Raw genomic sequence first — 63,624 nt, forward strand, 5'->3', positions numbered from 1 at the left:
ATCTTTAATTTAGGCCTTTCAACTGTATAACAAAATACAAGGAATTTGCTGTGAAATAAAATATTGGTAATTAATTATTAATGTTTCTTTTTTGTCACTTTATTGAAATATTTAAAGAAAGATTATGTTTGCCAAACAATCTACCTGTGTATATGTTTATAAAATGTTTATAAAATGCTGTGTATATGTTTATAAAAGCACACACGAAGATGTGAAAAATAAAAAATAAAGCTAACTCGAAAATAAATAAATATGTAAACTGTCAGAAATATTGAAAAAACATTCTCGCTTTAGGTACATTCGATTCCAGAGAAATGTTTTGAAAATACTTCTAAATAAAATACTGACATTCAAAACAAGTACTGTTTCTGATTTTAGTATAACAATCACATATTATGCAACTGAAAATATTCTGCTTGTTTTTGCGTTTATTATGGGCCGGTATGTCAGTTGCTCTGGCTAGCTAAGATTCATATTGCCCGTCGAGGTGCTCTCCCGTAGAAGTCATTAGCCTAGTTATACTATTACCAAGTAAGTATAGTAAATAATATAGAGGCAAAAAAATAGTGCTCGTAGATTACATTCCTGAAAAACACAACAAAAATTAATCCAACAACCCTCCCACGTGAATGCTACAAGGAAGTTGAGTGAAAAATATTTTGACTTATAAAAAATATGTTCATGTAGATCAAAAAATATCGATTCTAAATACATAAATATATTTCTATATTATTATTCTTAGAATTAGTTAAACGTTCTTGAAAAAGCATTGAATAGCAATAAACTATATACGCTCCACGATTGGTCGAAAGAATTCTTACGTCACATGTGTCGTGACTTGTAGGTACAGTGCTTGTACGTACAACGGATCACCTATGGTGCATCTCTTTCTATTACATGAGAGATGGTCGGTTTAGATGAGAGAGGTATATGCCAAACGTCTATTTGGGTCAAACCAAACCACAGCCTTATGCCACAGTCGGTCTTCAGTACAAACGGTCTTGCTTCCTATCTCGTAAAATACTTTTTAAGTTTAGTAGTGGATGGTTTGGTGTTCATGTAATACAAAATCTGTTAAAAAAAATAAATAGTTACGTAATACACACTTTTCAATACTATAATATAAGGTAATAGTATAACACAGTATTCGGAAATAAATGAAAAAGTACTTACAAAAAATTATTAATTTAATTATCGAACGGAAATAATGATTCACTTTAGTACCCCTGCACAAGTTGGTCACGAGACGAAGCTACACAATGCGGCCGTAGGTATCGATGGTCTAAATAGAAAAATAGAACTGGGGACAAGTGGATTTCTCATGTGCACGCATAGCGAAGTAAAGCGGGACATCAATAGCGTGTCATTTCCTCGCGCACTCTTCGCGTAGCAATGGCACACGGTTGAATGTATTGGTATATTTGCTCCCGATTTCTTACAAAAAACTCTGATTTTTAATTGAATTTGAAAACTATGTTAAATATTATTTTTTAATTCAGTGCATAAATGTATAACGGAGGAATACCTAAAATCTGAACCCAGAATTTATTATATTTATAGAGTTATTAAAGATATTAGAAGCAATGTGTAGTAAATACACACCACAGATGAGGAAAGGTTAACCACATGTAAATCATATATCTCATCGTAAAACAAAATGAGATAGCATGAATTTTATAGAAATATCTCTCAAAAAGACTAAAAAGAGAAAAACTTCCGAAAATTATTAATTAATTATGTAGGTATTCCATATTAATCTCAAGGAATGATCAAATACCACCAGAATGTTGGTGGTATCTGTATTGGCTCCATGGAGGAGCCTTGTCCACCGTGGAATTTGAAGTGTTCGCAATCCTCGGCAATGAAGAAAGAAGAATTGGTCTCAAGCGTCACCTTGTTCCTCCCTGTGCCCCCGTTGTTACTGACGGGCAGCGTCAGGAAGCAGTCGGGCATGGGTTGGGGCGGCGGCTCCCCCTGCCCCTTGACCCGCTGCTCCTGCATCTCCTGGGACAGGTCCATCAGCGTGCGGGCCAGGGCCGGCTCCCGATTGTGCTGCTTGCTGCTGCCGGGCTTGATGTGCTTCATGCTCTGGGAAGTGAAGGATCCGTCCAATGACTGTGTGGAATCGCCGAAATAGCTGGTGTCCTGGATATAAGAAAAAATTTATATCAACTTTTCAAATGTGTAGGTTTAAACCATTATTATATGTCTTTATGTGGGATCCTAATCAGTGGCGGCTGGTCGCATAGTGCGTTCGTGTGCAGCACTATCTAAATTGTAATGGCTAAAATTAATTTATAATATCTTACTGAAGACTATAAAATCTATAAAAATCATTTAAAAATATTACTTACCAATACAATGCAATGAATATTATCAAGGAGAGCGATTTTAATCTCTCCAAGTATAAAGTATGGCCGCTGCGCGGCGCCAATCCGCCGCGCCGTGTACACAGATTTGCAAACGGATGAAAATACGTTTTTGTATGTATTTTTTAAAACACTGCGAGCGCCTCAATCTACCCATTTGTACCAGGAGTTAGCTAATTCCCGTGTGTCACTCGGCGCCGAGATAACCCGATCATTTCCGAAGATTACCGATTTATGAGCCTTGACCCGAGGTTACACGGAGACATCCGAAGTTCGTCGAACTTCGAACTCGATATTGGACAATAGATCACAGATGACACATGTCACATGTCACAGATCATAATTTACCGTCGTTATCGCGAGCCGTGACGTAATTATTGTCATTGTTTTGGTATTGATTTATCGAGTAATTTGATCAAGCTAAATACAGAACTTAATCCTTTTAATTTGTAACTTTATAAGAAATAAAAATGAGTGTAATCAGTGTCGAATATATAAGAAATAATAACAGTTTGTTTGAAAATAAATTATTAATTAAAAATTCTGGTCCACCTCGTCCAGTGCTCGTGATTAAGCAAGATTGTAAATCCAAATCAAGAGCTTTTACTCGAGTGTTTGACAAAAAACTTTATGATAAAGCTTTTTGGTTGTGTGGTTGTGACAAAGTTAATCGCTTTTTTTGTTTTCCGTGTCTTGTGTTTGGTGGAGATTCAACTTGGACGTTGAGTGGGATTAATGATTTAACGCATCTATCAGAGAAGTTGAAAAAGCACAATTCATCTACTTTACATTTACAAAATGTTATGAGTTTAGCCGTTTTAGGTACAGTTGACATTCGTCAACAGTTGGATTCTGGATACCGTGAGCAAACTTAACAACATAATGCAATGGTTGACAAAAATAGATATATATTGTCTAAATTAATAGATTGTGTCATATTTTGTGGAGCATTCGAATTGGCATTGCGTGGTCACGACGAAACCCTTGATTCGATAAATCCTGGTGTATTTCGCGGCTTAATAGATTTCGTAGCAGAATTAGATGCAGTATTAAAACAACATTTAGATAGTGCCACTGTTTTTAAAGGGACATCAAAGACTATTTCAAAATGACATATTGGATTCTATAATGGAAGTATACAGCACAGAAGTGAAACGACAAATTACGGAATGTGAATTTATTGCGATTCAAGCAGATGAAACTACAGATGTCTCTACGACGACGCAAATGGTTTTGATCATCGGATATGAATGGAAGGGCCATATTTATGAACGCTTTTGGAAATATTTAATTCCAACCTCGCACTGCGCTGACGGTTTGTATAAAGCCATCTCTGAAGAACTTCAAGGTTTGAACATCAGTTCAAATAAATTGATAGCTCAATGCTTTGATGGAGCCTCAGTTATGAGTGGAAGGGTTGGAGGGGTTCAAGCAAAAATTAAGGCTGATTTTCCATTTGCTAATTATGTTCATTGCTATGCTCATCAGCTGAATTTGATAGTCGAAAAAAGTGTTTCACAAAGCAATGTAATAAAAACGTTTTTCGCACATCTTCACGCATTTCCAATTTTTTTCGAGGTCTCCTAAACGAATGAACGTGTTAAACGATGTAATGAAAAAGAAAATCCCTTCTGCCCCACCAACAAGATGGAATTTCAACATAAAAACTGTGAGAACTGTTTCGGCGTACTCAGAATTGTTGATACAATGTATGGAAACTATTTTAGACCAAAATAATAATGATTCGAATACTATAAACCAGGCCAGTATGTTATTGCATTATCTTAAGGATGAACAGTTTATATATTGGTTAGGTTTCTTCAACAAGATTTTACCCCATTGTGACATTTTGTTTCAACAATTACAATCACGCTCTTTGGATACCATCATGATTAAGAAATATATATATATCAATTTGAAAAATGCATTCAGACAGTTCGTGATTCCATAGACCAAACAGGTGAGCCCAAAGCAAAAAGAAATAAAACGGTGAACTATGCAACTTGCATCGAAGTATGTGATATTCTCTTACAACAGATCAAAGACAGATTCGAGTTTACTAACCATTTATTAGCATCAAAATTATTTGATTGTGAACGCTTTACTCAATATAAAGAAAACTTTCCTCAAAGTGATTTCAATGAAACAGTGAACACGTACCTACATCTTTTTAGATAAATTTAAATTGAAAAATGAACTATGTGCTATATACGGGAGAGATGATTTCTCTAACGCCGATGGTGCAGTGGCAATCTTGCAACTTTTTTATAAAAATAATTTAGTCGAGTCGTTTTCGGAGTGTGTGAAGCTTTTAAAAATAATATGTACAATACCTATGACATCTGTGGAAAGCGAAAGGTGTTTTTCTACCCTAAAACGAATTAAATCATTCTTGCGAAACACGATGAGTCAAGACCGTTTGAATGCTTTATCTGTACTTAGTATTGAAAAAAAAAATTTGCAAACAATCCCAAATTTCACTTCGAAAGTGATAGAAGTTTTTGCTCTTCACAAACAACGTAGAATAGACCTTATCTACAAATAAGGTAGGTGGAATAATTATTTTTACCCATAATCTTTTTGTCATATTGTTTTTATTTTGGATTGTCAGTGAACCACCACCCTTTTAGGGCAGCGGCCGCCACTGATCCTAATGATAGTTTTTTGACGGAACCGTGATTGGTAAATCGATATTGTCCGCTTATAAGTGAAGAGGTAAACCAATTAGAAAAGAAAGTAAGCTCAATTTTATCTTACTTTATGTTAAATTGTCCATACATTTTTATAGTGGACGGGTGCACCACCCAAGTACAGCAAGTACACAAACAAGCCATACACTATAATATATTACAATTCTAATATCGTTTTATAATATTCTTACAGCAGCCCTCTTATAACATTTGACCGATTCCAAACTGGTTACTTTAACCGATTTGACTTAAATTAAGTAATAAAAATTATTACGACTGGGTGTTTTAATCAATATGATAATTTCAATCAAGTATAAAAGGCAATATCTGTACCTTGAAGTTGTCAATAGATGAACCTCTGGATGGCAGCTTGTGAGAAGGTTCTCCGCTGAGCTGGTTGATGTTCAGCTGGTTCCGGGATGAAGACAAGTAGGCTTCATCGTCATCTTGGTCACTGCAAATGACGAACTTTTCAACAAACTAAATTTTTTAAACTTAATTTACTAGTTTATTTTATAAATTAAATCCAAAATTTACTCTGAAATGGGGTAAGATTTGTAAGTAGATACTTAAATACCTACCTACTTAATTGCAAACCATGGATATTTTATATATTTTTTAAATTTCAAATAAGGAATTATACAATTTTTCCAAAGAAATGTCACCAATTCTTTTTAGCAACTTTCTTCAGGCAGGTAAGTAGGTACCATAATCATAGAATGAACCACGATCATGCAGTATCCAGAAGGGTATAACTCCGATAGAAAATTTGAATCGAAGAAAAGATACAGTAATCTCCATGGCTTGTGACATCACATAATTTAACCACATCCACCAATGAACAACTCTGAAAATCTATGGAAAAACTGTTGGAGGCTGAGTGGTTTGATACAATTTGATTGATTGTCCTAAGTAAATGAGGTATAAAAAAAAGATAATTTAAAGCTCTTTTTCGCAGGACAGTACTTTGTCAGATAGAGTCTGGTTGTCGTGAGGGAACATTCTGAAATTCAAATATTTTTATTTTTAAAATAATATGTAAGGCTATTTATTGAATAGGATAGGCTTGGAATGAGAATTTTATTGTCTATGGCCGCACCTTTTTTTTCGAGTTTCCTCTATCCTCGCCGATGGTGTATGATATAGAACAGTTGCACGCATAAAGTGTGTCTAAATATTGGAATATCTATGGTTAAATAGAGGGCCAATTTGTTTCATGCATAAAGCATGGAGTTATCAATCTAATGGGTGGTTTTTTTATGGTAGTACTAGCATGGCAACCATCTTGAACCGGAATGTAACAAACAAATTTACAATTTTTTAAATGCCAAATGGTCGAGTTAAAAAAGGACTTCACTGCGCTCAGTCAATTAAACAACACATTTTTTTTTTGTAAGTCAGGAGAGAGTGAACTTTTCAACATTGGAACTGATGTGTTGAGGAAATCAACAAATTAAAAAAAAGAATCTTTTCAAAACCAGACAAGCAATTGTAAACCCAAAAATATAACATATTATAAGCAGACAATATCGTTTTTTTTCTACATTTGAAATGTGCATACATTATAATGACTTACTTTTACAGGGCATTTTTAAAAGTGGAACTTACAACTTGCAAATACTTGGTACATCACGTGAATTAAAAATATAAACTGAATAACCAATAAATACTAAAAATTTGAACTTTATAAGTTTTTAACTAAAGAAACCAGATTTAATAGATTAAAGTTCAGAAGGAGAAAGAACTTAAGATTTTAGTTAGTAAAAACACATTTCAAATAGAAGATGATTAAGACGGACAAGATGTACATTTATTCCACTAAACTGCACTTGCACATCTCATGATGGTGCATATTAATTATAATTAAAATATATCATACCAATGCTAAAGGATGACTAACAGATGACATAATATGTATTAATACCTCAACCTTCTTATATGTCATATTCTTCAGTGAAAAGGCACTTAACTCAACATTCCTATAATTATTATTGTTTAAGATTTCTTAAAATCACTCAATAATGCGATTTATATACTAATGGCCTGCAAACATAAGTAGCGTAAGAATATATTAATTTATGTAGTTTAAATGACAATACAATTAACCCCCCAGGCCTCTGGTATATTTTGGCAGAAGGTCAGAGTATTATCGCTTTGCTATAAAATCCAATTAAATGGAATATTTCTGAAACTAAATATTGTTTTTGAAAGGTGATTAAATACACTTACAAATGTTGTTATTAGAAACAAACATAATTTTTGAAATATTAAAATTTATAACGCAAAAGTAAAAAAGTTTTAAAAATGGCTCACCTTACGTTTTTTATAACTAAAATTACTGTTAACGATTAAAAATAAAAACACACATGAAAATGGTTCCATGATATTTCATCAAAATGACAATTAAACACACCTTTAAAAATTGATAAAACAAAAAGTAGGTTAAATATAGGGTTTTCCAATAAGAGGTGTTATTTTGAATAGCACGCTATTTCGGTAGATGTTACTTTTAAGCTGTTATTTTTTGACATTTGACAAGTAGAAATTACGCCATTAATAAAAATGGAACGATACACGCTTCAACAACGCATTGAAATTATTAAAATTCACTATTATTAATTATTAGATTTCCATCGAAAAATCATCTTGAGTGATGAGGCCCATTTCCACCTCGGTGGCTTCGTCAACAAGCAAAATTGTCGCATCTGGGGCTCGGAAAACCCAAGAGTTATTGTTGAAAAGCCTCTCTATCCTCAATGTGTGACTGTTTGGTGCGGTTTATGGTCCGGCGGAGTCATTGGATCTTACTTTTTCGAAAATGAGGCTGGAGCAACAGTTACGGTGAATGGATTGCGCTATCGAGAGATGATTAATGATTTTTTATGACCGGAATTGGATGGTATTGATCTGGACAACGTTTAATTTCAACAAGACGGCGCTACGTGCCACACAAGCAACGAAACCATTGATCTTTTACGGGAAAAGTTTCTTTGAATATCAAAATAACACATCTTATTGTAGTTACCTATCCTATGTAACCTAGTTTTTGTTTCATCACTTTTCATGACTTTATATCACTTTTTGTAGGTATGTTGACCTGTCATTTTGATGAGATACCCGGTCACCTAGGAAAATGTATTATATATGTTACAGTCACCTCACTTTTTTTTTCGTTCATATAAAAATAATGAATGAAAAATTCACAAAGTTTCATACATTTTTTCGAATTGCGATCGGAAACTTTGGTTCCATTGAGGTCCACATTTTAAGTTTTCTATGGTTAACTTCTAGATTTAAAAATAAAGCAAGGTGTTTTCTCTTTCTAACACTGTTTAGATCATATTTCTCACCATGACAGTAAGGGAGACAAAACGATTTATATGAGCTGTTTCCAAAAGCAAACAAATTAGCCTGAGGAGTTAATTTCTAAAATTTAAAAATTTACTGAGTTCCATAAAGCATGGTTCTCAACCGCTGATGAATATTAGTTGAAAGACACAACAAACAAAAGTTTAATGCTAAATTTGAAGTGATTTTAGACAATTATAGAAATGTGAGATACTAAACTTATGAAAGAACTTTTATCAATCCCAGGAAATTATTCAACAATTTTTCAAAACCTAAAAATTCTTATTTCTCCCCTATTCTGTTATGATGGGCAACTAGTGTTGTTGTATTTTGGATGAATGCATACATACTTACCAGATACTAGTTGAATGGTAGTCTTACATGCCCCATAAGAAATTCTGCAGAGATCATAAATTGCTAAAATTGCCGGTATTTAAACGCCACATACCTCGAGTACCTATTATCAATGTCGGTTCGCATGGTCAGCGCAGAGCAGGCGCAGTCATCCTCAGCAGCGGGGGGCCCCGGGAGCCCCGCCCCCCCAGGGAGCCCCATGGACGCTGCCTCCTCAGCCCCAGAAGGGGTCGGCTTGGACACAGCGGATTGATCCAAGGCGAGGGACTGCTGGTTGGTCCTGTGGTCCACCTGCCAATCAAATTAATATATATTAGTTTGGGATTAAAAATACCATCAACTCAATGCAAATCGGGCAATATTTTTAGCCACTGGAGTGTTTTTGGCCATATTTTGTCCAATTCGCAACACACGCGAGCGCACGCTAGCCTAAGGCCAATTTAAAGAGATATATTAAAACATTTATAGGAATTATTTAAAAAGTTCCCACGTGTTTGCAACTTGGATATTCACAAAGCTAACAGTATTACACAGCTAGTAGTTTCACAGATTATCAATAGATGTCTCGTTTCTCTAGTAAATACGGTTCCATGGATAACTCATCAAAATGACAATTCAACACACCGATAAAAAGTGTTATAAAGTTATGAAAAGTGATGAAACAAAAACTAGGTTAAATAGTTTACATATGTGTAACTATTTAACCTAGTTTTTGTTTCATCACTAATGACTTTAAAACACTTTTTATAGGTGTGTTGAATTGTCATTTTGATGAGTTATCTGGTCACCAGTAAATACATAAAGCTAAACAAATTATCTCAGTGAAGAGTTTTTTTTTTTGACGGTATGTTGTCGCGTTAAAAATTCCTGTGAATGTTTATTTTACACAAATTTTGTTATGTATCATGTATCAATGTATTTGTTATTAAATTCTCTGCTTATTTAAAGTTATTTAAAATTTTAAAAAATGTGAAAGCGAGTTTTAATTTGCACAAAAAATTTACTTTTTCGGTGCAGTATGTGCATTGTCCTTAAATAAAAGGTGTAATATTGTAAATTATATGATTATTAATCCAATTTAAAATTATAGAAATAGATAATAGAGAATTTTTATTATTCTAGGATAAACTTTGGTCTGATAAATTATGTTTGAAAAATAATATGTCAAGTGAAAAACAAATAATTTTTGAAGTTTTCGTAAGTACATTCTACATTTTATTTAAATAAAAATAATACTAAAAAAAAACTGTTAAAATATATATTTTTTTATTTAATAATAAAAAGGGAAACACTTTGTTTACAGTCACTTTATTGAAATTTTTAACGTCTACCGGTTTCGGTACCTCCGTACCATCATCAGGACAGTTATAAAAATACTAACAAATACAGAATAATACACATATATATAAACAAATAGTTGAGAGAGAAAGAGATAAAAAACAGAGAGAGACAGTATCAGTTGTGGGCGGGAAGTGGGGGAGGGGAGTTAGGGATAACAGGAAACATATTTATTATAGGGCTGAACGTTAAATTTAGTTGATTATTGATAATTTCAGCCTTTGAATTGACTGATTTTTTTATTTCCAACGCTTCCAAGTTGTTAAGTCGTAAACCTATCTCATTTTTGTGAAGGACTTTAATACCCGTGTCACGGTTGAAAGTATGATCTTTATTAATTAGATGTTCTGCAAATTCTGAAAATCCCGAACTGGTTAGACATCTTAGGTGTTCTTTTATTCTAGTTTCTATATTGCGTGATGTTTGCCCTATGTAGAATGCTGGGCAATCATTACAACTAATTTTATATACGCCTGAGTGGCTAAGAACATCTTCTTTATCTTTGGCATTAATTAAAAATTTTCCTAGATTATTATTAGTATAATACGCTGGTTTAATTTCTGGGGGGAATTTAACTGTACATGTAGAGGAAAGGTTATTAATATACAAAATTCTTCTCCACTGCTGGTTGGAGTTATTATTGTTGAGAGTTGGTGGACTACTGTAGACGTATTTATTTATGGCAATACATCTTAATTTTTTTGTAAGGATTCTATCAATAAGGCCTATTTCATATCCATTATTAAGTGCTATTAGTTTAATTGTACTTAACTCATTAGCGTAATTAACATTTGATAAAGGAGTAGTGACTAAACGGTGGATCATAGAGTGGAATGCCGAATGTTTGTGGGAAATAGGGTGGTTAGACGTATTATGGATTGTAGTGTCTGTGAAGGTAGGTTTTCTAAAAATATTAAACTGAATTTTATTATCAATAATCGATAATGTGAGATCTAAAAAGTTGAGTGTCGAATTTATACCTACTTCTAGTGTGAATTGGATCTGTTTATGTAAGGAGTTGAGGAGTAATAGGAAGGAATTAACTTAAAACTAAACGAAAACTAACTTACAACTTAAAACTAACTTACAACTTAAAACTAACCTACAACGAAATAACTTAAAACTAAATATTAAAATATTGCATACCGAATTAGTCCATGAACTCCACCCAGTAGAATGGGATCTTTTTGATGACAAAATTAGAAGTTTTGCGTCAGTGAAAGCTTATAAAAAGAGGATAACCCTGGAAAATAAACTCAAAAAATTGTGCCAATCAAATACCCACATCAATAACCCGGAGACATCATCATCTCAAAAATTCTACGAACGTGTACAGAATCTCTCCTCGGCACAGTTTACCCAACAAGAAATGGAATTACTCTCCAAAGGTTTAAAATATAACCTAAAATATACTAATAAAAATTACAATAGTGCTGTGGAAAACGTTGCAGTAGACATGGAAACAGCGTTATATAAATCTCCGAAACCTTACCTCTACAAAAGTGCCGAGGTCTTACAAAACCTTATCCCAAGATTCCAGCCGAAGCAGAATCAAGAAAACTTACACGCCAAAAATATCCGTGAAAAACTGAAGAAAGAAGATTTAATATTAACCAGAGCTGATAAAGGCAATACAGTTGTAATTATGAACAAGATAGAATATAATCATAAAATTAATGACTTCCTAGAATCTGATAACTTTGAAATTTTAAAAGTAGATCCGACTAATAAATACCAGAGAACCCTTAAAAGTACATTCAACGAGTGTAAAACCCCAATATTCAAAGATGATACTTATCACCAGGTTAAATTCTTAACTAAAAACCCGAAAATCCCCAGGTTATATGGGTTTGTCAAAATACATAAAGCTAATAGGCCAATTAGGCCGGTTGTGACTTGTTGTAATGCACCTAATTATAAAATTGCTTCTTTTCTTACTAAGGTAATTAAAGATTCCAATATATTTCAACCAAAATATACAATTAAAAATTCCCATGAATTAATCAACCACTTGAAAGATTTAACCCTCCCTAGCAACTGTAAACTCATTTCTTTTGATGTAGTGAATTTGTTTCCCAGTATTCCGGTAGTAGAATGTAAAAATATTATAAGCAATTTAGTCAATAGTTCTAACTTACATAAGGATTTTACAAAAGATATTAACCAACTTATCGATGTTTGCTTGAACCAAAACAGTTTTAAATATAATAATATAATGTACCGTCAACGAGATGGATTACCGATGGGGTCTCCCACAAGTCCACTTATTGCCGATATTTTTATGAATAATTTTGAAAACAATATTTTTGAACTTAAAACACCTTTGTTAAAAAATATTTTACTATGGAGACGCTATGTAGACGATATCATATGTATTTGGGCGGGTACAGAGCGTCAGCTAAATTCCTAGTTTTAAGTTGTAAGTTAGTTTTAAGTTGTAAGTTAGTTTTCGTTTAGTTTTAAGTTAATTCCTTCCTATTACTCCTCAACTCCTTACATAAACAGATCCAATTCACACTAGAAGTAGGCATAAATTCGACACTCAACTTTTTAGATCTCACATTATCGATTATTGATAATAAAATTCAGTTTAATATTTTTAGAAAACCTACCTTCACAGACACTACAATCCATAATACGTCTAACCACCCTATTTCCCACAAACATTCGGCATTCCACTCTATGATCCACCGTTTAGTCACTACTCCTTTATCAAATGTTAATTACGCTAATGAGTTAAGTACAATTAAACTAATAGCACTTAATAATGGATATGAAATAGGCCTTATTGATAGAATCCTTACAAAAAAATTAAGATGTATTGCCATAAATAAATACGTCTACAGTAGTCCACCAACTCTCAACAATAATAACTCCAACCAGCAGTGGAGAAGAATTTTGTATATTAATAACCTTTCCTCTACATGTACAGTTAAATTCCCCCCAGAAATTAAACCAGCGTATTATACTAATAATAATCTAGGAAAATTTTTAATTAATGCCAAAGATAAAGAAGATGTTCTTAGCCACTCAGGCGTATATAAAATTAGTTGTAATGATTGCCCAGCATTCTACATAGGGCAAACATCACGCAATATAGAAACTAGAATAAAAGAACACCTAAGATGTCTAACCAGTTCGGGATTTTCAGAATTTGCAGAACATCTAATTAATAAAGATCATACTTTCAACCGTGACACGGGTATTAAAGTCCTTCACAAAAATGAGATAGGTTTACGACTTAACAACTTGGAAGCGTTGGAAATAAAAAAATCAGTCAATTCAAAGGCTGAAATTATCAATAATCAACTAAATTTAACGTTCAGCCCTATAATAAATATGTTTCCTGTTATCCCTAACTCCCCTCCCCCACTTCCCGCCCACAACTGATACTGTCTCTCTCTGTTTTTTATCTCTTTCTCTCTCAACTATTTGTTTATATATATGTGTATTATTCTGTATTTGTTAGTATTTTTATAACTGTCCTGATGATGGTACGGAGGTACCGAAACCGGTAGACGTTAAAAATTTCAATAAAGTGACTGTAAACAAAGTGTTTCCCTTTTTATTATTTAAAATGTCAAGTCACAATGTGTTTGCTTCTTTTGAAAAATTATTTTTTTATTATTAAACTGTAAACATACATTTACAAACATGCTGTAAGAAGTACAGTTTTGAACCATTTTTGTTAACAATCAGACGAAATTCACGCGTTTATGAACTTGATGATTTTTTTTTAATGAAACCTACAAACTTAAGATAAATATAGAAATATAGGTAAATTCATTGGCTTTAAACGACAGTTAACAGATCAGTATTTGGAGATATGATTTTTTTGATGAACACAGGTAAATTCAAATCCACACATATGAAAATCTCCAGCGCTCAATGCATTTTATCGTAAACATCTTGGCGCTCCAGTTGCTAATAAAAACCCCTATGGGAGGAGGTGGATTGTTGTTGTATGGGGTCATTGCCCCAAGTAACATACATTGATAAAAGTGTTGACATTTGCCAAATGAGAATGGGTTGTTTTTATGAATCCTTATCAATAGCAAAGTTCCACAATAACCAGTTAGCTTTTGTTTTTATTTTATTTGAAACATCTTTTGGCACTCCTAGGGGAGGTAAAACTGACTATTGCGTAGCACAGTACGTTAAGACAGGACAACGCACTAGCATGGACCGACGCTTCATTCGGCTAGCCTCATGACTCGTCGGCTCTTTCCGCCCGACGGCCAAAACTCTGTGCGGTATATTTGCTTCTATTCTTACTAAAATTGGCAATGGATCTAAATCAATCTATCTAAATGAAGAAGTTGTAATATATATTCACCGGCCTCAAAACGCTGAGCAACCGGGTAGCGACATAGTTCCCCTGCCTTTACACTGTACAGAACAGACAGGGCCGCTCTTGTGAGGCGACATAATAAATTCCTTTGTGTATGTTTTAATAATAATTGTTAATAACTTGTGTCTCCTCAATACCCACAACCCATTCCTGAACAGAGTTAACTTTTCAAAATTATTACATATTTAAGAACCCTTGACATGAATTTCATGATGAAATTGTTACCACACAGATCATTTGAAACTAAAAAAGAATGAGTGATGTATGCTGGTCAATTAACATAAGGCAACAATTAATTTAATTATTTAACATTCAGTATAAAGTGTTCTCAACACTGTGACAGTCAACACTGTAGATAAAAACCAAATCTGTTGTTTTATAATCTGTGCGGGTGACTTACATCCTTGCTCATGAGGCGCTCCAGCTGTTTCTTTTTGGCCTCCAGCTCAGCCTTAAGCGCCAGCTGGCGACGCTCCACCGGGCCCCCATAGGGCGGGTAGCCCACCACCGTGTTGGAGGAGGTGTTGCCCCCGCTCAGACTATTGGTGCGCTTCTTGTCCTCCGACTTGATGGAGGAGCCACTGGACATACATGTGTCTGGAAATTATTTTTCATTCATTTAAAATACATTCGGTACATACTTAAAGAAATATCTCCATTCTGTCTTGAAAATGTTTTTTAACCCTTTGTACTACTAATATTTTTTATATGGTATACCAGCTACTCCATAGAGTGTAATGTAAAAATATGAGTAAAAATTACAATATCTTTAAAAAATTAGAAAGAAATGTTTTTTGGTAAGGCAGCAAATAAAATGATATAGTTATGTTAAGAAATATATATTTATTATCATATAAGATTGTTAATAAAAGAAAAATTTTCATATTCTAATCTTTATAATTTTTCAACATGTGGTATTTTAGAAATCAGTAGCCCAAATGCATACGTGGCTTGTTAGGACACGTGTCACAGTACTCACTGGTTTCCCGTCTGCCGCCTTTTACTTCCCTTTTCGAGCAGACCACACAGTCCCGCTTGGAACCTTTTCTTAAAATATGGAGGTTCCCATTGGCCTGGTCTCTGATGGAGTGAGAATATTTATTGCCCAGTAAAAATATTCAAATAAAATGAATGTGTTATGTTAAATTGTTATGTATGAAAAACAGAGCAAAAAGCACAACCAATCGTAAATGGGTAATGTATACAGCTGAATAGAATCATGTGTATACCTGTAAAAAGACCCTTTTATTTTTTGACAAGACATTAACTCTACCTATGTTTGTTGTTAGTTTAAGACGATTAGAAGAGTTTTTAATATGTTTTGTATAACAAGTCTGCAGTCTTGGCAAACCCTTCCCCTCATACTACTTCCCACTCCCATTTTATGACAAGACATTAACTCTACCTATATTTGTTGTTAGTTTAAGACGATTAGAAAAGTTTTTAATATGTTTTGTATAAACAAGTCTGCTGTCTTGACAAACTCTTCCCCTTGGTATATAAGTCTTATCTATGGTATTTAAGTCTCCTTCTCTATGGTATTTAAGTTAGAAGATCATTGATAAAAATAAATTAAAAGAGTGCAGTTCCCCATTACTGCACATGAAAAGTTTTAGCCCATCGTCCCACGAGTCAGTAAGCAATCAACATAAACCGAATGCTGCGAACCCTGCGCAGGATCGGATACAAATAATTTGTAAAATTTTGAGAACTGGTAATTGTTAATCTGAAAACAATACTTTCTGTGAGTGGGATTTTGAGCTGGAGCACGGCATATCAAAGGTTAATCCATTTTGTCCGAACCGCCACAATTAAGTTTTTAGATTTTCACGGCCAAAAGCATTTTTGTTGTTTGTTTTTGGGGTGTTATGCCGTGTTGCGCTAACTCCTTCTTTAGCCGACGTTTCGGACAGCGTTGCAGTGTCCATCATCAGGGCAGATCCGGTAGATCCGAAGATGATGATGGACACTGCAACGCTGTCCGAAACGTCGGCTAAAGAAGGAGTTAGCGCAACACGGCATAACACCCCAAAAACAAACAACAAAAATCTTAAGCATTTATTTTTATATTATAAAAATTTATAAAAAAAATTAATTTATATTAAATAAATACAAAAACAAAGAGTTATGTTATTTTTACTACATCAATAAATTCAGTAAAAGTTCTTACAACAATTAATTCAGTTGCTGTGGTCAGTTTCAGTGTAAATAATTTCAGATGGGATGGTTTAAAAGCAATGCAGGTTTCTGTGCTGATAGTAATGATTAGTACCTCTGTTGGTGGCGTGTTTCAGGCGCCTTCTCTCTTCGCTCAGTCCCTGGGCTGCCTGCTTCAGCTCGTGGGTCAACTGCTGGATGACTGCCAGACCAGAACCAACACTGTCACCAGTGCCTGTAGTTTGGTTTTGCTCACTGACATTGGTGCACTTATTGGATCCTGACGATATGCAATTCTGAAGTCTGGACAATCCCAGAGGAGTGTTCTGACTCTTGGAGTTGGCGCCACTGTTCTGGGCCCCCGACTGGCCGTCTTTCATTATTTTAGAAGATGAAGATGAGTCTGTTCTGCAGAGAGGAGCATTGTTCACGGATGATTCAGAAACTCTGGAAAAAAAAAACTCTTTTTAGATGCAGAAGCTGTGCGAGGAGAGACTGGGCCAGTGATGGACTGAGGCCGCCAAAGTAGAGCAAGATAGGGACACCTGAGGTTGTCTTGTCAAAACAATGGTTGCCTGTCTCCACTAGGAAATGTGTGTTTAAATTGTATTTTTATGAAAGAGGTAAACAAAATCTCGGCAGTCACGAGTAATGGATAAATATGTACCTATTTTGATTTCTATTATGGTTTTCTTGAGGAATATGAGGAGTATTGTGAAACACATGTTCTTCATCAAAAGTTGAATTGATTCCGAAATTGTTTTGGATAGAATCCACAGTCCTTAGCATATCTGAAAAAGAATTAAAATTAATTAACCATTAAAAATATAATTCTGTTTTTGAAGTGGAGCATTTAATAGTGAAGCTACGGGATTTTGCCATGTACACATAAAATAAATAAACCATTAATAATACAATTCTGTTTTTGAAGTGGAGCATATAGTAGTGAAGCTACGGCATTTTGCCATGTACACATAAAATTTTAAGAAAACACTTTTTTTTAATTACTTAAGGCTACCACAGATTAACCATAATCTCTATGGACTTCATGCCTTGAACAAGCATTTTTAAACACTAATAGGAATGATTCTACGTCGTGAATTACTTTAATTTACTCACTTTTCAGTCTTTCCAGTTCCACTTTCATCACATTGACGGCGGCCACCTTGTGTCTGATGATGTTCTCAATTGTGCCCCCCTCCTCCTCGCTGGCTTCGGAGCCCCCCCACCCTCCGCGGCCACCCTCCTGGCTACCCCCCTCCCCACGTCCCCCCTGTCCACCCAGGGCCCCAACGTTGTCTATGGTCTGGGGCATAGAGACGGCGTCAGCCAGTGAAGAAGTCGCCGCGTGAAGATTCTGGATTTTTGCCACCTGCGAACTCTGAAACTAGTTAGAATCGTGTCAGGATAAGAATACAAAATATATCATTACATTTTCTAACAAAAAAGACAAAGATTCCCGAGTAACGAATAACTTGAAAATATTTAGAAAAACTCCTACTACCATCACTATAAGCGGATAATGTTGCTAATGTACTGATGGGGGTATAAACCAAATACAAATAAATATCAGTTATTTTCCAAAATTTAAAATATTGAATTACCAACGAAAGATATTAATTTATTTATAATGAGTCGTGATAACAATGGTCCTGCCGTTAAAAGGTTTGTAACCTTACTTTCCGATACATGCTTTTATTAGAAAAATGGAGGCGTTTCAACGGAAATATCAGCAGTATATGACTTAAATCATTAGTACTCATATGTGAAGAGTATTCTCAAGTGTGCATACCTGGCTCTCCAGATGCTGTCGCCTCATCTGCAGGTCCCGCAGCATGTCAATCTCCGCCTGGTCCGAGGACACCACCGCCACAGCCACCCCGCCTTTACTGCTGCGACCCTCCGAGGGTTCGCGCACAGTGGAGAGAGTTCGCTCATTCAGCTCACGCTCTCGAGAACTCGATGCTCGTTTGCGGGCTCCCTGGTTGTTCCAATTATACTGGGGAAATATATTATAGAATTATAGGGTACTTGTTATATGGACACATCATTCAAATTTAAATAAAAACCTATTTTCTTAACCTAACCTAACCTAACCTAACCTAACCTAACCCAACCCAACCCAACCCAACCCAACCCAACCCAACCCAACCCAACCCAACCCAACCCAACCCAACCCAACCCAACCCAACCCAACCCAACCCAACCCAACCCAACCCAACCCAACCCAACCCAATCTAACCTAACTGATCTAACTATCTGATTAATTCTTCAGTTTGAATTGAACACAATAATATGGTTCACTGAGCATTCATAAAGTGGTAACGTAGTAACTAATAATAATTTTTGTTAATTTATTTTTGTCCGTCATTCGAAAAAATTCGATTTTTGCGAAAATAAATCATAAAATTTCGTAAGTCTGAATTTGAAAGACAGCCGTGGCGGTAAAATGCCGAAAAATTTATTTTTAATCATCATCCTAATTAGTATTGTTATTTTGTAGATCTGAATCAATTTACACTGGAATGTCATATTTTTAGAAATTATTTAGATTATCTGAGTTTGAAGGGCCGAGAAAATTCGTTTTACGCGGAAAAATTTCGTATTTTTTACAATTTTACACCAAATATCAGAATTTAAAGGGTTTGGTTGCGAAATCTCTATTTACACGGAAATAGAGATTTCGCGATACATACTATAGTATTTTTATGAATTTAAAGGGTGTGAAAATTTGATTTATCAAAAATGTGTGGTATTTTTACGAATTTGCTTTAAATAACTGAGCCGCTGCTGTTTTCGGCTGCGAAAATTCGATTTACACGGAAATAATTCATATTAATACGAATTTACTCGAAAGATACTACCCGAATTTGAAGGGGAGGCTGAGGAAATCGATTTTTGGCGTCTTTTTTAATATGTTTTATAAAATTTCGAATTACATGGGAATTTGTTATTTCGAAATTTGATTTTCTTGTCCCGTGGATTTCGAATTAACGAGGTTCTACTGTAATAGAGAAGATCATTTCGTCTGTCTTTTTGCTGAGCGAAGACCTCAAATCACCCTTGTATTAAAATCAGGAATTTTTTAATAAGCTCCTTCCCACCAAAAGATCAAATTTGATCGTTTAAAAAAATTAATGTCATAATTAATGTAATGGTTCCCTGAATCCCATAACCGTATACCTGTTGATTCCTTGTTGCTTTTTACACAAGGAACATTACTATCCTGTTCAAAACCTTCTTCGGAATACTTTTGGATGTTTTGAATGCTCTTCATTATCATAATTAATGTTATTTTTTTTATATTATAGAAACAAACAGTACATGATTTACAGAGATGAAACAATATACAGGAATAAGATACTTCATGTTGAGTACCTATGATATGTTTCCTTGTAATGTTTGATAAGTGGTATGTTTATTCCTTAATTACCAGCTGACGTGTGTAGTATATAGGAGTGTGTGTAATGTATGTGTGAGTGTTTGTGTGTGTGTGTGTGTGTGTGTGTGTGTGTGTGTGTGTGTGTGTGTGTGTGTGTGTCTGTATGTATGCGCATTGAACAGTTTAAATTATCGACATGATGCCACATTTGAATTTGGGCAGTGAATCCGAAACAATGTCAATGTTAGAGTTTAGACAAATATTATTTAGAGTGTGAAGAGCTCGGTTAATTGGCGAATTAGATGCTGCATTTGTTTTATAATTAAGCGTGTGGAATAGCACTGTATGTCGTGTACGTCTCAAAGGTATGTTGAAGTTAATAAGGGACAGAAGTTCGGTACAGTCGATGTCATTGTTTATAAATCTGTGTATAAATTTTGAGTCGGCTACCACTCGTCTTTGCTGCAAAGTTTCAGATGTACACTCAAAGTTATTGTTGAATTTGTAGGTACATAATATATTTATACGACCTATTAACGATATAGTCAATGTGCTTATTATATATAAGTTTGCTATCAAGGTAAACGCCGAGGTCTTTACATTCCGTTTTAGAGATGACAGGTTCATTGTTGAGTGAATATGAGTACTTAATTACGTGTTTATTTCTGGTGAATGTCATAGTGTGATATTTAGAAACATTGATATCTAGACACTTTGTAACGCTTCGCAGTCCGAAAGAGATCGAATAACTTTGAATATTTTCATGTCATCGGCATATAGTTCAATGTAATTTATATAAATGTTGAACATTAGCGGACCTAGGTAGGACCCTTGGGGGACACCAGATTTTACCTCGATAGATTTTGAGAAGACACCGTTGATTAAGATTACCTGATTACGGTTACTAATGTAAGATTTAATCCATCTAAGCAGGTCACTGTGTATACCAAGTAGGACGAGCTTTTTTAAAAGAATTGAGTGTATTACGCGATCGAAAGCCTCAGAGAAGTCTGTATACATAGTATCAACTTGCTGTTGTTCGAGCGTTGTTTTGAGATGACTGGGACAAGTCAATCAAGACAAAAAAAACTCACTGTCAGAGAGTTTTGGAAAGATTACTTTCACATCGTTACTTGTCTCAAGATGATTGACAAGGCGTGGGAAGGGGTTACCAAGAGGACCCTCACTTCGGCTTGGATGAAACTTTGGCCAGGAGGTGGCAAATTTATTCAATTATAATGCTATGTCACATTTTCACCAAAGTTTGAAGCGTCGGCAAAAACAATGGTAAATTATTTATGTTGAATATTAATACGATTTTTTTAATTGTTTTTGCAAATCGACATTGAATTCCAGGTTGCTCCTTAACAATTTATAAGTATGTAGTTTTATTTGAATAAACATAAAAACAAAGAAAATTGAGTATTTTTTGCCGTGGAATGCATTATCGTATTTTACATAGATTTTTATGGGAAAAATTTCATATTAAATAGTAGGAAATTTGTGATCATCTAGCTTTAAAATGAAATAATGGTTACATTATTGTTGTGCTGATTTCCATCGGTCACGTGAGGCAGCGTGGTTGCCACTCCGATCTGGTTAGAGCCGTAAACCCTGGCAGCCTGACCTTGATGGGCTAGGGGCTGGTGATGGTAGTTGGAAGGTCCCGAGGAGCCCTGGTGCTGTTGATGCTCGTGCAGGTCACCCCCCGAGGACCCCGCGTGATGCTCCTGATGGCCGTTGCGGGAGAGATGCATCTCAGCAAGTTGCTCCTTAGCATCGGCCTGGAAGGATAAATTCATTGTAATTAAACGTAGAATAAAGAAGAACATAATAAATGCTGTGTAATTACAGGGGGGGGGTGGTACATAAAAAACAAAAAAAAATGCTCACAACCTGATTAGCTGTTGGGACAGAGAGCTGGATAAGTTGTAAGTTCAATATTGTTGATTTTTATGAGAAAAAAAAAGTGTTTTATGTATAGTGATATGCAATAAATAAATAAATACAGCGTATGAGCCAATAATTTCAAAATACGTTTTTTTTGGCATTTTTAGTTGAACAGCACAAGCCGCATTGATTGGTGCTTTCAATTTTTTAAATTGACCAATAGGCTGCTTGTACTCTTAAAGTCAAAACACAAATGAACCATCCCCAGTACATAAGCAAGCAAGAGCGCAAATATCCCAAGATAGTATTTTTCCTGCCTGAAAATTTTTTTACAGTATTATACTTACACGAAATATATAAGAACACATACCTGATACTTAAGCAGTCTCTTCTGCTCTTGTAAAGCAGCTGCCAGCCGCAGTTGCGATATCTCCATGTTCGCCTTTAGTTCGTTCTGCCACAGGTCATTGTCGCTGTACGCCGACACGCTGCTCTGAGCGGAGGGGGGGCGAGGGATAGCCTCCTATAAGGCATGCAACGTCAGGGTTACCACAAATATAATTATCACAATAAAGGGGTCAACACTGATTCCAGTTTGATAGGAAGAAAGGATAGGGTTTCACAACATTGAACATGTCCCAACACAAACAAAATACATCAACACCGTCTCTGAATTTCTTGCATCTCTCTGCGAATTATAAATCTGAACTAATTAAAGTACTATATATTTAAAACTGAGACTGTACATTGCATTGTTTGTCGAACATGGCACCAAACTTATATCAAAAATACATTCAATGTTTTATCTTGCGTGTTATTTGAGTATGTTAAAAAGATTTAATCCAATCCAATCATACAATCAGGTCATCACACAATTGGTGACACGAAAACACACATCTTGTGTAAAACCAACATTATTTGTATATACACTTTCAAAAAGAGGCCAAAACGTTAGGTTTGCAAGACATCAAGGTTAAGAAAACAATTATACACAAATATTTTAGAATAAAACAGCTGACAAGAACATCTTTGCTTTGTTGAACATGTCAGCCTGCATTGGTATAGCAATGAAATTATCAAACATTTCAGTAATGCAGAAGTGATATCTATTAAGCGTTGATAATGATAAGAAAATCAAATTACATTTGTTATTTCAAATAATATCAATTTGTTTTTAGTATCTATGACAATAATATAGCACATTATATACCAACTGTAAAAGGGCAGAAGGGAATATGTAACACTTTTTATAAAGAGAATAAGGATTATAATATGTTAATTAATCTGTTAAAATCGAATGGACTCTTAACTTAAGATATTCGGCTTGTTCTCTCTTCATTGCATTATAAATAAGTCATAAACAAATTGGTAGGTGTCCTTGCTCTTTTGTTGTTAAATGCACCTTGAAAATGATTTCTAGCATTTAAATGTCACCCGGCACATCCAGTTACATCTACCTTGATAAGATTTTAAAATTAAGGTGAAATTAAATATTTTTTTAATTTATCACTATCACTTATATAATGCGTATTTCCTTTTGTCAGAATACCAAGAAGGTGATTTACGTGAGGCTACTTTCCTTCTGACTTTTCAGTCAATATTGTTGGTCATTGAAGAACAATTATTTTTTGTGCTAACAACGGTTACGGTTAAAGATCAACATACCTCTAACTTGAATTAGTGAATCTAAAAACACCTACAAATGAAACCTTAACTATCCAAAAGTAATGTTTGCGCATTTATAAGGGTTATTGTATCATTGTATCATGCAAAAACACAGCAACCAAACAGCAAAACAAATCAAACATCGGTAGCGGGAATTGTCCAAGCTTTGAGTACAGCTCCATCAATAATTCACCTGGTCTTTCAAGCTAGATTCACTGGCTTCCGTTACATCGGTGATAGTCACACTATCGTTGGACCTCACAGGAGTCCAATCCTTCAGAATGGACACTTCAGAATCTTGATTTTGAGAAGACTCCGAAGTCTTTGCTGTTTCAGGTTCGTGGCATACAGCCTTAGTCTCCAGGATGCCTTCATCTTCATCGTCTGACCATTTATCACCATATGCTGTTAGTATGTCTTCCAGCTTTTTCTCGCTGTCTTTGAGGTGGCTCAGGGTTGCCATCAGGTCTGCGACGTCGCTGTCGACCTCTTCCCTTTCACCTCTTTCAGGCTCCTGGCAAACACTCCCAACCGTCCCCATTAGCAAATCGTTACAGCGCCTCAACGAGATCAGTCTTGTTCGTAACTGTACAACATCAAATTTATTTCACGACGTACATTATTCAACTGGTTGAAGTAAGGAAGTTGTTTAATTCTATAGATAACATTATAATAACATGATAATATTTCCTATTACAGTAGAACCCCGTTAATTCGAAATCCAGGAGACTTAATGAATTTTCATGTAATTTGAAATTTTAAGAAAACAAAAAAAGTGGCGAAAACCAAGTTTCGCGGCCGTCTCTTTAAATTCGGAATAGGTTCTTTGGTGTAAATTCGTAATAATACGACTTATTCCCGTGTAAATCGAATATTCGCAACTGATTTCCGTCGCGGTCGGCCCTTCAAGTTCAGTTATTCAAAGTAAATTCATACTAAAACGAAATATATCCAGTTTTTCGCAGATTCAAATTTTCAAAGTAAAATCGTAAAAATACAATATATTTGATCATAAATCGAAATTTAAAAAAAAGTCGTACTTCGAATTTAAAAAACATTATGTATTAAAATAATTTTCTGGCGAAAATTTCAATTACGCATTTTTTCGAATCACTGGGGTTCGAATTATCGGGGTTAGGTAGTGATAAGAATACAATAACTTGGGTCAGGTTAGTAATATAATATAATAACAATTTTGGTAGCCATAGCTCTAGTATTTCAGTAGTTGGCTTTTTATGCTTATTTTATATTTATATTGAGAAGTTGTGAATGATGAATACATGGAGCAGGCGAAAGGGTTTGTGTATTTGGAGAGAAGAAGTGGAAAGGCTGATAGTGATAATGAAAGAAGGGTAAGAGTAGGTACATAACTCCATTAATAGAGGACTGAACAACAATGGAGTGTGGGTACCTACCCTGATGTATGGCAGTGAGGCATGGAACTGGCAGAGGTGTATGTGTGGTAAAACCACGTATGATAGTGTGAGAAATGAGTAAGATTAAGAAAGGGACATTCAGATGGTTTGGGCTAGTGATGCAACAGAGCTCTGCTTCCGCTTCTGCAGAAGTTCCGCAAGTTTTTCACTTCCGCTTCCGCTTCCACTAAGATTTACTTTTGACATCTGTTTCCGTTTCTGCTTCCGTTCAGACACTTCCGTTGCATCACTAGTTTGGGCATGTAGAGGGAATAAACGAAGAAAGGAGTGTAAGGAGAATATATGACTCAAATGTGAATGGTAGAAGAAGTCAGGGACGCCCAGATACTTGAGTTGGGCCATGTCAAGAGTCAGAATAATAGAAGAGAAAGAATGTGAATGGGGCAAGGAGTGTGTGCCAAGACCGAGTTGTTTGGCGGTCCTTCCTCTCTGCCTCCCTTGCAGAGAAACAGTGTGATGGTTAGTTAGTTAGATAACCCAATCCGACTCATAACATTCTTGAGAATTCATGGCAAGTTATGGCACTGGCGCATCTCTTCAAAGTAATACTTTAAGTTTGAATAAAGCCCCCCTGCACGCTACTATAAGTTTGTTGGGCAATCTGCACGGATGAGCTTCAGTAAATCTGATGGGGGAATGGCTCACCTCATCCTCCGAGTTCCTCATGCTGTCCACGAGGGTGGAGGTGACACGGATGTACTCTCGGATCTGTCCGAGACGCTGCTCCACACGAGCCGTGTCAGGGCAGGCGGCCACCATGCTGTCTCCGGTGGAACGCGCAGCCTCCGTCCGCGGGAGCTGATCATGGAAAACATCTCGTTGAAAATATCGATTCCATCAAAAAACAGAAAAGTTAGGAGAAGTGAAAAAAAAATACCTAACTAAACTAATTTAACCCCTAACCTATTTTTTTTTTTTTTTTAAAGAAAGACAAACATTCCCGGGTTACGAATAACCCAACAATGTTTGAAAATCTCCTACTACCACCACAGAAAGCCGAAAATGTTGCTTGTGTTGTGATGGAGGACTTAGCCAGCCGAGGAATCGAACACGCGACGCTCGGGTGAGACCCAAGCGCTATGCCCACTCAACCACTGACCGGTCATTTTATCTGTTCTGTTCATATTCTGTTTGTTCTGTTCTATTATTTTATCTGTTCTGTTTTGCCATCGTTCTGTTTTATCCGGTTCCCGAAAATATTGCAGAAAGAACTCATTATCATTGGAATTGTTGACAATTTGATTTTATTAGTTGTGGCAATCCAATTATTTTGGAAATCTGCCGACTTAAATTGGTATCATACAATTTTAATATTAATTCTATGCAAATAACATTAATAAATACACATCGTCACTATGGTTTGACAAGGTTCTAACTGACAATTTGGACCAAAATAACCTTTGAATGGGAAACCGTTTCTTTAGCTCATATCTATGTCCAAAAGTAATTCTGTTGAGTATTAACAAAGTTAGTAATGTGCCAGAGTTCTAATATCAGACTTTTATTTTTAATTTATTTTGACAAAGATCTGTTCTCCAACTTTCTGACATCATCTTTAAGAAATATAACGGGCAATATGTCAGATGCCTGAAGGGTTAATAATAATGAAAATAAAGACACAACAAAACTTTGAAACAAACCATTTTGTTTCTAACTGTGAGTTAGGAACAAAATGTCAGTTGAACAAGGATCAAAAAGGACGTTATAACCTTGTAAAATTATATACGAGGGTGATCTGAAAAGTTTCCGACCTCAACGCAAAGATGGCGGTACTCGTCAATAAAAGTTAGTGAATGTAGTTGTGCATCTTTTGACAGTTACTCACCAAAGTTTCGGCCATTTTGGACGTGCAGTTTTTAGTTTACAGTCGTTTGAGTGAGTCGATGTGTGTGTTTTCGTGAAAATGGAAAAAATTGAGTATAAAGCTGTTATTAAATTTTTGTTTTTGAAGGCAATACGCCTACGCAAATCAAAGATGAGTTGGACTCTGTGTATGGGGACATCATTTACCACAGTGAAATTTTAGTAAGCTGAATTTAAAAGTGGCCGTAAGAGCATGGGAGACGATGAACGTTCAGGACGTCCAAAAACTGCAACTACTAACGATAACATTGCTAAACTTCACCAAATAGTGTTAGACAACCGCCGAATTAAAGTGAGAGAGATAGCAGAGGTTATGAAAATGTCCAAAGAACATGTCTGTCACATATTAAATCAAGATTTAGACATGAGAAAGCTGTACAGAAAGCTGTTGGGTGCCGAGTTTGTTCACGTTAGACCAAAAACGTGTTCGAATGAACATTTCCAACGCTCTGTTGGCGCAGTTTAGGCGCAATAAATCCGAGTTTTGGTGCCGATTAATTACTGTAGATGAAACTTGGATACACCATTATACGCCAGATGAGGAGGCAATCACCTTTGTGAACAATTATTTTGCAGAGAAAAACGCCGACTACTATTTGGACGGGTTAGAGAGATAGGAGAATCGCTGGGAGAAGTGTGTAGAGTTACAAGGAGACCATGTAGAAAAATAAAGAAAAAAATTCTTGTTTCATTGTTAGGTCGGAAACTTTTCAGACCACCCTCGTATTGTGTCCTTGCTGGTCGAACTTGGTTCTAACTTCACAAGTAGGTATGTTCAAGAATAAAAATATACATCCAATTTGTACATTTATTTTCTTTGTTTGTAGTGAAGAACTAAAATACTATTAACACATTAGATCAAACCATAAATTTAGCAATTGTTATGAGAAATTGACATTGTAATGTTTGGAACCCCATAACTCAGAATAAGGTAATGTTCAGTTACAACCTTGTCAAATTAAAGTGATGATATACAGTAGAACCTCTCATAATGAGCTTCATTCGTTCGTTATGTGAAACACTCATTAAACCAAACAATTTTTCCCATATAAATCAACTAGCTGACATGTAGTCGGTGATGCTCGACTTTTCTCTACTTTCAATAAATAAAATATCCTTGTATTATATATATAAACCTTCCGGAAGAAATTCTCTAAAACTCTAAATGATACTAAAAACCCTATCACACTCCGTTGCATAGTTTAGAAGGACTAAGCTCACAAACAGAGAAGCGGATAGTGACTTTGTTTATACTATTTAGAGATGTAAAATACTATAATGCATTCCATGCCAAAAATACCCAATTTTTTTTACATTTATTTAAATAATTACGTTGCAACAGTTTCCCATGCTTTTAGCATTTCTCTTATTGCGCCAGAAAACTGTTGCTCTGCTACTTCCTCCTCCTCCACTAACAAACTCACCTCCATAACTTCTTGGTGTGAAACCAATGCAACTCCATAAGCTCTTCTGTGGTCAGCTCTTGAGTGTGCTCTTCCACAAGCTCATCAATATCATTGTTATCCACCACATTTGACAACGCTCTTTGTCTAAATTTTCACAAAAAGTTAAAATATTATACCATGTTATGTTCCTGTTGATTCTGCACCATATTCTCATTGCCGTGTGTCTGGCCGTTGCCGCCATTCTGGTAGACAGAATCATGGGGATCGTGGGCGGTGTTGGTGGGCTTTGGGCCGCCGCCGGCCGGGTGGGGACACACGGGGGCTGTGTTACTGTAGGAGCCCTCGCGGCTCGACGAGGAGCCCCGCACGTTGTTCCTCGCGCCCGAACCCGAACTATTCTGAATGACGAAATATACAATTTAGACTATAATTAATATAAGATAAAATATTTATTTGTAAATGTCTTGTAATTTAATAATTATCATCCATTTGTTGGCTATTTGATGGCCTCTGTGGTTGAGTGGATACGAAGTAAATTCATTCAAATTAACTTATTTAGGGTTATTTCATAATAATTTATTAATTTAAAAATAATACATAGTATGTTAGCGGCACGTTCCAAGGCGGTAGATACTTTCAGTATCTCCCTGGAATTAAGGTACTTCCCCACCTTCCTCTTCCCATCTCCTTCATCTTCCCACTACCTTCAGCATCACAACATAACTCAATTGGGGATACCATAGTCTCACTGGCTCCAGACGGTTGGGAGGAGTTTATTATTGTGACTTGTGAAAGTTGTTTCAGAGTTCAAAGCCTATATCAAACTGTATCAAAAAGGGCTAAATGTATTTTAGTTTCTTAAATCCTTTAACCCTTGGTGTACGCAAGCTAATTGCGGCGCTGTCTATAGTGCTTCAATAAAATAAGAATTTATGAATATTTATATTACGTACATAAAGAGAAATAGACATGGATAACCTAGTATTATTATACAGAGCTATTGTTTATGAAAGTTGTGTTTATTAAAAAGTACACAATCCAGGATTCAAATTCGAGTCTGCGCACACCAAGGATTAATATTTATTTATTTATTATTCATTGGCGCCCTATCAGGCTTTTACAAAGGAAATTGACAATTTATGTGTGTAAGTGTAACATAATACATGAATAATAGCTAACTATATACATAAGTTACTAACTCAGTCTAGTTTCTGCTGCCGTGCAGCTCGCACGGACAGAAATTTCGATAAACTCAGTAACCACAAACCACAGTGATACCCAGTTTAACATATTGTTGTTGCAAAAATAAAGCAGGCTGGCTGCGTTTAGTCACCAGACAGCCCGCAAAAAAATAACTCATTATGGACCGAAGTGTCCAATCATTAATTGACTCAATTAAAATTGAAATTGGAAAATGCTCATCTGTCAAAGAGGCAAAACAAAGAAGTAACATAGAACAAGATATACACCAGCTAGAGGAAATATGGTGCAAGGAAAAACTTCAACTACAAGAAAAAATAATTGAGCTACAAAATAAACTTATATTAAATGAAGAAAAACATTCAGAAAAAATTGAAAATTATTTAAGGAAAAAAAGGAATCAATTAATACAACGTACAACAAGTCAACCCTCTCAATACCTATACCAGAGGCCAAATACTCATTAATAATTGCAAGTGAAAATACTAATACAACTTCTGATGATATTCGAGACATGATAGTTAAAAAAATTAAAACATCGCATTTGGGGATTGCAGTAAATGGAGTACAAAAAGCATCAAATAAGAAACTAATCATCTCTTGCCCCAAAAATGATCACGCAAAAAAACTAACAGAAGAAATAAATATAGTCTTCAAAAATAATTTGATCGCGAAAGAATTAGAAAAAAAAAATCCTAAACTATTCATCAGAAACCTACCTATCGACCTATCAGAAGAAGAAATAATAGAATCATTAAAAACCCAAAATGATGGAATTAAAATCATCATGGATGAAAATCCGAAAAACTCAGTAAAATTAGTAAAAATGCTTAAACCAAAAGGACAAAACAATCTTACAAACTATATAGTCGAAACAAGTGGAAAACTTAGGAAATATCTCATTTCTAAAGAGAAAATTAATATTGGATACCACAGAGTGCGGGTGGAGGATGCTAATCCAATAATGCAATGCTTCCATTGCCTGAGATTTGGAAATTCAGCTGTCAACTGTTTTAATAAGGACAAGAATGCTTCGTGCCTGCACTGCGCCATGGACCATCCTTGGAAAGACTGTCCCAATAAAAACAAAGAAGAGAAATGCAAAAATTGTGATTTCCAAAACAACACTTTCAAGTCAACAAACGATACAAATCATAAAGCAAATAGCAAAAATTGTATGTATTTAAAAAAAATGATGACTATTGCCCAAGGGCGTATAAATTATGAATAGGTATGTACCTACTTTAACATTCTTAATAACTAACTTTAAAATTCTTAACGAGATTAAAAACTCAATACCAAAATTTATATTTTTGTTTCAAATACGCTTGTTTTCTGACTTTTCACACTTTTCTGACTTTTCGCACAATTTAGCTATTAATACTAAAACTTTAAAACAATTGAGAAACATTTCAATGTTATTAATCTACCATCGAAGAGATAACGATTTATCAGTAATATCCAAAAAATATTTAATTAACTATTTCTGTAAAATTTTAAGACAAAAACAAAGCATTAAAATATTAGCCTACTCTCAAAGTGTTAATGTTTGTAAAATATTATTTATACAAAACAAAATTAATATACTACATAGTATGTATCATCTTTATAATATCATCACTAGTAATATAATGCTAAGTTGTTCAATATTGTCACCAAATCTATTTCAAGTCAACCTTGATATTATCCGTGAACATATGCTGCTAATTTATAGTTTGTCATCAAAATCAAATTCATTTTTGACAATTAGTTATAACAATATTATTTCCTTATTTCTTTAAAAATGAATAATTTCTTCACTGAGGAATTAGATAAAACGCTTAATATTTCGGAATATATTTGTCATACTTTAAAAGATTGTAATAAAATCGTGGATAAAATAACAAATTCATTCTCTGTACTCCATTTAAATATCAGATCAATGAAACAAAATTTCAATGAATTTTTACTCTCAATTAATTTACTAAATCATAAACCGGACGTTATAGTTTTAACTGAAGCATTCACCAACGTATACAATAAATTTTGCATACCAGAATATACCTACTTCGCAACATCTTGTGCTATTAATAGAAATAGTGGTATTGTTGTATTTGTTAAATTTTGCCATTCAAACATCGCAGTGGAAGAAGTACCTATGCAGCGAGTTAATTGCTTAGATATTAATCTAAATGTAAATAAAATGTGTTTTAATATTATTGCAATTTACCGAACACACGGATCAAACGAGTACACATTTATGGATGAATTGAGAAGCATTATCTTATCAAAAAAAAATAAACAGAACATAACAATAATCGGCGATTTCAACATAGATGTTTCAAACGAAAATAGTAACAGAATAAAAACTGAATTTATCAATTATATGACGGAAATGAATTTCATATTGTGTATAAATTTTTTTTTTTTTTTTTTTTAATTTTAGCGACTATATAAGATAATTGTTACATACAAAATATAATGGTGAAATTAAGTATAAAATATTGTATTTCTTAGTCCTCCTCACTAGGGGGTCCTGTGCCGAGGCGGACTAAAGTTATTTAAATATGGTTTATTTGTCTTCTATGTCGTTTTTAGTGTCTTCTATGTCGTTTTTAGTGTCTTCTATATCGTTTTTAGTGTTTTCATTAGGGTTTTTTCATTGACCTCTTTCAGCCATATTTTTATTAATGATTTGTATTCATTAGGATTTTTTATTAGTTTTATGTCTTGGGGAAGGATGTTATGGAGTTTTGTTGCAAAGTATGTATAGTTTCTTTGTCCGAATGTGGTTTTATAACTTGGAATATTTTTTATATCATTTTTGTTCGATCTAGTGTTATGCATACACAGTCTAGTAGAGGATTTGTTATTTTTGAAGAGCTTCAATAATATATTTTTGGCATATATTTGCTGTACATTTGGTACGTCAAAGGAATTGAATATTTCAATTGAAGGCGTTCTAATTGGTACTTTCAATATGGTCTTTATGATTCCTTTTTGAATCGTATTCAGGTTGTGTAGGTACGTATGTGTAGCAGATCCCCATCCTATGATTCCATATTCAATTCGAGAATGACATAATAAATATACTAGAGAAATTACGGGTCAACGTCCATCTTGTATCGATCACATATGGAGTAACACTAAAGATACCGACAAATTACACACGATAATATTAAAAAATAATATTACTGATCATCACACTTGCATCTATATACAAAAACTTAATATTAATAATCATATTGATTTAAAATGCAATACTTTTACAAAAAATTCACTAAACCATCATAAATTAAACCTAAAAATAAAAACAGAAACATGGCGTTCCGTATTAGAATCAACATGTGCTGAAACATGCGCAAATATTTTTGATAATATACTATGCAATTATATTACAGCATCAACAGATATTAAAACCATAAAAATTAAATCAAAATTCAAAAAAATAAAACCATGGATTTCACATGGCTTAATCGTGTCTATTAGAAAAAAAGAAGAGTTATATCGCTTGACAAAGAAATTTCATTTAGATAAAAAAATATACACAGATTATAAAAAATTTAGGAACAAATTAACCTGTTTACTAAAAACAACTAAAGAGAACTTTTACAAAAATGAAATTTATGTGGCTAAACAAAATGTAAAACATATATGGAAAACAATAAATGAAATAAATAGTAGAAAAAACAAAAAAACTCAAATTAAAAAAATTAATATCGGAAAAAATTCTATTAATGCCCTAATGGAACCGACAAAATGTGCTAATGCCTTCAATAAATATTTCGCTAACGTCGGACAAAATTTAGCTACACGAATCGATGAAAATTATAAAATAGATAATTTCGAAAAGGACTGTCACAAACAAAATAATCTGTCAGTTTTCAAACCGGTAACAACAGATGACATAAAAAATATTATTAGTGAATTAAAAGGTGCATCTGCACCAGGGTTTGATGGAGTCACAGTAGAAATATTGAAAAATTATAATGAATTATTAAGCATTCCAATTACACACATTATAAATATTAGTTTAAATAGTGGAATATTCCCCTCCGTTTATAAAAAATCTATTGTAACACCCGTTTTTAAATCTGGCAGCCCTGAAGAAATATCAAATTATCGACCCATATCTGTTGTCTCAAACATTGCAAAAATTTTCGAAAAGATCGTAAAAAAGCAACTTTTATACTATATTGAAAACAATAAAATAATTAGTCCTAGCCAATTTGGATTTAGAGAGAAACTAGGCACTCATGATGCCATTGCAGAACTAACTTCAACTATATACCGTGCATTAGATAAAAAAAATAAATGCCTTGGCATTTTCATTGATTTACGTAAGGCTTTTGATAGTATCTCCCATACAAAACTAATTAATAAATTAAATGATATCGGTATTATTGGTAAGGTAAGGTATTGGCTGCAAAGCCATCTAAGAAAAAAAGTAAAAGAAACCAAAAAGTAAAATTAAATAACTCACTTAGCGTAGATGAAACTTTAGAATTTGGAATTCCCCAAGGGACTGTTATTGGACCAATTTTATTTATAATTTACGTTAACCATATGTTTAAATTATCACTTAATGGTAAACTTATATCCTTTGCTGACGACACTGCAATAATTATCGAAAAAAAGACATGGATCGAAATTACCAATGCAGCGAATCAGGATATGAAGGTTATAAAAAATTGGTTCGATGGCAATTTATTATCACTTAACACAGAAAAAACATATTGTATTCCTTTCACTCTACAAGAAGATGTGCCAAATAACCTAATTAACATAACAATTCATTCTAAAAATTGTGTAAATGACGGTACATGTAATACGGACTGCGCGAAACTAAATCATAAATCCAATATAAAATATCTTGGTATCTAGATAAAAATGTTAAATGGAAAGACCATATTAATCTCACTGTTGAAAGAATAAGAAAACTTATCTATATTTTCTATAATATACAAAATATTTTAAATAAGAAAACTATCAAAATTGTTTATTATGCATTAATTCAGTCCTTATTGCAGTACGGGATTATTGGGTGGGGAGGGGCTTTTAAGGCTTCTTTACAGCCAATAATTACAATTCAAAGAATAATTATAAAAATCATCCTTAGAAAACCATATGACTCCCTACTTTAGAGATATTTCAGGAATTCAATGTACCATCTATAACAGAATTGTATAAGAGAATCGCTTTATATCAAATTTATAAAGAATATTTTATTTATAAAATGCACCCCTCAGATAGCATAAGCAATAGATTCAAAACTAATGGCTTAATAGCCATTCCTATGCTTAGAACGACCACGGCTCAGCACCACTATTCATATTTAGGTGTGAGATGGTACAATATATTATTGTCCAAAAATAAAATTAGTGTAACCGAAACTGTGAATTATGAACAATTCAAAAAGTTAATTAAGTCCCTCAAATTGGATAATGATATATTGTACCCCTAATTTTCTTACACTTACTCAATCTGTAAAAAATATATATTAATTTGATTGTCTTTAAAAAAAAACTATTTTTCAAAAATTTTCTTGATATATTGTACCCTTAATTTCCTCACGCTTACTTAATCTGTAAAAAGATGTATTATTTTAATTATCTTTAAAAAAACAATTTTCTAATTTGTGTACCCATGTTAATATTATGTTTGTATTTATTTCAAAAGTTTTTGATTATTGTTTAAAAAATCATTAGAACTAAATGTAAAGACTCCTCCCATAAACACGAGCTCCTGGAGCTCAACTTATGGAGAAATAGAATAATAACGAAAAAATTATTTATAAGTCTGCATATTGTAATCATTTATAATGTTAAATAATAAATAAAAAAAATAAAAAAAATATAACAAACAATTGACCAGTTATAAGTAGCCGAGTAAAAAAATGGATCAGGTTCCCACGCAGGTGTGGTGGGTTCAATTCCGCCGCTACCTAAGTCCTCCATCATTGTACAAGCCACATCTTCCTCTTGTAATGATGGTAGTAGGAGTTTTTCAAATATTTTCAGGTTATTTGTGATCTGGGAATGTTGATCTTGCTCATACCATATTCTGATTAGAGTTTGGCGTGGTGGGGTTCACTATCATGATAGCCGTGTGACTGGTGTGGGGGCTGTGTCCCCCTAGGATGCTGCCGTAGGGGGCGCTTTCCTCGGCACTGTCCAGCAGGTCGCGCTGGCGGAGCACCAGAGTGCGGGGCTGCGGGCGGACTGGCACGAACCTGCTGCCGCCTTCGTGAGTCGTGGAAGAATCTAGGTGGATACATTGATTAGACCACAATAATAGGTGGAGACACGTCAACATAATGCATGCATCATTTTGTTATGTGAATACAGCACAACAGTCCACACTGCTCCCAACCATCTGGAGACAGTGGAATTACAGCATCCCAATGGATAGTGAGCAGAGGAAGGAGAAGGGTAGAGGAAGGTGGGAAAGTACTTGGCTATTCAGATTTAGTCACCAAACAAGGCCAAAAGCCAGTTCAAGCAAAGTATCTATTCTGATTGGTGGTCTTTCTCCAGGGCAATACTGGGCATAGCATCCACTCTGCATAAATATTTAAAGTTTTTTTTTATGTGAATACTGCACATTTTTTTTTTTTTTTTTTTTTTTTTTTTTTTTATTTTTTTTTTTTGTTACATACATGGTTTTAAAATACAAATTATGTTTTTTACATACATATTAAAAAAAGAAAGAAACAATGCGAATTACAGAAAAGTATATGTACACATGCACATATGTATACATATATAGTGTATTACACACCATACATAACATACACACACAATACACGTACACACACACGAGTTCATAAACAGCATATACATAAAAATAATAATATGCATAAATGTATGATAGCAAAAAAATCCCACATAGGCATCGCCAGTTCGTGGGTATACTTGTGTTTCTTTAAGGCAGTTCAGTTAAAATTACTCTAAATATACATATTTTATCTTTGTAGAAAATTGAAAAGAAAAGAATGAAAATATTTATAGTAAAATCATTATTTACTGTATTTACGGGATTAAATATGAAAAATAAAAGTTAATAAGGATTTGTTAAAAGTTAATAGAGATTAAGATCAGATGTTACAGCAGGTAAATATTAATATCTATGGTATTTATCCAAGACTTTATTACATTTTTATGTTTCCTGTAGGATGATATATTTTCACATTTGATTTCTGTATTGGTATAGAGTGCATTATAAATTTTTGGTGTAATAAAATAAGCATGTCTTTGCGCAAGCCTTGTTTTGCACAGTGGAACTTTAAATACATTATTTACCCTATTACTAGACCGATTTTCATTTTTTATAAAAAGAAAATTTCGAGCAAATATATATTTTAAACATTGTGTACAGTAAATTTTTCTTATCTCTAACAATTTAGCCTCTTCGAATAATTGCAAGGAGGGGTAGGTCATATCTTTATGCAACATTATTTTTAGTATTAGTTTTTGTGTTATTTCTAGTGGCTTAATATGGGTGTTATAAATCCCCCCCCATGCAATTATTCCATAAGATACTGATGATTGCACCAATGCATGATACACCAATTTGATTCTTTTGATATCTACTATGTTATTTAAACGTTTAAAAATATAAGTTAAATATCTAAGTTTATTTACAAGCTTTTCTACATGATTTGTCCATTTGAGTTGGCTGTCTATTATAATTCCTAAATATTTAACTGTATTCCCCGATTTCATTTCTGTACAGTTAGTGCATAAGACAGGATTGCAAGTATTTTTGTGAAACCTTATACTTAGATGAGTTAAGGGTGCCGCTTTTTTGGTATTATAAAAAGGAATATATATAGTTTTTTCACAGTTCAGAGTTAGAAGGTTTTGATTGAGCCATTCTTTGACAATAATTGTGCACTTATTTGCATTTTTAGAGACCTCGTCCCAGGATTTACCATGAACTGTGATTGCAGTATCATCAGCATACGAGAAAAGTTTTCCCGGAATACTAATATTACATAGGTCATTAATATAAATTAGAAACAAAAGCGGACCTATAACTGTTCCTTGTGGAACCCCATGTCTCATAGATGCTGGTTTACTAATATTTACGCCAATTTTTTTTTCATTGCACATGAGTCATGTCTTCAAAAAATTTCATACCAATTTAAAGAAACATTTTGAAAACTTTTTTTAAAGCTTTTTCTTCCTCACTCCTTCCCCTCCCCAGTACTTTCAGCCCCACAACACACTACAACTGGGGATGCCATATTCTCACTGGTTACAGGCAGTTCAAAGAACCGGACCTCATGTCCAAATTATGTTTCTAGTCTTCTCTTATATAAATCGAAAGCAAAATTTCCTGTAAAATCATAATATTTGTAAGTAGGTACTTAAATACCTACCTACTTAATTAATAATCAATTCACAGTCTATCAATATTTTTTCCATGCAGTGTCAATTAACAATAAACAAATTTAAAGTAGACAAAGAGAACTGCAACGTTCAATACAAAATTAGGTAAGTTGCTGAATTCCGCCTCAACATGCAATTAAAAAAAAAATAACACTAGATTTCAACTTACTTACTACTGGGAATAACTATTTAAGTCAGTGGAGATGTAAAACATAAACAAAATAGGTTTTTAGGTTGGTTAGTTTTTAGATTCTCACGGCCAAAAGCATTTTTGTTGTTTGTTTTTGGGGTGTTATGCTGTGTTGCGCTAACTCCTTCTTTAGCCGACGTTTCGGACAGCGTTGCAGTGTCCATCATCAGGGCAGATCCGGTAGATCCGAAGATGTGTCACATCACACATCTTCGGATCTACCGGATCTGCCCTGATGATGGACACTGCAACGCTGTCCGAAACGTCGGCTAAAGAAGGAGTTAGCGCAACACGGCATAACACCCCAAAAACAAACAACAAAAAAGGTTTTTAGGTTGTAAATTTTTTGGTTATTTTAATAATTTATGCGTATTTCCTAACCTTCAAACATAACTTCGATTGAGAAAAAATGGAATGCAATGCATCTTTTACCATCTCCCCAGACATAAACTAAGTTGAAACCAAGTGCTGTTATTAATTTTTTTGCATAATAAGCGTGAGGCGGAATTCGGAAACTTTATTCAAAATTATTCCAAGTACAATCTACTTGTAAATAATTCAGTTAACATAATATGGTTGTAATACAAAATGTAATACTAATACACTATTTTATACATGTGATAACATTAATTGAGTAATCATGGGAAATATTATATAGACTTGAATACCAACCTAATTCAGCGAAATCATTGTCTGTTGGTATGTTGGTCGGCTTGCGGGATTTGTTCTGTGATGATCTCGTATTATGTTCGGATACTGACAGCCAATCCACAGATGTCTGTTATTGGAAATACAATGTTATTAAACACCCAATTATAAACACAATGTTGCTGAGAGCAGAATGTGAATCATTCATGTGAATTTATGTAAATGTGTTATGGCGAGACACTTGATATACCTATTAATAACAACATTCACAAAATATTTTAACACGTAGGAAGACACGTAATTGTAATTTGTCAAACAAATTGCTAACACGAATAAGAACAGAACTTAACACTGAGAACATATCTCAGGGTGAGCAATTTTGTTAAAAATACAAGTTGGGAGTATTTATAAATTACTGTCATTGTGAAATCCACCATATCTAAGGCTTCTTTTTAACAACATTTTATCAAATACCGTACCTTCAAGAAGGTCCTTTTTATATCAAAATGGTAACTTCGAATTCTAGAACCTGGCCATAGTTACACTGTGTTCTATGCACTGCCTACTAATTTTGGAACATCGTAAGCAAACTTATCTAAATTTAGAAGTCTCGTGTGGCAAAAGCGTGTAAGAGAGTTTGGCATTAAGTCAGCAAAATTCAAACAGTTACCGCCTTTTCAATCTGATATACAAATTGCACCGGTGGAATATGAATTGCACACAATTATACGAAATGCCACCACTGCAAGTTCAGTATGCAATTTTGATGATTCTAAAGTGTCTACAAATATTTTGCTTACCGTCATAATATTTGTAGAGTGAATATCTCTACGGGTAGGTGTGACAACTTCTTGAGGAACATTGGAATTATTTCGAGCCTTTGTTTTAGGCACCGTGCCTGTTTGGCGATCGCTCCCTCCAGAGGCCATAATCGTTTTCAGAATGTAGCTGTAACATGTAACACCCAATTATACATTTTCCTTCATAAACGGATGAAAAAATGTTATTCCATATATGCCGCACTTCCGATTAGACAAAAATGCCACTTTAAACGGTGGTTATAGTTTCCGTAAATATTTTTTACACATGTCCAGCGCAAATTGAAAAGCCACACAAAATCATCATAGAATTCCAACTGTCAAGCTAAAATGAAAATGATCAAAATAAGATCAAAATAGTTGCCTTATATAGAAGTATTATAATTTACTCCGGTAAGCAGGTACCCCTTTCAGGTGAAAGTTTTTTTTTTTTTAGGTACTATTTTTGCAAAAAAATATATTGTCATACGAAAAAGGTATGGTACATGGTTAATAAGCACATTGAAAAAAATACTTTGTCTCAGTTAGATAATTATGAGAAGTAAGTATTTCAGTTTCCGGGAATGGAAAACAAGGCATTTTAATGTTTACGATTGTGCACTTGGCGGCCATTGTTATTGCTGGGAATGTTTTAAGGTTAGTATTATTTCTTCGCTTATTTAACCAAAAACATAAATCTTAGAATTAAAAATTGCTTTTTCATTTGTTTTTTTTTTTTTAATTAACAACCTCTATTTAAAATTGTTATGTCAAAACATGGCGCAGAGAAAAGACATCAGGTTATGCGTTTTTTAAACATAATAGCTATTGAAATTTATTATTTTCCATTTTCGGTTACTGAAAAACTTGTTTCTCATTGTTATCTAATAAATCGTTTTTTTTTAATAAAAATTAATCGTGCCTTATGATCGTTTTAGACCACACCTTTTTTCATCCAGTTTGTCTAATACCCCTTTCTCTCAGGGCGATTTTAGTTGATCAAGTCGGAGTTGAATGACACTTGAAAGCTAATCGACAAGTGTGAACAGCCTTTTATCAGAGTTGATCAAGTTTTTAGTTGCACGACAAAAATTGAAAGCCCGTCTACTTTTGTTGTTCAAGTATGAGTCATCGTTCGATTTTCCCGCCGAATCGAAACGTGTGAACATATGTTTCAAGTCGCTTGCGATTTTTATTTCCCTTCCGGTCATGAAAAAATGTATTAAGTGGTCGGATGACATGATGTTTAGATTTATCGATCTATATCAAAGCCATCCCTGTATTTGGGATCAATAGCAAGAATTTTACAAAAATAAGAATGCCCGTGACACTCCAATTAATAATATTATTTTTGTAATGTCACTGTAACTTAGTAGTTATTATTATTAAATAACAAATATCTGAATGTTTCAAAAAATTATATTTTTTTTACCTTCATAACAAATTTTAGGGCATCAACTACTGCAACGAACACTTCTTTTATAAACAATCATATCGTATTTTTTGGAACTCCGTGCATACATCAGACCTGAAGAAGAATCCCCCGTTGAATTTGTAACTTAGTTTTTGCTGGGACAGCCGCGCGCCTGTGTCCTGTTTTTGGATATTTTCTTGAATCTTAGACAACAGTACATCAAATTGTTCTTCCAAAGTTCGTAAATGATTGCGATAGCCTTCGGTATCTTCTAACGCCGTATAATTAAATCCTTATATTCCATTTTTTAGCCCACATAAGAAGGTTTTTGTGCTTTTTCATATTCTAAAGTTCGTTCCGTAAAAGGTCCGAAATCATAGGGACGCGCGCAGCAATAACTTCGCTTGACGCCATCTTGATTAACAAAATCGGTTCGAGCACTGCCATCTCTATAGAAGGCCGTGCTGTAGAAAACCAACTGACATTCAAAGAGTCCTGTTTTTGGGACTTCGTGGTAGCTTTTTTCTATGCGCCAGTATGGATTTTGTAGGCGTCTGGAAAGTGTGTGCAACTGGAACTGATTGAAGTAGTTATTTTACATTTTACATCACGTTTCTGCAATATTTATACTTCATTTTTGTAAAACAATACGTTGGTGGTTATATACGATCGTCAAGGTAAGACATTTTAAATATATTTACAATTTGAACGTAGTAAATGATGTTTTCAATAACTTTCATAATGGCGGATGACGCTTAGCTTTGGATCTGTACAGATTATCATTAGAAATGGTGTAATTTACTAGATAATATAATATAATCTACATAATAGTACTATGTAATAACATGTGTAGAGCTTTCTGAGAGAATAATAGGGCAATTCATAAGCCGCCACGTTTTTAGTAGGCACTTGGAAATGATACTTCGTTTCAACTCGATTGTTGATTTGTTTTCAAAGTGAAATTTGATTTGTTTTGAAAATACGTAATATATTTACTAATGGATATTATTTTCAGATGCCTCATAAGTGCTGTGTTCCCGGATGCAAAGCAAATTACACCAGTTCTCTGAAGAAGGAAGGAGCGGTTACCATCTTCAAATTTCCAGCAGAGGAAGAACGCAGACAGTCATGGATCAGGGCCATTCCTCGCAAACATTGGATTCCAGGTGCTTTCGCTGCCATTTGCATCAATCATTTTGACAAAAAGGATATTATATCGCACCCTAAAAAACCAAAATTGGCCATCGGATCTACACCAAGTATTTTTAAAGGTTTGCCAAGTTATTTAACAAAGAAAAAGGCACTGGATAGAGTGAATCCCGAAAATATGAAGTTAAAAATAAAACACCGACACGAGGAAGAAGTTGAACTTTTCTTTCAAAGTGACACAATAGTGAATTATAGTGATTTTGTTATAAATATGCAAATAAAAATTAAACTCGGTGAGTGGAATGTAAAAACTATAAATGACATAACATATTTATACGCCACAAACTTTGATAATGTAGATAAACATTTATATTTAAGTTCTCAAGTTGTAGTTGACCATAATCTGAATATCAAAGTATTTGTCGGAACAAATGAACTTTCTCATAGTGAATTGAAGTGATTATTCCCCAAAACTATGATATTGAGTTTATGGTCACAATTAGAAAATTTGTTGGTACGATATCATAATATTAATATAGATGACAATGTTAATTATGAAGACAAGAGTCAGAATACTGTAAATAATCATTTATTAAAAGCTCATATTTATTTAAAGTCCGCACTAGACGCTGCCAGTAGTCTTGAATATGAATTTAAAAACTCTTTAGAACTACTTTTAGATCAGGTTAGTTTATTAACATCAAAAAGGAGACGATATGGTACTACCACTTTAATCTTTGCTTTCATGATTTACTCGAGGTCTCCTACATGTTACAGATTAATTAAAAATGCAAAACAATCGTATCTCTTCAAATAAAAAAAGTAATACAAGAAAACTTATAACATATTGTAATTAGTTAATATTATAGTTAGGACGGGTTGTTTCGGAGAATTTGAACAATTCATCAAATTTCAACGTTCATTTTCGGGTTCTGTGAAAGTCCTATTCAAGTTCTGTTATTATATCTTTGTAGGCTAGTTGTTTGACAAAACTGAAATAAATACAGAACTTGAAAAAATCTTTCACAAAACTTGAAAATGAACGTTGAAATTTGATGAATTGTTCAAATTCTCCGAAACAACCCGTCCTTAGTGTTCATCTTTATTTTTTATCAATATTATTGTTGATTTGAAAGATATAGCAGTTGATCTATTTTGCTTACTTAATAATTTATATTCTATGTTACCTACTTTTGTAACATTTTATGTAACCTGTGTTTTGTTTCTTTATTTTTATGGACTCGGAATTTGTATGGTGGGTCCCCTCCAATGTTCCTATCCATATATTATAATACAAATATTGAAAATAATTGTATTGTGTATAATGTAATAAAATATATACTTGTACAAAAAATTCTTTTACTATTTATCCATGAAATTCTAAAATACGAAAATGGTCATCGTGTAAAGTGAGTAATTTATTTATGGTGTAAAGCGAAAATTTCCCGAATAGGTCCTGATTTGGGAATCGGTATGAAAAAAGTATCGTCTAAAGTCTTCGGATGTGAAGGCCAATTTTTTATCCAAACAATTAGGATAAAATTAAATAAAGAAAAAAATAATTTTTTTGAATAGAAATAAATTTATTATATAATAAATATAAATAAAAATTTTGGAACGATAAAAAATTCATTCCACTGTATTAAAAACGGCGAGCAGAGCAGCAACTTCTTCATGACCTGAAACGGTTTGAAAGGGAGATATGTAAATACGAATTTTATTGGGACCCCGCTAATATAAAAAAAATTAAAACAATTAAGCAAAAATGGTAAACATATGAAAGCACGACTCGTTGCCAAAATTTCTCGACAAATGCTTTAGTTTCAGTAAATTTTTTCAGGCCTATAACATATTAAATAAGAAAACAAAATGTGTTTTTAATAGTTTTCAGAGCTTACTTTGCGATTTTTCTCTATCGAGGGAATTTCATATAATTAACGTTTCAGTATAACAAATGTATAGATATTACATATATTAAAAAATAACATATATTTAAATTATAACTTAAAGAGTTATAAATTGGAAACTTGTTATATATCGATAGAAAATGGGAATGCGGGCGCTTAACCCTTAAATGCATGATTTATTTATTTTTCTGGAAAAAATATATTTTGTAGATATTTACATGCATATAATCAAGAAATACAAATATAGGGCAGGACGACGCAAGAAGATGCAGGAAGAGATTAGGAGAGCCAAGAAGAGTCAATAAAAAGCACATATTAATTCCTATGTCTGTGGTTGATTTATTCTGTAAAATATTATTGAATAACACATTTATGTTCAGATGAAGTTTGTTAAGAGAACACCAATTAATTAACCTGTTCAAATTATTTTGTAGACAGATACAATCTTCAGCGCTTTTGATTATTTTAAATATTTTTAGATCATCTGCGAAAAGTAACGCAATAATATCTTCATCAAATATATTTACAATATCATTTATAAACAGTAAGAATAGTATATAATAATTAGTTAAGGTTTATTTTTTTTTATGCTTCCGATTTTGTTGACGGGGTTAAATCTTCCCCATAGGAAAAACTAAACCCTTCCACTCACTTTTCCACAAATGATCATCTAGTCAATCAACATTATGTAAGTGCATTATATAAGCAAAATAAATACAAAACAATACAAGAACAACACGTCAACTCACAAGAGATCAAATGGCAAAATAATTCACCGACTCCAGATATTTTCATATCGCTCGGTCTGTTAGTATAGTTTTATCATAATATATTTTATAAAATTCGTTTTCTAAAAATTTTATCATAATATATTTTATAAAATTCGTTTTCTAAAAATAAATAATAAAAATAATAATAATTCGTTTTCTAAATTTTTTTTTATTAAATATCAAAATAATATACAAAAATCAAAAAGTCCCAATAAACTACTTTAAAGTAGTTTGTCATTGGGTGCTTTTACATATATATTATATATAATAATATTATCATTTACAACTCAACACACCTTAAGTGATATAAAGTCAAGCGATGAAAAAAACTAACATAAACCTTAACTAATTTTTTTTCACTTTTCAATAAAGGTTTGTTAAATTGTCATTTTGACGAGTTATACGGTATAACCAAAAAATGTGTATTGCATTTTGTCTCCAGTGACATTTTACAGTGTAATATTCTTTAGCATTTGGAAAGATCAAATAAAAAACTTTTTTAATAATAATTATAATGCTCTGGCCAGGGCTTTTTAAGTCCATATTTAATCGCTTAAATATAGAAATAGAGAAGATGATAGATAACAACACGGCACATTAAATTTTAAGAAACTATGTTTTTACTTATAGAAAAAAAAAGTACTGCATTTTTACTTACCAACAGCGATGAATAAATGGAAGCGCAAAATTTTACATTAATTTTTTTTGTTTATAATAATTTTTGATAAGCCGAATTCAGAAAACATGGTATGAAAATTCATTCCAGTTGACCAGCATATGGGGGAGACGGGCAAGGAACTAAGGTTGGGTTAGGTTAGGTTAGGAGAGCTGATATGAAAATGAATGTTACCATTCCTTCTGGCCAGGATGTAGGGGGAGACAGAACAGGACCTGGGATTTGGGTCTGCCCCATGCTCTAGTAACCACTGCACCAGCCGGTGGTTGCCAGCGCGGGCGGCGAGGTGCAGAGTGGAGTAGTCTATGTTATGTTGCTCGTTTACTTTACAACCTTCAAAAGATAACAAACTAAAGGGTATGGAAAATAATTTGAATTACTACAAACATAAAACAATGGTTCCATGATAACTGAACACATTTAATAATAATAAGAATTTATTCCAGAATGTATGCAGGGGTAGTGCAATGCAATACATTCCATATTTGAAATAATATACAAAATAAGTAATAAAAATAATAATAAGGGAGGTAATAACATAGGTGATTCAGACAGGCACAAAATGCGGAATTTAAGTGAAAAAATATAAACACAAAAATGAGTGTGAACAGCCGTTTATGGGGGATATTTGCACATATCCCGTCTAAAGAGGGCCATCAGAGGGGACTCCATACAGGCAACCATGGCAGTGATGATTCTGTTACTTGATTGGCGTAGTCTGTGCCATAAGCTTCCCATTTGATGGCGGAGAAGCGCTCTGAAAGAGTGTACTCGTCCCTCCAGGAACATTTCCGTGGCGCTGCAGTATCTCGGTAGGCTGAATAGTTGGCGATAAGCATTATTGTAGGCGACTTTTAGCTTATGCCATTGGGATGCAGTGAAATCCACCCACAGTTCTGACGTGTACAACGAAGTGCAAAATGCGTTGAAAAGTATATTTTTCACGTTTGTACTGCAAAAGTGAAAACACCTTGACAGCATACCTGCTCTAACGGATATCGCTCTTCTTTGCCTTTCCATATCCTCGATGTCTTTCAGGTCGTCTGTGATAACATGTCCCAGGTATTTGACGCTACGACTAACATCCATTTTCCTTCCATCTAGCCATACTGAAGGTGTTAGCATGTTTTCGTTTTTGCATTTGAAAACCATAACTATTGATTTGGACGTATTATATACCAGGTTATGATTTTATGGAAAATCTTCGCACATTTGGAGTAGTTTCATCAGTGCCCTAAGTCAGTGTTCCGCAAAGTGTGCTCCGCGGCACACTGGTGTGCGGTGGCCATTTGTAAGTGTGCCGCGAGTCCCGCGTCACTTCTCACAAAGTGCTCTGTAAATCGGTCTATACTTTTCTGTGCGGCGCGGCGGCCGGAGGTGACGTGGGTGGGACTCGATCGCTGCGAAGTGGCCGTGTGCTACGCCGCTACGCTACATTATCACGTGTGCTACACTACATAAATGGGGTGCTATTGCTACATTATCACGTGATTGCGCACGAGCTATCGGGGTGCATGCGCGTGACAACATAACATTACGAATTACGACGGCAACGTTACGCCCGCTTGTTTAGTAGTCATTCGTTAATGCTAGTGTTTGGTTGTGTCGTCGCGAACTTTAATGAATTTTTTAATTGCAAAAAAATATCCCATATTACGTGTTTATAATGGATAAATTCGTTAAACGTACCGCAAGTTTGTCAAGTGAAACTAATGATTCCCAAGAAGAAGCAGAGTGAAAAAAGAAAAAACCTAAGCTTTTTGATCGGAAATACGATGAGAGCTATGTGCGTTATGGCTTTATATATTGCGGTGGCGAATCGTGCCCAATCCCAAAATGTCTTGTTTGTGGAGAAACTTTGGCTAATAATTCGATGGTGCCAAGTAAACTTTCACGACATTTAACAACTAAACACCCATCGGTGGCTCACAAAGATAAAGCCTTCTTTCAACGTATGAAAGACCAGTCTAAGAAACGGGTAACTCTCATGAGTTCGTCTTTCAATACATCAAGCAAAGCGCAAAAAGCAAGCTACGTGATCGCTAATATGCTGGTTAAATCGAAGAAACCTCATTCTCTCGCTGATACTTTAATTTTACCTGTCTGCAAAGAAATTGTCAAAATTATGATTAGCAAAGAAGCCGCTAACAAAATCGAAAAAATACCTGCGTCAGCAGATACGATCTCACGTCGCATTAATGAAATATCCACCGACATTCAATCAACGTTAATTGAAAAATTAAGGCTAAGTGGAGTTTTCGCGCTACAAGTCGACGAGTCTACTGATATCAGTGGTTACGCGCATCTCATCACAAATGTGAGGTACACGGATGGATATGAAATAAAAGAGGAGTTTTTTTTGTCTGCCACTACCTGGTTATACCACCGGAGAAGAAATATTCAGAGTAACAAACCAGTACTTCAGTGAACATAATTTGGAATGGCGCAACTGCTTAAGCATTTGCACAGACGGAGCAGCAGCTATACAGGAAAAAATAGGGGATTTATAACCAGGGCTTTTGAAAAAATCCTAATATTAAAAATTTACATTGCTTTTTACATAGAGAGGCACTGATGACGAAGTCTCTGCCTGATGAATTGTTGTCTGTCTTACAAGAAGTCATCAAAATTGTCAATTACATCAAGTCACGACCGCTTAACTCTCGTCTGTTTAATGCATTGTGTCAGGAAATGGGAGCAGATCATCAGTCACTTCTGTTTCATACAGAAGTACGATGGCTTACTCGCGGAAAAGTGCTTTCTCGGATTTACGAGCTGAAAAATGAGACCCAGACATTTCAAGAAACCCAGGGTTCAGACTTTGCTTCTCTATTTAAAAAAGAAGAATGGGTAGCAAAACTTGCATATCTGGCGGACATATTCGCTCAATTAAATGAGCTGAACAAAAAAATGCAAGGAAGAAATTGTAACATTTTAGCTGCTATGGATCAGCCACGCTACCAATGGTAGTAACGAAATGTTTCCAAATGTCATGGCTGCCGATTCAGAAAAAAAAGTGCAGGCTTTGATAGAGAGTGTGACCTGCAACCTATGGACTGGAAAAGAAATCCATTTTCGGAAAACATTTCCCTTGGACATTTACCAATAAACGAGCAGGAAGAATTCATGGAGCTTAAAACTGATCGGACACTAAAATTAAAATTTTCTGAAACAGAGTTAGCACATTTTTGGCTCCACGTAAAAAATGAGTATCCACTGCTGTCAAAGCGAGCTATTGCAATTCTATTACCATTTGCCACGACCTATTTATGCGAATTGGGGTTTTCAACTCTCACAACGATAAAGTAAAAAAAAAGAGAACGCCTGAGGACGATCGACGAAGAGATGCGAGCAGCTTTATCAACGATTGTTCCAAATTTTGATCGTCTGTGTTCAGTTAAACAGGCTCACATTTCGCATTAAACATCTTTTCATGTTATATTGATTTTAATAATAAATATTAATAAAATATTTTTTTTGGTAAATTTTGGTTCGGAGTGGCCACGTTAATTACGAATAATTTTTAGAAAAAAAAATTAGATATGCCGTAATTACTATAAAAGGAAACTTTTTGGCTTGGTGGCGGCGGAAAAAGATGCATTTTAATTATCAATTGCGTAAAATTAAAATTCACTTCTCGAACCGATTCGGTGACAGTTCGCGGTCATTCTGTCACTGTTATGTGATAAACATCAATCATAATTACACAAACCCGGCTAGACAAACCCTGCTTTGCCAAACAAACCATTCAAAACCTGGGATGTTTTTTTAAATTATGATGACATGCAGCTTTCGTAGTTTAACCTCAAAGTTCGCCGTAATTCGTAATAAGCCTAGCCAATCCTATCCAAAATTAACCTTGTTTTTTTTTCTTTGGTGTACCGTTAAAATTTCTTGATTAGTTAGGTGTACCGTGAACATAAAAAGTTTGCGGAACACTGCCCTAAGTGACGGTGCTAGAATAACCATATCATCTGCGTAATTAATATTGTTTACACATACTCCTTGAACATGGCAACCTATCTTACTGTCTTTGAATTAATTCATCAGTATATATATTAAACAGTGTTGGAGACATGCTTCCTCCTTGCATTACGCCACTTTTCAAATAAAATGGGTTGGATAATTCGCCAGACCATTTCACCACATTTTCTTGCTGCGTGTGACAAATTGAAAGAATCGCTATTATATCTTCCGAAACTGCTCGTTTCCTGAGTTTTTCCCAGAGTTTATTGTGACAAACACGACCAAACGCTTTGCTTAGATCTAGAAAGCAGGTATAGATTGGCTTTTTCCTTTGTTTATAATAGCTGATGGTTTCTTGGAATATATTGCCATAGATGTTGACAGTGCAGATTTAAATCCGAACTGGTTATCCTCTGTCTTTAGATGGTCTGTTACGACCGTCGATAAAATTTTTTCAAATATTCTTGCCAGTGCGGTCGAGAGTGAAATCGGTCGGTAGTTATTGATAACGGATGGATCAAGTTTATTAGATTTAATTATGGGTATAATTACCGTTTTTGTCATTTCGTTCGGGATGTACCTATAACGCATAATATTTGAAAATAGTTTTGCTAGGATAATATGTATCGCTGGCCCAGCATACTTAATGTGCTCAAGAGCTATTGAGTCATGTCCTGTGGCTTTTCCTGCAGCCATTTCTCTTACAGCTCTTTCTACCATATGTGGAGTAATGCTGTTAGTGGTAATATTACCTTCGGTTTTCAAACTAAAATTTACATTCAGAGATTTTTCTGCTACTTCTTCACCTGCCATGGAGGGGAAGTTACGAAATTCATTGATTCGAAGAGGTTTTTTGCCAAAATTTATAGAAATCTTTATTTATTAGTGAGGTGGCAATACCATCCATTCGCTGTTAAATTTCTCTTTGTTGGCATTTTTTCAGAGCTACTTTGAAAATCGATCGGTACTTCTTCCTGCCTTCGGCAGCCGGCCCTGAGAGTGGGTTTTCCGGCCTCGAGCCATGAAAGAAAGTCGCGTCTCGATGCTGCAAATTTGGCTGCAACCATATGATTCCATCCTGCGTGCAGTTAAATAGATCTGCCACATCTGCGTATCTATTACTAACTTCATGCAACCTAGGTACAAGCGAGTGTTTGGAATACTCAGTCCTGATATTGTTGCATTTAAACAAAATTTTAGAACGAGTAGCTCTCGTGGGTATATGAAATTCAATGAGGTTAATTAAATCAGGACTGTCTATACTACCATTTACAATTTTGAACATAAATATTAAGTCGGATATAATTCTTCGATCTGAGAGTTTTAATAAATTTAGATTTTTCATCAATTTTTCAATGAGAATACCGAGTTTAAAATTAATGTGTCTTAGGAATTTATGTTGATTTTTTTCGATTGAATCTGAATGTAATTTGTAGTGGGGGGACCAGATCGAGGAGTTATATTCGACTTGACTACGAACCAGGGATGTATACAAAATTTTTAATGTTGAAATATTCTTGAAACCTCTGGAATTTCGAAGAATGAAGCCTAGCATTTTCATTCCTTTATTATTAATATTATTTATATGCGATATTAAGTTTAATTTAGAGTCGAAAGTTATCCCCAGGTCGTTAATTTGTTCGACAGAGTTAAGGATTGAGTTATTGAGTTTATATGAATGAATAATTGGTTGATTTCATAGACATATGAATATTAGTAGACCTGCCCTAAGTGATTAAAAGCGTATTATCCCCACTCCCCATACCGGTTCCATTGGAGCCGGCTGTGCTCGCGTATGGCCTCAAGTGAAATTTGAAAACGTGACGTCATCATTCTTGTGCGAACTATGGTCGAGGCATCATCGGTTCATTTTACGAAATAACACGGCAAAATGTTGACTTGTGATATGAAAACTTGTAAAAATAGATGTGAAAAAGAGAATAAACCCAATTGTCGTATTACATTCCATATATAAGCATTATTTTACTTTATTTTAAGCATATTCACATCGTATAATATGGATCAGTTGTAGAAACATATACTATCACATCGAGAAACGTCTGGACGCGAAACACAAAGCTGGTTGGTTGCTGAGAAGTAAATTATGAACATTTATAAAAGTGTCTTAACTAAATACTTAAACGAAATATTCGACTCTGAAAATAGAAGAAATTTTTTGCCGAATTTGGACTTCGCAAATTTGTTCATAACGTGGCGAGTAATTTGCGCTCCCATGTAAAAATGTCTATTCATTCAAAAGCAGATTTTAATTTTAAGAACTAAATGGTGATATTATAATGCGAGATGCCTATTTACTGTCAGATTGATTTATTGACGAATCACAGTCAGCTTTACCCCCTTCGTTCTTCAACAGTTGATTTTACCCCTCGCCATTATCTTCTCGTCTATTAATTCCTATGTCTGTGGTTGATTTATTCTGTAAAATATTATTGAATAACACTTATTTATGTTCAGATGAAGTTTGTTAAGAGAACACCAATTAATTAACCTGTTCAAATTATTTTGTAGACAGATACAATCTTCAGCGCTTTTGATTATTTTAAATATTTTTAGATCATCTGCGAAAAGTAACGCAATAATATCTTCATCAAATATATTTACAATATCATTTATAAACAGGAACGGTATATAATAATTAGTTAAGGTTTATTTTTTTTATGCTTCCGATTTTGTTGTCCGGGTTAAATCTTCCCCATAGGAAAAACTAAACCCTTCCACTCACTTTTCCACAAATGATCATCTAGTCCAGGGGTGTCCAAACTAGATGGGACCCAGGGCCAATAAAAAAGACTAAATACATTGGTGGGCCGCAAAATATTTATAAAAATAAAATACTGGTAATAATACGTAATATCGTTATTTTATTATCTACTTTTTCATTAATTTGTCTTTTACAATTCTGTCAACATCAACCTCAATACTAGTGGTAGCTAGGCGCAGTGCATGTACCTCGTATGCCGGGACCGCATATGCGCGGCCCATACAACTTAAAAAAAAAAAAAAAAAAAAATTATATGCGATTTTAACCCTTATGTACAAAGAATTTGTATGGAAAACAAGGTCTCAATCGCTTGGGCTATTCTCGTTCTTTAAGCATCATATTCTGGAAACACTTGTAGCTCCTTCGACATCTACATTTTAAATTTTCTATGGGATGCCACTCAACAAATAATAACTGTCGCAGGCAGGGGCATTTAACTAAGCTTTGGCCTCGAAACTCATTTGAAACCGCCACGCCCACCTCAAAATTCTTATAGAAAACGAATAATATGGCTAAAAGCTCAGATCTCATTGGTGAGAACAGAAGGATTGGTTTGATCTCTCGCTCTCTACCATAATGACTCGTGTAACAGAAAGAGATGACGGAATTTTGACGTTTGACAGTTCATTCAAACAAAATGACAGTGGTTTATTTATACACGCGGGTTGTCATTTTCTGCCGAAATACTATCATTTCCGTCGAAAATATTGCGTGTTAAAGTTGTTCGTGATAAAAATACAATATAAGCCAGTATAGTGTTAGCGAGTTACAAACATATTATATTCAACCTACCTACGTAAGTTCAAGTTTAAAGTGAATTAACAGTTTTAGGTTATTCGTTCGGTTTTTTGAACAATGCTTCATACTTGACATTATGTCTTCCTCCACAACGTATAAATGTTATTTATTATATCGATAAACTTATTCATGTTATTGATTAGTGTTATCCTGTATTATCTTATTGTTTTGGTGAAATTAAAGATTTTTAAACATATGTAACCATGAGTTCATGAGGCTGAAAAATGTCGGAATTTTTCGTCGTACTGTCGGACAATCATATTTTGGAAATTTTCTTCAGTGTTTTTGCAAATTTCTTGTCATTTTGGGTTTCTTCTTCTCAGATTAACAAGTTTCATCTTAAGGAAATGCATTGTAAAAGTTTATTTTCTTAGTCAGATGAACCTTGCCCTTGGAAAACATTTCGACATTTTTCTGCTTCAAGGACATTTTTATTTTTATAATAGTTTTTTTGGGCTAGTGAATGAATAGAGTAGGCTGAGAGCAATTATGTTGTCTATGGTCGCATCTTTTTTTAAATGGCCTTGAGTTTCCTCTACCTTGTCTACTGTTTTGCTCCGCACGGTAGGTACTGCTTGTATATCTGTGGTTAAGTACTGTATAATTCTGTTGGATACAAAAAGCCGGAAGATATCGATCTAGAGAGTGGTATATTTATGGTCGCAGGTGTCGCATCGCGGTTCTATTTTAAAGTGCCAAAACGAAGTAATTGATCAATAAAACGTAAGTAATGTTTTTTTTATACATAGTTTATTGTTCACGGCATGTGTTTCGGTAAATTTAAAATACGAAAACTCAAAATAACCGACAAAATATTACGTCAAAGTATAAGCCATGTTTTCGTGATAAAAATGTTCGTTTTATTTCTAGCTATGTTGGATCATATATTGTGTGATTTGCTTTGTTTCGTATCTCATTTTGCAGATAAATCAATTGAGAACATATAACACAGCCTTCGATTTGTCCATATTTAGTAAATATTTTACTAAAAATGATATTCCGATGTCTCCGACCGCTAAAAATCTGCCAACAAATATTTTTATGTTTCTCTATCGATATTTACGTAAATATTGCATAATCTAATAAGGATTGTACATTATTATGTAACGAAAACTATTGAGATTGTGTATAAAAGCCCTAGTTTCGTCAATATTTAGTTAATATTTTTTAATTAAATAAATACGAGACATCGGAAACCTGCACAAATACACGTGAACTGTTTATATGTATGTGTGAGAGGCCATCTTGAAATGACATTTGCGCGTGCGCCTAGCTGCGCGCGCAGATATCAACGTTTTTTACAAATTCAAATTTTGTATGGGACGTACAGGGTTCTTAAAAAATACATGATTTATTAGAAATATTTATTTCGAATAATTTTTATTAGAAATATTATTTTTTATTTATAAAAATAGTGATAAATATCACAAAATTAGATCAGTTATATAGGGTGTGCAAAAAAGTACTAACAAACTTTTTTTTGTTTAGGTATAAAATATTTATAAATACAGGCGTATTGATGATTATATTATATAATGATATACATGATTGTTTCTATTGTTATAGAATGGAGATTCCAAGCGTGTCAACGGAGGAAGACACTACAGAAGAAAGATTTGCAGTCATTGCGACGGTATGTTGTGTATTAGTAGTAGTTCTATAGTGGTTGTACGCTTCATCCTTTCCAAAATTGAAAGACATTCGTGTAACAATTAATGTTTACAGTTTCAGATTCCGGGATGGCAGGCTGACCCGAGACCATCAACCTCCTCTACGCATCGGGCTCCAAATACTCAGGTAATTATAATAACACTTGGCTAACTTTTACAGCGCCATTTTTGTCTTGTATTACCTCAAGGACGCTTTACATAGCTGTATATATATTTTTTTTTCTTTTCTTTCTGTCTATAGGAAACCGACCACATCGTTGCGGAGTTCTACGGATTCACTGATAGCGAGGATGAATCCCTCGCCGGTGATGTAGAACTTCCGTCAATGGTGGATATGGATGTTCCTGAGGATGAGTTGGAGCCTTTGGAGGAGGGGGAGGAGGAGAATCCAGAGGAGCAGACCTTCACCTGGTCCGAGGATTTCTCCACCTTCACGGGTCAGCGTGAGCATTTTGCCGTCCTTCAACCTGGCCCATCACCCGACGTGTTCCCTCCGACAGTCGCTACATCTCCATATGACATCTTCTCCAAAATATGGGACTTGGAAACAATGTCCTATATCGTGGAGGAGACCAATAGGCAAGCATGGAGCGCACTGGACGAGGTGAACACTGAGGATGGACTGTTGGATTTAACAACTTATTCCAGGCTGAAGGACTGGCAAGATGTTACAGTCGCTGAACTGTATGTATTCTTCGCGATGCTTATATACATGTCCATTTGTTACAGAGCTCAGTTATCAGAATACTGGACAACAGACATTTTAGAGATGCCTAAATTTAGGACTCTAATGTCGCGTAATAGGTTTCTTCTGATAATTCGGTTCCTACACTTTGTTGACAATAACACAATTTCTAAAGTCGGTTACCAAAACAAGCTTGCAAAAGTTAAACCACTATTGGATATAATGAATGAAAAGTTTTCCAGTCTGTATACTCCCTACGAAGATATTAGCATAGACGAGTCCCTGTTGCTCTGGAAGGGTCGCCTAGGTTTCAAGCAGTGCATTCGCACTAAGGCGGCTCGGTTCGGCATTAAAACCTATGAGCTGTGCGAATCGTCAACAGGGTACTTGTACCGCTTTATTATGTATGCGGGGAAGAATACAGAAGTCGAAGAGAACCATCTTGGGTTTTCGGGTAAAACTTCAAAAGTTGTACTCAAACTCATGGAGGGGCTCTTTGACAAAGGGTACTGCCTCTACATGGACAATTTTTATAATAGCATGCCATTGACTAGGTACCTGAAACAAAGGAATACCGATCTTATCGGTACCCTCAATCGCCGCCGAAAGATGGTACCTCAAATCATTAAAAGCATGAAGAAGAGTGTGCCACGGCTTACTATCATTGGTAGACACTATGGTGACATGTCAGTCGTTGCCTGGAATGACATTAAAATTGTCACCATGGTGTCTACCTACCACAACAGCGACACGGTTGAGGGTAAAAGAGGGTTAGAGAAATACCAAATGCCTCTATCTGTGGTCCAGTACAATCGCTTCATGGGGGGAGTGGATACCAAAGATTCGCTGTTATCCACTTACCGCATGGAGAGAACGCGGGGTTACAAATGGTACATTAAGGTATTTCGTCGCCTGCTCAATGTCAGCATCCTGAATAGCATGGTGATATTTAGGCAGCTTCACCAAGAAGACCCAGGGAAGCCAATATTGCACCGCGCATTCAGGATGAAATTGGCATCTGAGCTTGTAGAGCGACACTATCCCTCTTTGATTAAACCCGCACCGAGCGCTTCCATCGTCGGAGCCACTCTTAGATTAAATCGTTCTCTTGACCATTTTCCAGATGAAACCCCAAAGATGGACAGTAAGAATCGACGCATTCGCAGAAGGTGCTTACTATGTTCACATCGTAAAATACGCAAGGATGTTTCTACGATTTGCGTAGCGTGCGATGTTTTCCTTTGCATTGGGGGGTGTTTTAAACAATACCACACTCTAGAACATTTATAATTTATTTTTTCAAATCGTTTTTTTCCATTTAGATTCTTTTTTTTATACAAAATTTTAAAAATTGCCATGAAGAGGAAATTCATCATACCTAATAGTGGCAGTCCCATAATTACAGTTCAGGAATTGTATCGCTATTTCTTGCATTAGTGTTGTTGTTTGTTATAATGTTATTGTTTGTTATAATGTTATTGTTTGTTATAATGTTATTGTTTGTCATAATGTTATTGTTTGTTATAATGTTATTGTTCTTTGAATGTTGGTTGCGGTTGTTATTTGTTGAATGTGTGTTATCATTTGTTACTTGGATTTTGTTATCTGTGATTGTAATTTGGTACTGGTTGTTGTTATTTATGGTTTTAAATATTTATTGAATGGGTGTATTTGTGCATTATTTGAATAAAAATGTTTACTGAAACAAGTGCATTGTGCATCTTTGCATTGTTTGAATTTTCGTTTCCATTCATTGTATCTTCCACTTTTGAGGAGGACAGAAACAGTGTCTAAAAATTTGAATATTATAATAATAAATTTATGTATGTGAAAAATGATTTTTTTCGCAGTCTCTCGACCAAAGATTAAAAAAACGTGTTTCATGTACCTGTTCTAAAACTGAAATAAATATGATGATTTTTTTTTCTTATTTATTTTGAACCACACAGTATCTGAATTTAAAAAAAAACGTATTTAAATAAATAAATAAATATTAATAAAAAAATATTAGCAAATTTTATTTTTATTCCTCGAGTCATGATTTTTTTGTCACCCTGTTCTTTCGAACACATCTGTACACGGATGCCGGCGGCCATTTATAGCGGGCGAATTGACAACAATGCAGAAACGTCGCGAATTTTTATAAGGTAACCTCTTACTTCTTTCATTATTTTTTATATAAATTGATTGTGGAAATAATAGATTTGAGGTATCATCAGAAAGATAGTTTTATCTACATTATTTTGATGTAATTTTTATAATATTTCACCCAAGAAAAGTGATGAAAATTTACTTCGTAAGAAATGTCAAAATTTTTACGTCCTAATGAATAATTTTATTATTAGCATTATTTATTTACAGGTTTCTTGTACAAAATAATATTATTAGTAACAACAGTTGTATAAACTACCGAAATCTGGAAGAATTGTTATCATATACTTATAAAATACGACACAAAAAATTTTTAAGTGGACACTTGACGTTTGATTTTTTTTTTGAATAAATGAAAATATTTTACATTTTCAAAGAAGTGTCAATGGCATTACTTCTTCGAAAAAACCTTTGGATTATTTTTTTTCACGAGGGGTTTATTCAGGTTTGTGTAGAAATAAAAAAATCAGTTAATTTTCTTATGAATATATTTTTTTTACATTTGTTTGCCGAATGGGAAAATTTTTACACTTTTTTTTTGTTAAAGTTAGCTATTCTGGGAAAACTTGTAACAATATTATCATGTAATATATATGAATAATAAGATACATTATCTGATAAACAGAAAACAATCGCAAAATAAACAATTTCTTTGTTTTTAAACGGATGTTTGACCAAAAGGCAGGAGAGTAATTTGCGCGCGGCTTTTTTCAAAAAAGCTTGGAATTTCCGGGCATTCAACAGGTTGTGAAGTATCTGTCAATGAAGACCTGTATTTCGATTTAATAAACTTCATTGTTGAATATGCACTTTCACAAAGGTAGGTACTGCCCATCATCGAGCCCATTTTTTGCCCGAAATTCGTCAGTTTCGGGAAACGTTCAGCGAGGAGCTTAAAAAAATCAATTCCTGTTTCTGTTCTGCCCTTGTAAAAGGGGTCTGATTGCAGATCACACAGTTCCAATTGATAATCAATCTTCACACTCGCAACTGCGATCGTTAATGGATGAGTAAAGAGAGCTATATCACTCTCAATTTTTTTAAAATCTGCAAAACGCCGCTCAAATTCGACGATTATTTCGTCCATGTATTTGAGGTGGTCCAAAAAATTACATTCTTCAAAATTTTTCATCTCTAAATAATGTTCTTTACAACTTGAAAAAAAAGAAAAATCATTTTTTTTTTTTTTTTTTTTTTTTTTTTTTTATATTTACTCCACACAGGAGGCCCTGAAGAAAATAATTTCCCTCAGGGCCTATGTCATCTTTGGGGATGCTGTGTGGAGGGTCTTTTTGTGGAGAGGAAGGAGTGAACATGGGTCTTGAAGAGTCCCATGTTGTAGGAGGGAGGAAACACAGAGGCCGGCAGTTCGTTCCACAGCCGAGCTGTTGAACTTAAGAACGAATCGTAGAAGCGACCCGTTCTCATGTGACAAGTGTCAACTGTGTACAAATGTTGGGCGCGCGTTTGGCGTGTATCCCGGCTACGCACCGGTGCCGAAGGGATCAATGACGCTAGTTCCTCAGAGCATCTTCCATTGTAATACCGATAGAACAAGGACAGCATACCTACCTGACGCCTGTGCTCTAAAGAGTCCGTTTGTTAAGATTGGGGAATCTATCAAACGGACCGCCCGTTTCTGCACAGAGTCAAGGGTTTTTTTCAGGTATTTTGGGGCTCCAGACCAGAGATGGCTGCCAAATTCGACAGTAGGGCGCACTTGCGATTTGTACAGGGTGAGCAGTTGTGTACTATTAAAGTATCTGCGGGCCCTGTACAGTACGCCCAGCTTCTGAGAGGCCAACTTTACTCTGGCTTCGATGGAGCCCCCGTACCTGAGCTGGTCACTTATAGTTACACCAAGCATATCAATGGAAGGCCTGTTCGGAAGATTGCTTCCGTTGAAGGAGACTAGATTATCATTTGGATCCCTTTTAGACGTAATCAGACAGGATTGGGTCTTTGAAACATTAAATTCGACGAGATTATTTTTACCCCAGGAGGAAATACTCTCGAGATAACCGTCCATTCTCTGCTTCAAAGCCCTCCGAGCCGTTGGAGTTTGTGTGCCCTTTGGGGGCTTGTCAAACAAAAAGCTATCATGAACTGTACTGTCATCCGCGTAACAATGAATCGGTGCACATGTCAAAAGGTCATTGATGTGCAACAAAAACAAAGTCGGAGACAGAACCGATCCCTGTGGGACGCCAGCATTTATGGAGTGCGAGGAAGAGGTGAAACCGTCAGCAACCGCCTGAATCGACCTATCCCTTAAAAAGTCAGCAATCCACGTACACAGGGATGCGGGAAGTCCGTAAGAATGCAATTTGTTGACAAGTCCTCGGTGCCAGACCCGGTCAAAGGCCTTGGATATGTCTAGTGCGACCGTTTGGGTCTCACCGTGACGTTCCAGGCACCGCCCCCAAACATGCGTCACATACGCGAGAAGATCACCGCACGAGCGGTTCCGCCGGAATCCGTATTGACGGTCGTTGATAATTTTGTTCTTCTCGAGGTATGTGAGCAGTTTGTCGTTGATCACACGTTCCATCACTTTGGACAGAACTGATGTGATCGCTATGGGGCGGTAGTTGGCCGGCTGTTGTAGAGACGTTTTGAACAATTTCAGTTTACTTCTGAATCCATTCACATTTCCGTACATGTTGGCTATATTGAGGTTTTTACCTTGCAATTTTAAATTAAATTCATTCAAGTGTTGCGTCATATCAGTTAAAAACGCAAGATCAGCCAGAAACTGAGGATCTTGCATTTTATCTTGTAGTTCAGAAGTGTCAGATGATATCTCATTTTTTAGAAATAAAGGTATTTCTTTTCTTAAGGCGAAAAAGCGTTGCAAGCACTGGCCAGCACTTAGCCATCTGATTTCCGAATGCAATAGTAAATCTCCATAGTTTGCATCGATTTCACTTAAAAAGTCTCTAAATTTTCTATGTGTCAATGCCCTGTTTCCACCTCTAATCAAATTGGTTATCCTTATAACAACTTTCATAGCATTCATTTGACGCAAAGATTTTCCACACAAGGCTTCCTGATGTATAATACAATGCAACAACGGGCAATCAATGCCATTTTGTGTTAGAAGTCCCGCGAATCCTGTCACTGTCCCGGTCATAGCTTTTGCCCCATCGGTCACAATACAAGAACACTTACGAAATCCTCCATATTCTACTATAGTTTTGTTAACCGCTTCAAATATATCACTGCCTTTAGTTGTTCCATGAAATGGTATTAAATCCAGCATTTCTTCCGTGATTGTAAAATCTTTGGAAATGCAACGTATAAAGATTATTAATTGACTGACATCGGTCTGGTCGGTACTTTCATCCAAACATATTGAATAGTATTCGCAATCTACAAAGTAATCACATATTTTTTTTGTAATATAATTACCCATGTCCTCTATTCGTCGCGCCACCGTTTGATGAGATAATGCAACAGATTCAAACTTTTCCGCTAATTTCGGCTGCATAAAGCGTTTAGCCATTTCAACTGCGCATTTTTTTATTAAAACTCCATCACTAAATGGTTTTTTTGCTCTGGCTAATTGTAATGAAACTTCATATGAGGCAGCCAAGCTTTGTTCATTCTCAGTACTTACTTTTGAAAACATACTTGTTTGCTGTATTAGTTTTTTTTTGTACTCAGCCACCATAACTTTTCTTGCTTCACCGACATGTTTTTTATACTTTTCTTCATGTAAAGAAGTATAGTGTCGCTTAACATTATATTCTTTACTTACAGATAAAACTTGCATACAAATCAAACACTGAATTTTATTGTTATTGTTGGAGATAAAGTAGTCTAACTCCCATTTCGCATTGAATGTACGATTTTCTTCACTTAACTTCCTCTTCTTTGTAGACATGATGAAAAGTTCAATATACTCAAACACAAAGCGAACAACGTAATACCAAACTTTAAAATAATGTAAAAGTCTTTAATAACCTGAGAGTAACCTTGCGCAATCAAAACTTTCATTGCGTTGAATGACAAGTGACAAACAAATGCCCAATGAACGATGCGCGGTAGGTACCTATTTTGAGTTCGGGGAATTCCCCGAATTCTCGAGTCAATAGTGATGTGAGCGACGTGATCGAACATACCCAAAACGTTTGAATTTCGTCGCGAGAAAAATAGTTTGCTCATTAATGTATTTAAAACTTCGAACAAAGAAGATAATGAACTAAAATCTGAATAATAATTGCTTTCATACAAAATGTGACAAGAAATAAAGGTAAATTTTGGATAGGGCCTGACACGCTTATTACGAATAATTTTTAGAAAAAAACTTTATATTCGCCTTAATTACTATAAAAGAACACTTTTTGCATTTCGGGCGGCGGAAAATTATGCATTTTGATTTTCAATTGCATAAAACCAAAATTCACTTCGCGAATCGATGTGGCGACAACGCGACGCCATTAGGAACGCACTGTTATGTTGGTATCACTGATGCATTCAAGAGCTAAATACGACCGTTGCTATCTTCAATATGGTTTGTGATACAAAGGAAAGTGCCCCTTAATAACGCCTGCTCGCGTCAAGGCAAGAAAAACATCCCAGTTTTCAACTAGTTTACCGGCTACGCTAGGTTTGTGTAACATGGTTTGTGATACAAATCAATGTATCAGGGATACCAACATAACAGTGACGTACCTAATGGCAGCTGATTGCCGCTGCATCGATTCGCGAAGTGAATTTTGGTTAACGCAATTGAAAATTTAAATTCATAATTTTCCGCCGCCCGAAATGCAAAAAGTGTTCTTTTATAGTAATTAAGGCGAATATAAAGTTTTTTTCTAAAAAATATTCGTAATAAGCATGTCAGGCCCTATCCAAAAATTACCGAAATAAATAAAGGACTAAGTTAAAGCAATTATTAATTAAAATAAATATAGTTTAAAAAAACTAAAAAACACGCTTTTAAATAATATCGAACTAAAAACTTCAAAATAATTTTTAAAATAAGCTTAAAGCAATAATGAATGAAAAATGATAGTATTATTGTTAAAAAGCGTGGGCGCTTTGTGCCATATTTTTCGTATATCGTGCGCCCGACGCTTTTTCACAATAATACTATCATTTTTCATTCATTATTGCTTTAAGCTTATTTTAAAAATAATTTTGAAGTTTTTAGTTCGATATTATTTAAAAGCGTGTTTTTTAGTTTTTTTAAACTATATTTATTTTTCACTTTTTAGTTTCGTATGCTACAAAAGCGTGTTTTTTTAGTTTCTTTAAACTATATTTATTTAATGGTAGTTTCTTTATTACCGACTATGGTTCTAACAGGTAACTTTTATTCCGGAGAGGGAGCCTGAGAAACGGCTACCACTAGGGCCGAGGAAGGCAGCAGGAGAGTTACATACAAGCAAGCAAACAAGCAAGCAAGCAAGCAAACAAACATACATACAAGTGAAGTTAATAAAGTATTATTATATGCAGTGGGTACACCTACAGACCTCTTTGTAGTCGGTGTAACCGAACCGGACTTTTTTTTGAAGTCGGTTAAAAAAAGGTTCAATGGGCCGCAATAATCTAAACCGCGGCCCGCGGGCCGTGGTTTGGACAGCCCTGATCTAGTCAATCAACATTATGTAAGTGCATTATATAAGCAAAATAAATACAAGAACAACACGTCAACTCACAAGAGATCAAATGGGAAAATAATTCACCGACTCCAGATATTTTCATATCAGAGGGTTCGGCTCGGTAGAAATTCTAACAGGGCCTATAAATCCTACTGATCCCTCAACATAAATATTTAAAAAATCTTTTGTTATCCTACATGTATTCAAAATGACCGACTTTTGCATCTTTATATATAATTTTTTGAAAGATCTAATACGCCTAAATTTTTAATTAGAGAGCTAGGTATAATGCCAGTAGCCGAAATAACGAATGGTAATATTTTTATAGTCTGAGAATGCCAAATTCTTTTTATTTCATTTCCTAAATCTGTGTATTTTCTTAATTTTTCGCTAACAGATTTTTGAATATTACAGGAATTTGGTATAGCGACATCAATGATATAAGTTATTTTTTTAATTTTGTCATGTAAAACTATATCGGGTCTTTTATGACTTTATTTATTATACTGTTATACTTGGTGGAATTATATATTATTAAAATAGAAAATAAAACATTTTTTAACTTATTTCCACTTGTTTATTTTACCA

The 63,624-nt window shown here is 34.5% G+C and overlaps 1 protein-coding gene across 1 annotated transcript; it reads right to left on the minus strand.

Moving 5' to 3' along the window:
- Window positions 1–1,758: 1,758 nt before the first annotated feature.
- LOC149412194 (uncharacterized) lies at window positions 1,759–39,781 on the minus strand. The gene is made up of 16 exons (XM_089645683.1): window positions 39,460–39,781; window positions 38,684–38,789; window positions 35,486–35,691; window positions 28,426–28,647; window positions 25,626–25,778; window positions 23,738–24,130; window positions 22,250–22,402; window positions 21,528–21,773; window positions 18,400–18,606; window positions 17,727–17,979; window positions 17,275–17,398; window positions 16,723–17,054; window positions 14,851–15,047; window positions 8,856–9,052; window positions 5,393–5,513; window positions 1,759–2,145 (listed from the first exon to the last, which is right to left on the minus strand). The coding sequence occupies exons 1-16, from the start codon at window positions 39,586–39,588 to the stop codon at window positions 1,759–1,761; spliced, it is 3,426 nt and encodes a 1,141-aa protein (XP_089501809.1). The 5' UTR covers window positions 39,589–39,781.
- Window positions 39,782–63,624: the final 23,843 nt, after the last annotated feature.

Source organism: Hesperophylax consimilis, chromosome 23 (genome assembly GCF_061612785.1).
Source record: "Hesperophylax consimilis isolate HC1 chromosome 23, BYU_Hcon_1.0, whole genome shotgun sequence".
Taxonomy (NCBI): domain Eukaryota; kingdom Metazoa; phylum Arthropoda; class Insecta; order Trichoptera; family Limnephilidae; genus Hesperophylax; species Hesperophylax consimilis.

Excerpts from the sequence above, each read along its gene's own strand:
- LOC149412194 (XM_089645683.1), bottom strand. The coding sequence starts at position 39,588 with ATGGCCTCTGGAGGGAGCGATCGCCAAACAGGCACGGTGCCTAAAACA. Across the intron at positions 28,648-35,485 it reads CAAACTCTAATCAGAATATG|AATAGTTCGGGTTCGGGCGC; the intron begins GTATGAGCAAGA and ends TTCGTCATTCAG. Across the intron at positions 17,399-17,726 it reads GGAACTGGAAAGACTGAAAA|ATATGCTAAGGACTGTGGAT; the intron begins GTGAGTAAATTA and ends ATTCTTTTTCAG.